We start from the raw sequence: 60,948 nt of genomic DNA, 5'->3' as shown, positions 1-60,948 counted from the left end.
TTTTATTTATATTCAATAGTTTATGTGTGATGGGTTAAAAGGCTAAATAAATATAACAAATACACTTTAAATGTGTTTGTATGAATTTATTATTTTATATAAAACTTTTACAAAAGAGCAACTGAAAAGGAAATAAAGTATTGCAACACTTTAAAATTCATGATCAGTCTAAATTATATTGAGATTTTGAACGCAGTCTAATAAATACATATGATTATATCTTATATTACTACAAAAAATTTCTCTGAGACAAATAAAACTTATTTTCAAAGTTATTAAAAATAGCATATGACTTTAAGGCTTTTACTGAATAATTTAAAACTTAATGACGTTATAGAACATATTGCAAGTTGACACTTATTAAAAACTTAACAAAAAAAGTATTTAAATTATTTTTTATTAAAAAATAACTATGGCACATAATAACAATGAAAATCCATACTAAACATAGAAATAAAAAAATTTCGTCGTTTATAAAATTACTTTAGCTAATTAAAAATATCTTAATACACGTAAACGGTTACAGGTAACAAAACAAAATTTTAAAAACCAAATTTGACACTGAAATCCTTAAAAATGAGAAAAACATTACGTCTCATATCAAATTAGTTGTGACGTCACAGTATAAATGAAATGTCACAAAAAATTAGCCAGATGTCAAATCTAATCAACGTTTCATTATACATTTCACTCGGTTCTCAAAATTTTGCATCAAAATGTCTTCTTTATAAATAATTAATTCCGCAGACTGGAAAAAATATATTTTGACACAAATGGAATAAAATATTTAAAAAACTTGAGTCACGAAAATACTGGTGGTTTTCCTTCAAATAACAAACACTAAGTAAATTTGGCAAGCACTAGGAAACGCCTACACACTAAAATTCAATGCTGCCTCAAAAACAAGTTTTTGATCAAATTAAAACAAAAAGTATACTTTGTTTAATTGTATTTTGGTTTACTTAAACATTTAACTTTAAAATGAAAGTTATTTAGTAATAAACTAATGTGTAATTGCAACGAAGTTTATCTAAAGCGAAGTCAACTTAAAGTGTTTCAGGACATAATTTTTTAAGAGTTCAAAATTATATAAAATCTTAAATGTAAATACAAGCATTAAATAAATAGAGTTTGAATTAGAGGAAAAATATTTTTAATAATCTAATTTGTTTTTAAAATGAGATTAGTTATAAAACAAATAAATATAAAACTCAAAAAACAGTTAAAAAAAATTACTATAAGTTTAAAATGTAGTAAGAATCATAATAAAGTTTTAAAAAACATACTTCATTATTATTGATAAATTTTAAAGTCTAAAAAAGATTTAAAATTTGAACAAAAACTTTGTTTTATAAAAAAGTTAAACAAAATAACTTCAATTCTTTAAAAATGTCTGTTTGAATTTCCAAAAACAAATTTGAAATATGAAAACTAAAAAAAAGTGAGTAAATTGGTAATTTTAAATGTTTTCAAGCAGAATTTTAAATGGTTATCATTTTTTTACATATTTATAAAAAAGATAAAGAAAAGTGATCTTTGGATTTGAAAGACATAAAACAAAATCTATTAAACATTTAAAATAACACTTAGAAAACAAGTAAAAAGTTTTAAATAACAAGTATTTTTAAATAAATCATGACTTTTCTTATCTTAGTATTTATGAATGACAAAACTAAATAGAATTTAACTGATTAAGATATATGACTTTAGATAAAAATAATCCGTTGTAAAACTCCAAAGCACATTTTAAATGATAAATAAAGATAAACTTATTACAGTTCATTTTTAATATTAAGCGGAACTAGAACTTTTGTCATCCCTTATACTTTCAAAGGAACTTTTACCACCGTCAGTGTTTTCAACGGAACTTTTTATATTTTCAACGGAGCCCTCTCCACTGAGTTCTTCGTACATCACATTATTGAATGGTTGGGTCTCACCGCTGGCGAATAGAATGTACACGAAAGCTCCCACTGTATATATGACTGCCGCTATCATGAATATAAGTTGCCACTGAGCTCTTGTATTCTGTGTTAAAAATATTGTAAACTATTTGTCTTTATTATTTTATGTTCATTTATTATCCTACTGTGTATATGACTGTCGCTATCATGAATATAAGTTGCCACTGAGCTCTTGTATTCTGTGTTAAAAATATTGTAAATATTTGTTTTTATTATTTTATGTTCATTTATTATCCTACTGTGTATATGACTGTCGCTATCATGAATATTAGTTGCCATTGAGCTCGAGTATTATGTGTTGAAAAAACTTCATAAATAGCTGTGTTAGGTTACAACATCAGTGTTTTACATTTGATTTGCATAATAAGAGTTAAGTGGGATATTAAAATAGAACATATTTTTGTTCTGGTATTCTGTATATAGTAGAACAAATTGCAAATTTGATAATTAGTTTTTATAAGTTTTGTGTATAAGTTTTATTTTAGTATTGTATAATAATAACTAGTATTCTGCATAAAAAGAATAGTGAGTTTAATTTTTGATTGTGTTTAGAGAATATTTAACTTATTAGGAAGCTATCATGAACATCAATTGCTACTGCGCTCTAGTTTTGTATAAAAATTATGATAATTTTTTTGTTGTTGTTTATAGTATTTAATTAAGAATGCTGTACTATTGTTAAACTTTAAATTATATTTGTTTAGAAGTAAACAAAGCGCTAGAATAAAAAAATGTTTAAACAGATAGAACACAAAAAATAATTTATTTGAGCTATAACAGTATGTTATTGAAATAGTGTAAAAAAACTGCTTTACAAAAAAAAAAACATAAAAATTAACATAATTAAATTAACTAAATTAAGTTTTTCAAGTTTAAAAGAGTGCAAGCAGTTGGTGTGAAGGTAAATTTTTCAAACCATTTATCATTAAACTTGATTTATTCAATTTTGAAACAAAAACAAACTTCAACAGTTTAAACAAAGGTGAAATAGGTTTTCTGAAACGGATGCAATAAAACTCGTTTTTAAGCAACAAAACAAACAAACGATTTTAAAGTTTCTGTTTTATAATTTAAACTTTAATTAACGGACTAACTTAAAATTACAGAACAAAAACAATATGTAAGTTCAAACAACAACATCTATTTTTCCTTATTTACCACTTAACATTATAACTTTTTAAACAACCGTATTGTTATTTTAACAAAACAACTTATCTTACATCTACTTACAGTTGTAAAACTTAACTTACAAATAATAACACTAATTTTTTTCAGGACTTACATGCGTTAGATGTACCTACATGTGTAAATAAAGTAAATAAATATATGAACCTGTTGCTCAGTCAAAGCGCCAACAACTATGGGTGACAAAAATCCGGGAATCGTTCCAAAACTATTTGATATCCCCATCAAAACTCCTGAATATCTGATAAAAAAATGAAAAATTGTTTTTATAAATTAAGTTTTGATGATAAAGTACTTATTTCTTTAAGTTCTTAAAAAATTAACTGTTAGTAAAATGAAACTAAATTATTTTATATTTTTAGTGAAATAGTTTTAAACAATACTTTTATATAAAAGTTTAATTTATTTTCTATCGTAATTATCTTTTTCAAAAACATTTGAAAATAAAAGTAAAATAAGAACAAACATTTTCGATGGGTATTAGCTTTTTCAAGTTCATTAGTAAGTTAATAAAAGCAATGCAAATATTTTCAAAGTGCGTCATAGAATAAATGATAAGTTAACATATGAGTAAAAAAAGATTAATTAAAAAATCGAGTAAACCGTATCCGGGGTCAGAACAAAATCAAATTTAACACTATTTCAGACAACTGTATATTTTTAAATATCAAATCAAAAAGGCTATAATATAGCTCATAAACAATCTGTTAAGTTAAATACAAACAGAACTGTCATATACAAAGCTTTTATCTATTATTATTAGCATTTTTTGTAGTTTTTCAATTATATATAAATTTTGTTGTATGTAAACTTGTACTTTTATTAATTTTTATAAGCTAAGTTTTATTATTTTAAGTATTAAGTGAAAATTTTTATGTTGTTTAATATAGAAAATTTATTTTTGTTCGTGTTGATAAGTTAAGCTGAATTTATCTAAATTTTGTATATTAAGTATTTTTTGCCTATTATATTACTAAAAACTTTGTGTTTATATTTAAAATTTGTTTTAACAGCCGTTTGTTTTATTACATTGAAAATGTTAATAAATAGATGAAAGCTTTGTAAAAGATAGTTCAGTTTCTATTTCACTTGACAAATTGTTTATGAGCTATATTATAGCCTTTTTGATTGTAAACAGATAAATTAAGAAAAAAGTTGGTTTTTATAGAGTTTTATTGAAAGTAAAACAAAATTGTCATTTTAATCAAGTCAAAAACTGATAAAAAACATGTTTTTACACAATAGAATACAAGTTATTATTTAAAATAGTATATATCATAAAAATTTTTATCATAAATTTTAACTAACAAATTTTAAATTAAACTGACATCTATTGTACTAATATTTTATTTTATGTAGAAATAAAGTGTTGAGTATAAGTTTTGCTAGTTTAGAATTTCTTATAATGTTAATAAAATAATTATTTACAAAGATCTTAAAAATAAACTTAAAAATTTAAAAAAGAGTTTGTTCAAACATATAATGATCAAAATGTGTTTTATAAATGAATAACTAGTATAAGTACAGCTCAATACATGCAATATACTATTTGATTTGTTTATTTTTTTAGCTTATCACCAACATGAATAGCAATGAAAATTTTGAACTATAAAATAAAACAGATTGAGCAAATAAACAGAGTACTTATGCTAAAAATAAACGTTTTAAATTATTTAAAGAAACGTTATTATATCCTACAACCAATAAAACCTTTAAGACTTTTTATTTTTTATTAAAATATAATTAATTTCAGAAACAAGATTTTTTTTGTAAAAGAAAACTTACGTTTAGTTTAATTATTTTTATGTGACGTACGTAGTCTGATTTATAAGTTAATAAAAATATTGAAACGTTTTAATAATTTTAGAGCTTGAAACTTAACGTTATTCATAACAAAACAACAAGTTTGTAGTAAAACGACAAAAAATACCGCCTTAAGTTAATCTTAGAAAAATTATTTTGGAAAGGTTATATTTATTTCTAAAAAAATCTTTATCAGAAACATTAACCTGCGGAGTAGTTTAGCAGCTTAAATAAAATGTCTAAAGTTACATAGTATATGTATTAAATGTGTGTGGAATACATAAATTTATAATAAATTAATATAATATACTATTATACTATATTAGGATATATTTGATACTTTCAAAAAAAGATCAAATACTCGTTTTGGGCAAAGTGCAAGCATTGCACAATACTATTAGCCGGTATTAGGGTCAGCAACTTAAAAAGAATAACTTAGGAATTTAGGATTAATACTTCTAAGTTTTGGGTTTAAGCATTAAGATAAAAATAGACATATTTTTCCACGAAAGTATAAAAACTGCTCTAAATTAAGACAATAGTAGAATAAATACAACATAAAAATAATCTATTAAATCATTAGAAACAGTTGTTATTTGCAATACACTTTGAAACTTTTATGTTATAAAAAAGTAAACTTTTAAAACAAAACAAAAGAATGATAACTATGTACTTATACAAATTTCCATTTAAAAAATTTACTTAAATGTTTGTTTTCAAAACACGATTAATGCCAGTTAGATATTTTATCAAATTTCCTAAAAAACCAAAGGTTTAAATGAAAATTCAAATTCTTAAAAAATGTTTTGAAACAATATGTCAAAAAGTAATAAAGATAGAAAAATATAAAAAAGTGGTTGTGGTTCTAATTCATAAGATTATGATACTAAAAATAAACTAAAACATTAATAATAAAATATAACTTAAAAAATTATTAAAGATTACAATATTAAAAAACAATTTTTATCCACATCAAAAAATATTTAGTTTTTTTCAAAACAAAAAAAGTCTGTAGTAATAGTGCCAACTAAGCATTTCAGGGGATAAGACTTAAAGTATATAATTACAAGTTTTGGTTATCCCATGCAAACTCCACAACTATTTATTATAAAAGTATATTAAAAATTTTAATACAAACCGTGAAGACAGATCAACGTGGTTGCTGTTGTATCCGGGATATACACAAGCATTTATACCAGCAGCTATGCACAATAACACAACAGCTAAAACTTGGTTGCAACCCACAAATGACACTAGTACTAGGAAGAACCCACAACCGAAGAACCCTGTGGATGAAGTGAGTGTTACAACAAATTTTAAGTATAATTTGAATACTTTTATGAAAAACAAGCTTTAGAAAGAACCTACATCTAAAATTTCATTGTAAAATTTAATTAAAAACAGTAAAAACAAGTTAGTATCATTTTAAACGAATAATACCACTATTTTAAAGAACTCACATACAAATAATGTATTTAATGAGATAAAAAACTAAAATAGAGTATCAAAGCAGGGTTTTAAAATAGTCTCCTCTAAAGAAACTAAAAAGGCTATTGCCCCCTCCAACAAGACTACTCAAAAAACTACCATTTAAAAACACCTAAGACTTTTTTTCTTGCTCTTAATCTGCAATTCAAGAATATCTAGTGTAAATTTCAAAGCTTTATGATTGCCCAAAATTTTTCAATTGCCCTCCCCCCCCTTTACCGGTTATTGCCCTCGACTTACTAAAATCGCCCTCAGGGGGCGGTATTGCCCACTTTTGGAAGACCCTAATCTAGAGGTTGGAAAGGTGCAATTGAGTTATTATAAGTCTATAAGTAGTAATTCAAAAAAGCTATCAAAAAACAAGCTCTAAGTAGACTCCACATCCGAAAAACTAGTGGATAAAGTTTTTCGCATGTTTTCGAAGTTTGCATAAGCATGGTAACCAAATCATAAATATTGCTTGTAAAAGAGCTCACTAAAACTTTTCTAGTTAAATTTTTAGAGAAGTTTTACTTCATTAGGTAAACATAAAGTTGAAATCGTCTTAACTGGGTACAAGTTTGATAGTTATTAGGTACTAGAAAACTTTGAAAAATTTAAAAGAACAATTTTACTGTCGTGATTGAAAACTTTTTAATAAAATACTTTATTCAAGTATATTTAACAATTTGACCTACCATATATAAATAGAGCATTTCAACTAATATTTGTTATTTTATAGAAAATTTTTTAAGCAAGTTTAAATTTTAATAAGCCTACTCAATAAATCTGCATTTTTATTTATAACATAACTTTTAGTAAAATCAAAATCTAATAATTTAACGTACCAATAGAATTAAACGCTTTCCTAGTGTTAGTAGTATTGAGATAATTGTTTCCTCTTATATAATCAGCAATATACCCGGCTGTATTTATGCTAATCCACATAACTAGATATGGCAATGCTGATACAAATCCACTCTGTTTTGTTACATTGTGTCAATTATTTTTCTACTTACTTATGTGGCTTTCAAAACAAAAAATATTTTGAACACATAACAAAATGCGTTTTTAAAGCAAATAAATATTTATTTTTTTACACCTGATACATTTTGTACAGCTTTGTTAAAAAAATTAACATTCATTTTGTATAATTTTTACTCTAGCACTTTATTTGAAAATTAACTTTTATCTTAAAAAAAGTAAAAAGTGAATGAAAGTTAATAATGCATTTATAACCAACTTTAGATATATCGAACCGAAAAATATCCTTTAAAAACTTCGGAAGACAAATTAGTAATGTATAAAATCTTCAATTATTACACAGTATAGTAAATAAAAGTATAGTTTATAATTGTAAATAAATCTTATAACAAACTTTCGAAATATCAAACTGTAGAATGTCTCTCAAAAACTTTGGAAGACATGTTGAAAGTGTATAAAATCCACAGTTATTACACAATACAGTTAACAAAACAAAACTTGTAATAAATAATGCATTTAATAACAAACTTTAGATATATCGAACTGTAGTATATCTTTCAGGAATTTAGGCAAGCAAGTTAGTAATGTATAAAATCCCCAGTTATTACACATGTGTGCGAATGACAAAGCCCACATTGGAACTGATGTGAATATTTCCTTCCACGGGGTGGCACTGTCCGTACTAACCTGTAAAATAAATAAATTTTTATATAGATTTCAAAGTAATTTTGTAGTACTTTACACTACATGTACATTATACAAGTAGTTGTAATTCTTTAACATTTGTTGATTGTTGTGTTATAAATAATATACTAGTAAAATTTATTTGAATTATATTATCTTATCATAATATCTTATTTTATACATATTAAAAACTAATCAGACATTTTCCTAAAATAAAATAAGAAATAAGTAAAATAAATAACGGTTTATAGTTTACAGATAAGACACATACAACAACTGACAAGGTTTTTAAAGTTAAATTTAAATTTAATGTTACTCATTACTATACAATATGCTCTGTTCTAACCTAGTAAATATTTTTAAATTTTTATTTCTGTTTTACACGTACCATATATTAATGTACTTTCAAACTAACAGGCGGAACATTTGCTTTGATGTATTCGAGTTCCTCCTTGCTTATTCTCGGGTGATTCTCTGGGGAACTGTACGCAAATTTGAACCACAACAAGCACCAGAACACTCCTAATCCGCCTAAAAATACGATCAGTTTTGTTAGTTTGTTGTTTTATTACTTTATTGTTTAAATTGGGCAGTTGTGCCAAACCACTCCTAATTCGCTGTTAAAAAATATATTTAAATTTGAATTGTTGTTGTATACATATATAAAATACAACATTGTTATATATAAATATATATATATAATATATATAAAATAATTAATGTTATAAATTGTATTTCAGTAGTTAGACTAAAATAATTCTAACCCACCTATACTAGGGATGGGCGTTAATCGATAACAACAATTTCAGACTACATTCACCACAATTTTATGAGTACATGTTGGTTTTAAATTACAAAAGTAAAGATAAGTATAAAGATGTGTTTGCTCTTAAGAACTTGTTAAAGCTTTTTATCTAAAACTAGGAAAATGTATACTGTACTTTGTACAGTGGCGTTTATCACAAGTAGGTAAGGGTTAAAATACCACAAATACAGTTTCTGAGTAAAATTTGAAAGTAAGACTTTATATTTAAAAAATATTGACTATGGATAGCAAAAAGCTTTTATGTGCATTTTTACTTTTATATAAGACTACAATTGTTTATATTTTTATTATAGTGAAAAATAGTTAAACATGTCAAAAATAATAGCTTATCATGAATAGCACAAGAACCATACCAAACAAACTAGTCTGGTTTATGTGAGAAAAAATAAGGAGACAGATGTTTGCTTTTATTATTAGGAAAAGTCAAAAAAAAAAATCAAAAGTCAATGTTTTGATATTACGAAATTTATCAAAAATTCTACCAAACATTAAGATAAATGTTAATTAAAAGAAATTATTATCATGATTCTAGTTATTTAACATAAGTTATACTAAGGCTTGTTTATGATAAAGAAAAATTTCAAAACAAACAACCAACCGAACAAGTAGAACACGGATGGCCACCCGCCAAGGAAGTCCGAATCACACAGGACACCCGACACGGGCTGACTGATCACCGTACCAAACTGGCTACCCGCGTACGTGAGTGATATGAGAAACGACCTCTCGATAGGTGGCGCCCATCTTCCCCACATCGCATGCATGGCCGGGAACGTTACTCCCTGTTTGAGGGAAATTATTTCGAATATTGAATATACTCCCTGTTACATTGTTGTTGTGATGCTAGGTTTATTTTTATAATGGGTTTTTCTTAAAAGTTTTTAAGTTGGGGTAGTTTGGTTTGAAAGTATAACACAACATTTTTTGAACATTTAACAAAAACATATTTATCTTTAACGAATTAAAACAATATTTTGAGTAGGGTAATTTCTTCAGTTTTAAATTCGTACTAGGGTTTGTTTTTATATTTTAATTTTTTTTTTGAAAAATTGAAAACTATCTTTTAGTTTATAAGATAACACAAAAACTTGAAATAACTAAAATAGACAAAATTACGTTAAATTAGTTTAAATAAAATTTTGAGTGAGGAATTTTTTTAAGTTTTGAATAATAGGGCTCATGTTAGTTAAAAGCTAATTTTAAGGTGTTTTAATGTAACATTTTTTGATTATAAGCATACGAATTAGTATTTTTGAGTGCATTACATTTCATTAAAAAAAAACTTTTTTGTAAAATGTAAAATTTGAATGATATCAGATTGATGAGCATAGTAAGACTTTAATTTCTCAGTTTAAAAATAATAACACCATTTTGTTACAAAAAAAAAATTTAAACCTGTTTACTTCTTTAAAACAGAAACATGTGAATAAAAATTTTTGTATGTTTGAAAACTATGAAACTAAACATTTTATTTAAATAAAAACTACTTCTATTTAAAATTACAAACCTCTCCGAAACCCTCAAGTACTCTGAGAGCAATCAGCAATTTATAAGAAGATCTAGCTGCAATCGGGGTGAGTAGGGTCAGCACTGATGTGCATAAAACACCGAATCCAAACAAGTATTTGCTGCCATATCTGTAAAATAATGTAAAAATAGAATTAAACTCTTAGCAGATATATATCAAAAATATTTTTAAAGATTATTTTTATAAGTTAAATTGGCAAACAAGTTTTTGCCTGTTAAAAATTTATATAATGAATAGATAGTATTAATTTTTAAGTTAAAATCTCTCAAATTTCTATTTTATGAAAACTTAAATTCTTTTTTCACTAATATCGTAGACAAACAATTAGTTGCTATTATCTTAGTCTTAAATTAGCTGTTTTTATATTAAAATCTTTATAAATACTTTAATTTTATTTTTCATTAGTTACTGAATAAAAACAATTTAATACTTTTCTTTGATAAGTACAGACAAAATTAACAAAAAATTTAACTTACACTTTTAACTTATACAGTTAAGAAAAGTTTTTAAGTTAAACAAAAATATATAAACCATCCAACAAAGTTATCCTCCAGGAAGCTGGTACATATGTACCCGTAGAATAAAACCTAACAATATTTTTTTTAAATATATAAACCTCCCAGCAAGATATCCACCAGGGAGCTGGGTGCATATATATCCGTAGAAGAAAGCTCCCAAAACTAATCCTTGCTGATTCTCATCCCATTTGAATTCTCCGTCCTACATAGATTAAAAAATAATAAATTTTTATGATAATTTAAATTTTTTATGTTTAACTTCAATACATAAAATTGTTTATTTTCAATTTAATTATTAGCAAGTACATATGTGAAAAAAAACAAAAAATAAATCTTAAACACCTTGGACTCTTTTTTTAATAAAACGGTTTTAATAATAAGAAAAATGTTTGTTGTATACAAAAAAAATATAAACTACAAAGTGAGCCCTAATTTCTTACAAAACTTTTGTGTATAAAAAAATATTTTCAAAATAAATAACATACCACATATGCTGCTAAACAAATAATATGATAATATTATAGTTATTTTCAACTTTTTCCTTATAGTTTACACATAAATTGCAGTTTGTGTGTTTAAACCAAGTAAGAATGATTTTTTTTTGTTTATGAAACACTAATAACACACTTGGTTATTTAAAAAAATAAAAATAAAGAAGTTTTGTTTTATAACAGGTTTGAAAAACATGCACACAACACACAGTATTACACTTGTTAAAGTTAACATATATCAATTATACTGACTAAATAGTTAGCACAGAATAAACATAAAACCTACAAAACTTGGTAGTTTAAACAAAAACTGACCTTACACTTACATACAATTAGGACTTTGTGTGTATGAACCAAATAAATATTTTGCAAACTATATCAAAAGACTGGTTTTTAAATAAATATGCAGTTAGCAAACAGTAAAAACTGTGTAACACCTCTTAAACTATCAAAAATATTAAAATGAAATTAATAAGAAGTACATTTGAAATTTCAATACTAGAATATTATAAAAAACAAACAGTAGTCTGTGTGTAAGGCTGTATAAACTGTATAATATAATATAGCTGTATAACACATAGTATTAGTCCAATGAATACAATTTTAATATGTATTCACATTGTATTTTCAAAACAAAAAAGTATATATACTCACTTTTTAGTAGATAGTAGATTTTAATAACAGGGTTCGTGCGCGAAATTTTTTTCATTTAGCCTGACTGGGACCAATTTAGCCTGACATTTTTTTAAAGTAAGGAAAATCTCTTTTAGAAGTCATTTTAGATATTGATGGGTCTTAATTAGTACTATCATAGTCTTAGAATTCAACTAGCTTTATCTCAAAAACATTTTGAGCTTTAAAAATCTGCAAAAAGCAACTCATAGCTCAGTTACAACCCAATAAAATAAGACTAAATTGTGAAAAAGGTGATTGACCCCCTATGCCCTTAACATAACAGATTCAGTGATAAGTTTTAAAATTAGTGTTATATCTATACTAGTGTAAAAATTTAACATACATTACTAAAGACAATTTTTCAATTTAATTAAGCACTAAGTAAAAACATTATAACCAGAAGATTTATATTAAAACAACGTGCATTGTCTTGTTTTATTAAAATTTAAAATGAAACGCTTACACGAGTATTGAAGTTCAAACAAACAGCTAAGTTGTTGAACTAAACTTTAATGTTTAAACTGTATTTTTTTTATGAATTTTCATAATTATGACGTATATAATCTACTCAAAACAAAACAATGAAGATTCATAATAAATTTTTAGAGATTCAACAAAAGGTTTTAAGCATTTACTTTTTACAAATACTGACTGATTTTGTCTTAAATAACTAAATCATTATTTAGAAATAAATTCACATCTTTCTCAATTCTTTTTAATCAAAAAGTGTGAAGCATTTGAACAGAAAAACTGAGATTCTCAAATTTTTAAATAAAAAAACTGATTTAGCCTGACGTTTTTCAACTTTTTTCAAAAAAACTGATTTAGCCTGACATAGCCTGATTTAGCCTGACGCGCACGAACCCTGTAATAAACAAACAAACCTTAGTCTGTGTGTTGGGCTGCACATTCTGGGGGCAGCTTAACACGGGATGATTGGATGTGTTTGAAGTTGAGTGGTGCTGCTGGTAGGTTGTGTTCACCATAGACAGTATCGCCACAGACAGGTTCACTCTCAAGGCGTACACGTTGGCAAAACCGAAGAAGGCCAAGTAGGCTAGGCAGTACCGAGTTGAAAGCCATGTACCAGCTGTGAAGTTATTTTTATTTAGTATTTTTCATCAAACATGCGGTTGAAAAAAAATTAACAAAGAAATCAATCAATGATAAAAATTCATGTAGTAATTTTATAATTCAACTAACTTTTAATTAATAATTATTTAACTAATTTCAATAAATCTTTATTAATTTAAACAAAACTTCTATTATTTATGTACTTGATCAAAAGAATACACAGTAAAATGGTGATTATTATTATTTTTAATTAATTGCTAGCCTTGAAATGATTAAACTTTAACATTTATAAAATCTTTTCTGACAACTAAGTAGCAGCTGTGACACTATTAGTAAGTTGAACACAAACTGTTACAACATTATAAAAAAAATAAAAAGCATATAAGTTATACTCTTATAAACTAGAGATTTATAATTGTTTTTTTTATCAATTAAGCTTACAATACTGTTATAATATACGAAAATTCACACAGTTAAAAAGCAATAAAAAACCTTTTCATCATTTAAGTTAATAAATTTTTCAAGTACGAAGAACTGTTATAAGAGGAGAATACCTATGGTTGTATGACTATAAAGCTTTTTAAAACTAATATGCAATGTTGTAAACAATAAATTTATACCTTTCATTTTACATAAAGCTATTACATTAATTTTGATTGCAAGTTTAGTTTAGTTTATAAAACTTCTTTAGAAATAATACTTAGATGTTTTTTGGATATGTTACTTGATAAGTTTCAATAAAGTTAGATAAGTTTTTACAGTATCATGCAAAACTAGTTCATTTTCTTTTAGTTTCTAGTAATATTTTTTCATGGTACATAACACTATTCAAATTAAAACTTGTATTTAAAACAATTGCTTTTTTATCATTATTTTAAACAAACTTTAAGACTACTTACCTTTTTAAAGGGCTTAAATATGTAGCATACATTTTTTTAATGAATATTGTTTTTGAATGATTTTTTAATAATTAATTACAAACTTAAACTTTTATTATTCCTATCAATTTAATTTCAATATTAAAATTACAAATTTATACCAATTACCTTCCTTTGGTGGCTTCACCAACTCATCTCTGGTAGTTTCCATGTTTTCAATTAAAATTTTACTAAAATTTAAACATTTAAAACATGTTTAAACGAGACAGATATTAAAACAAACTATATATTTAATGATAAGGTGAACTGAATACAGACATTTTTTTATAGATTTAATGATTTCAAGACTTTCTGAAAGAGTTTTAAGATTAAAAGTAGTTTGATGTCAAACTACATAGTCAAGTGTCTAAAAAATGTTTTACTGTTATACATCAGTGAAAACTTGAAGTAATTTAATTTTCATTTGTTTAGGAAAACGAAATACAAAAAAGTTTATCAGAATTTTTAAAGCCTTAACTCTTCTTTATTATCTTAAATTCTAGAACCTTCTGTATGATTTCAAACACTTTTTTATTTAAAACAAATTAAACTACTTAGAATTTTTTATTTCAAATTGAAATTTTTCAGCATTAAAAAAAATCTACTTAATGTACTTAAAAGTTAAATTTTGAAATTAAATTGTAATAAGACAAAAAATAAAAGGAGTACAAAACTTAATGAAGTGTCAGTCTAGTTATTTAAACATAAGAACTATTTTTACTATTCTGAACACAATTACTGACCTTAAGTGTACTTTCAGTTTGGTTATTATAAATAAAAATTCAATCAAAAATTATTTTGCTATGGTGTTTGCTAGTATTTGCAATTTTTCACAGCAAGATATAATTTTGTAACTGAAATAAGTTAATTAAAAATATTCAAAAATATAGTTTATGAATTAATTTTCAAAGTTTACTAAAATACTGAAATAATATTGATCTATTTTGATTTTAATTAAAAAAAATAGTTGTATGAGTAATTTGAAAACATACTAAAAAAAAATGATCATATTATTAAGAAAATAATACAACTACAAAATGGTGTACTTTTGTTAAGTTTTTCTATGAGTTTAGCAAAATTAATAAAATCTTTCATAAATTCAAACTATTCTTAATTGTTTAAAACTACTTTTTCAGGAGCAAATTTCAGATACTATTGTGTTTATTTGCAAAGACTAAACACTCTACTTTAGAGAAAGTAGTTTTACCATGTAAAAATATTCTATAGAAGTTTATTAAATAATATGAAATAAAATGTTTTTATAGACCCTTTGTGGGTAAGTGTGCTAATTTGTCTATCTTATATAATAGAACAGATGTTTGGGAAGCTGAACTAAAAATCAAGTTTTGTAACATGAGCCAAATCTTACACTTAATTTACATCTTATATAAAATTGTTGGAATAGTTCAATGATTATGATTATATAAATAAAATCTTAAACTTTTGGTGTATGGCATTTGAGATGGTTATCAATTATAGTTTTTATGTTCTATAGTTTTATATCTATATTAGGAATTGAAATCCTTTTATAACTGTCATTCTGGAATTTAAATTAATAAGTTTGTTGTGGACTACTAATTCATTGCAAACAAGTATTAATTGTAAACAGGTAATTAAACTAAGACCTATGTTTACATACAGTTATAAAACAAGGAATTTTTTTTTCCTAATGACCTTTAACAGGTTTGCCAAACAATTTCTCAAAAAATTTTTCCAGGTTTTTTAAATCTTTTCAGGTTTTTAAAAGTTTAAGTTTTCTTGCCCATTTTTAGTATTAATTTAAGGCAGACAACTGTCTTAATTCCAATAAATATATATAATAAACACTTTATTGCTACTTAAAATTTTTTATAACAAATAAAACTCTAAATGATAGTAGATATTTTTGTTTTTATGATATACATTTTGTATTTAATCAAAGTACCATTTTAAATGTATGATTAATAAACATACTAGGTTATTTAGGATTTTTGTTTAAAATTACAGGATTTTTTTATCTAAAATCCATGTTATTTTTACCTGAATTGTAAAATTAAAGGTTTTTCCAGTATTCCAGGTTTTTTGGAATAAGTTTTATTTAATTAATCTTTATTAATAGTTTTTACCAAACTTTTTTTAGGTAAAAGATAATTTGTGAGCACCATAATTTGCTTGACAAGTCACAAAACAAACTTTCCATCAAAGTTTTTGTGAAAAACAAAAAGGTGTTGAAAAATTAAACTGAAAACTTATTCCTTTTATATCTTGTTTATAATATTCATGCAGTTATAGTAGCAATTGTTTACTAGCTTTTATTTAACAAATTTATTCATCAAACATTATGGTAAACAAATGTCTGTGTTTTAGTGCGGGGTACTTACCTAGAATAAGAATATTTTTTTCAAGTTTGCGTTGCACCAGGGTAGAAGAAGCTGTAGTAAAATTCAGTATACTTTTACGCGTTTCTCTTTTGTTTATGATCTAAAAAAGTAGATTTTTATCTGTTTTTACCTCTAGTATATATATTGTTTTCAAACAATTATTTATTAAAGTTAAATACAGATTAATTTGTTTATTTCCGGTAGTAATTTTAACTAAAAAAGCCTTACAAAGTAAGTGTTTTAATTTCAAAAAAATGTTATAAAGAATATAATAAAGCAGAACTTTTAAACAGTTTTTAAAATTTAGCTTTTTTTTTGGTACATAAATGTTAAGTTTTATGCATAAAGAACAAAATACCATATAGCTAGAAAAATTAAAAGTGTTTTTTTTTTTTTCCTTAATGTTCTTTTATTTAGTGAACAAACTTTTGATTAATACCTAACTTAACTAGTTTAGACAACAAAACTGAAACAAGTACAAATGAACCACACGAAAACTTTGTATGTAACAGAAGCATTACAAATTAAAACTTTTTTTGTTACACAGCCTTATGTTTATTCTGCATCTCGACTATAAAAAGATAGCGTTTAAGCTTGTTTAAGTACTTCTGATTGTGAAAATAATATTATATAATGTTATTATGTCTACTAAACCTTTTACAGGCAATCAATATTCTAGTTTAAAAAAAACTACCATTTTTTTATTTAAAATTCTAAAAAGGTGTTTTAGGATATAATTTACTAAAAAAACTTTACAAATCTCCTAATAATAAACAATTTTTACTGGTAATTTTTAATTCTCAGGTTTCGTCCACTTTTAATGGACAATATTTGCAGTAGGTAAAAACTTGAAAAAAAAACAATTACTTTCAGCCAGTAGTATTTTAAAGTTAATTGTGTAAAACTTAAAGCTAAGTTAATAAATGTTTGAAAAAATATTTATTCAGAAACTGTTGGTAAATCTTAAAAAAAAACATATATTAAAAACTAACTTTAAATTCATTTTGAATAAGTACTTGACCACTACTTAAATTTTACATTGTACTAATGTAAAACATAAAAAGACAGTTTGGTACCATACACCTCATTGTATATGTGTTACTATTGGTAGTTTTGGTTATCAAAAACTGTAAAAGTTTTTTTGTTGTTATAAATAATTTTGTTTTAAATTAAGTATCTTGTTAAATTTAAAACAGACCAGAATTAAATATACTAGTATTATTAATAGCTTTACACAATTTAAGAAAAAGTACACAATTTTTTTTTAAATTCTACTAAATAATTTTAAAATATAGCTGTCAGTTTCATTTTTCTTGAAAAATTAGCTTTTCATATTCAAAGCTAAATTATAGTTTTAGAAATTTGAGTGATTTATTATTTAAATGCAGATACAGTTTTTTACTTTTGTTATAGTTTTTTTTAATTAACACAATGTCTACAGTTATGATAACTTGAAGCAAGTAATAAATTTTCTTGTTTAGTGCTTTTTTCAAATTTATTCAGCTATTAAAAAAAACTATCTGGATCAGTTGTTTAAAACTGTGTTTCTATAGAAAACAACCATTAAAGGATAATAAGCAATATGAAAAAAATGTTAAACTTTATAAAATAAAACAATACCTTTATTAAAAAAAAAGGTGTTCAAGAACTTGTAAAACAACATTGACATTTTGTTTCAGCTAATATTGTAAATCAGTTTAATTAGTTGAAACTAATTAGAATGTCTTACAATATTAAATTTTTATTAGAATTATACTGATACAAATTATAAAGGATTAAGAAATGTTTGTTGAGATTATCTGTATCATTGTTTTAATGTAGTTCTACTATGTTTTAACAAGTATATGTTATAAACTAAACATTTAAGTTAAACAAATATAAGTTAAGTTTCATTTTTTTTTATTTTTGCTAAAGTATTGAGATAAAGATTTACATTTTTTTTAAGTTTTCGTTATAAATTAGTTAAAATCAACTCAAACTTTATGTTATCTTTAATTTAAGCTTAAGATTTAAAAAACTTTTTAACTTTATTAGTTTTTATGCTTTTTAAGCTAAAATAAAGCTGATGTTATTTTTGTTATGTAAAAAGTTGAGTTTGCTTACAAAAGGAAATTAAAAAAAATATATTCTAAGTTGTTCACTTATTTATAATATTGATTTTTAATTTCGAGCTAACAGTGATAATACGACATTATAACTGTGTATAATTTTAAGGAAAATTATATTGAGTTTTAGTTTTTAAACTTGCTAAACAAGCATTAAGATTTTTCTTTAATTCAAACTTAAACAATTAGTTTTATATAGGTAGTTTTTAAAAGTTTTAATTATTTTGTATATGAAGTATAAAAGCTTAACCTTTTTGAACCATTTAAAACTAAACTAGTCGTAAAAATATAATTTGTAAACTTTAAAGTAGTTTGACCAGTGGAGTTGATTTCACAAATAGTAATTTGCTTGTTATACTGTATACTTGTTATACTGTACTTAGCTGTTTTTTTTAACTAGAGATACACTTTATTTTTTATTAATCGAGACATGATTATGTATTAAATGTTGTGAAGCATTAAGATTGAGGTTAAACTTTATTAACACTATCAATAACATTTTGGAAACATTTTTTACAATTTTTATAACTTGGTTAAATAAAAGTTATACTAAGTTTTATAAGAAATAAAAGAAACACAACTATATAGTCAGCACATAAAATATAAATTGATATAAAAAACAACTTTTATGCTTTATTCAAAAAAAGTTTTTAAAAACATATTCAAGTTTAGTAAAGTTTTAGAATTTAAATAGTTTAATTGTGGTGTTTACAGATTATATATAAAATATATATTTATACATGTTAAAATAAAAAGTATGAAAAATTGTCTGTTAATAATTTTACTATTGATGTTTTCAGGTAAGAAAAGTGGTTTAATTTTATTTTAAAGTACGTTCAATTAAAAAAAGCATTAAAATTTTTTATTAAATTTGTGTGTAAGTTAAAATTAATAGATGTATAACAACTTACTATTGTAGTCTTAGATAAAACTTGAATAGCTGTACAATAAAAGCTTTGCTTGTTCTTTTTGTTGATATTTTTAATGATTGTTAAATTATCCTAAAGTGTTTGAACTAGTTTAACACTTGGGCTATTTCAGGTTTTTACTATATTATTAGAATCTTAAAGTAATGCAACAAAACTAGCATTTAGATTTAAAGTTCACTTCATTGTCATTTTTAAAAAGTAAAAGTTGATTACATTTTAATTTTACTATTTAAAACTTAATGAGAATTACAAACGTTGTTACGTAAATATTTTTATTTTTTGTAAGTAAATGCCAATAGCAATAAAATAGTTTTAATAGTTTTATCAGCTCATGCCATTAAAGACAATGTTAAAAAGTATGAAACTTTACACTACACCAAACAAATCCAACATAACTCAGATGGTAGAATTAAAAGATCAAGCTTCTCAAAACCTGTTATAGATATCAAGTTTACTGCATTAAACAGGTTATGTATAAATTTTATATTTAGAAATATAAAGATTTAGAATAATAAAGCAGTGACAATGCATGCTAGCCATAGGGTGAGGGAACATAATTGTTATATTAAACACATTTATCTCTAACACTTAAATAATTTTAATTACGTTTTGCAGCTTAAACATACTTCCGTTTTTAGTGTTAAAGACATTTATACTCAATGAGGTTTATATTAAACAACATATTTATGATGTCATAGTTCTGCGCCCCTAGTATAGTTTTAATTTGAATAAATTAAATCTTCATGTGTGTTCTAAATTAAATTATATTATTTTATAAAAAATAACTATTTTAATGTAAACAGATTAAAAAAAATTGTAGTTTATTAAAAGCTGCATTTAGTAACGCTTTGTTATACAAACAATAAACAAACACTAAAATAAGAGTTTGGTTTTCTATGGTTATATCTGTGCGAAAAAGTAAGTTAACCTTTAATACTAAGCTGTTAGTAGAGCCTAATACACTTACTTTATTCTTTAAGACAAATATGTTCATAAATAAAAATAAGGATAAAAAGTATTGTTTTAATATTTACACAAGATTTATTATAAAACTTTCACATCATTAAATGTTGAAAAAAACTTTGTAAAGGTTTTATTTTTGTGCTTCTTTTTTTAAACTTTAAACTTTACAGGAACTTTCACTTAAAACTCACCCGAGATACTTCAACATTTAAAAACAATATTGTAATAGAAGATGGAAAAAATAATGCTTTAGAACAGAGCTTAAACCACTTGTACAGTGGAAGTATATATGGTTTGTTTTTAACAAGTGTTTGTTTATTAGTAAATGCTTTTGAATTAGTTTTGAGAAATACTATCTAAGCTAAAATTATCGTGTTTATAATATTGCCTAGTTTTTATGGAATAGTTTAAAGAGCATTCATCGTTTGTTTTGACTGCTAACGGTGCTAACTTAAATTCAAACCTAGTAAACGTTCGTTCAATTTACAAATTACCGCATTTAGTTACATGTAAGTTTCAAAGAGTTTAACTTGAATTTTCTAATGATACAAACTATTAATATACTTAAATGTTTTTATTAACGAATAAAACTCGTAAAAAATCGAAACTTATATTTATGGTACTACTAAAAGTACTAAAAGTCTTGTTTAATGTCACACATTTTAGGAGTGAAAGACTCATACGCACATGGCAGCATTATTGACGGAATTTTCACCGGATTCGTTCATGACCCCGAAAAAGGGACTTTTTATTTGGACGAGATCCACGAGTTTAACGGGGGCTCCACAAAGGGAAAGACCCCTCTCCAAGGCTACCAGGGACACTCCGTTATTTATCATCAGGATGACGTCATAATGCCTGAGGGGTTTGTTGTATTTTTTTGATTAAAACTAAGTTATGTTATATTTGCAAATATTTTTTTGGGTTAAGCTAGTGTTTTAAAAGGGTTAGGTTCTCTTTTTGAAAAAAGTTAGGAAAACTCTTACGTTTGAAAAAAGTACTTTATTTTTCAAAATTTAAATAACAGCATATAAGGATTAAATTTTTTATGGGTCTTTATTTCTCGTTGGTTTTTAAATTTTCCTCTATTCATTGTTAAAAAATTGTGAAGCAAAAAGCTTGAAAAGAGCTAAAAAATTAATAAATTTTACTTTTTATTCTTAATTTAAAAAGTTTTTTATAAAGAAGTTCGCACCTGATAATAGTTGAAGATTTTATTGCCTTGTATGTCTGTTTACAATATATGATGTATAGACCTAAATTAATTATAAATTTTTTCTTTTATTTTTCTTATTATATTTACTTGATTTACACATGATTAGATTTTACTATTTTTAGATTTACCAAAAATTGTATGGCTGATAAGCTAAAATCGAAAATTTTATCCGAAAACGCGACATCTAACGTTAGTTTAATACGTTTTTTCGAACTGTTTTTACTAACTTGATGGTTATTTTTATTAGATATAGCAGTTAAATACGTAATTTAGTTACGTATTTTACATAACTAACACTTACCTAAGAATTTTACTTAGTCTATCAGCTTCGTTGTAAAGCTCTTTATAAATTTTTAACAAATTACTGTTTTAATTTAATACATGGTTTTATATTTTTTTAAGTAATGTAATTTTAAGCATACTTTATTTTATTACTTAGGTAAATTAAATACTCGTTTTTACTTCATTTTGTGTAAATTAAACTTGGTTGATATTAGATTGTTTTTATATAAACTTTTGTTTTTAAAATTAGCAAAAGTTTTGATAAAATTTATTCACAAACACTTAAATACAGCATTCATCGCAACCAGAGTCATATATCAAAAGAAGCAAAAGATCTGTTCACAATAAAAAGAATACTTGTTCATTGTTTATTCAGACTGACTGGGTACTCTATGAGTTAGTTTAATTGTAAAGATACTAGTTTATTCTTACGATTTTTTAGTAAGCACATTCTTTTTACTGCTTTATAGTATTGTTTTTTTTTAAATTAAAGTACTATCAAATATAACAATTAAAAAATGTTATACCTATCTTATAAGTTCCACCACAAATTTTATATTGTTAAGTCACTTAAAAAATATTAGTATAAAAAGAATAAAAAAAAATATATATAAAAAAAGAATAAAAAAATTAGTAACCGTTGTGTAAATATTTTATTGAACAAAGAGAATACAAAGGGTTGAAAAATCCAGTCGAGTATATAACCAGCAAAATAAGTTCACATGTACATGCTATCAATAAAATTTATGGGAGAACAAACTTTGGTGGAATTACTGGTACCAGATTTCAAATCGCTAGATTAAAAGTTAGTTTGCTGTTTTGAAATTAATAAATTTTTCCTTTGTATTATTGTTATGATGTTACACTAGCACGATTTATTTAAATACTTAGGTTAAAACTAAACTCTAGTTCTAAAAAAAAACTTTTTCTCTTAATATAAATAGTTACTTGGCTTAAAAAAAGTAAATAGTTAATTTAGAAAATTAATACAGATTCACAAAAACAAAACACCAAAAGATGAAGGTGATTTTGAGAATGTGCAGAAATTTTTAGATTACGCATCTGAAGCTAATTATAATGATTACTGCTTGGCTTTTATGTTCACAGCAAGAGATTTCACTCCAACACTCGGACTTGCCTGGACTGCTAGACCACAAAGTGAATATACTTGTTTTCGTTTTAACGCTTGAATCGCAGTTTAAGACTGGCATAACGAAATTATTAAGTGCTACTCATTTTAACAACTTCAAACTTATTAATTATTAAGCTGTCAATTTTACTTATATAGTCAAAAATCTTCAAAGTATTTCTCACAGACAACTTATATAAATTGTTTTAGGTTGTGTGACAATTTTTTCAGGGTCAAAAAAAGTTTATAAGATAGATAAGTAATATAAATTACGAAAACTTTATTCCAAATTTAAAAATTAAAAAGTTATAGCTGTAAGCTTATTAACCATTTTACAAAACTTAAGTTGAGAAAATATTAGTTATAAAAACAAATATATGTTAGCAGGTCAAGTAGGAGGAATATGCGAGAGGAACACATGGATAGGAGGAAGTTATAAGAGTCTGAACAGTGGGATCTTATCACTGAAATTACAAGGAACAATCCAACCTTCCGCTGTTATTCATCTCGCATTTGCTCATGAAGTCGGACACGGTTTCGGTTCTCCTGTTAGTTTGAATTGACAATTGCTTACATAGTTAGACTTCTTAGAATGATATATCTAAATTTAAAAGACAAGCTTGACTGTATGTATGATATACTTTATTTTTGTTTTTAAATAGTTAATAATAAATATAAACATTTATTTTTACGTTTTTTCATGAAGTTGGACACCTTTTTGTTTGGTGCTTTGTTTAATATTTATTAGTCTTTTAAATGTTGTATTTTTGTTGCTAGTTAAGTATTATATCAACTTGTTTTAGATGAACATATAAAATGAAAAGTTAAAAGTCGGATCTTTTGTTATTTAAACAATTACTTTAAACTGTGTTATTTAAACTAAAAAAAGCAATTTTTTTTAGGCGCCATGCTTAGTTATTAATCAAAAAATAAGCTACTTATTATTTTTACAATTTTAACTTTATGTCTACGAACATTTTACTAACACATATAGCATTTTTATCTAGCTTAAAGTATACAACCATGCCACCTACTTATAGTCATTACAAAACTTTTATACCAATCATTAAGAGTAAGATCAAAATGAAAAGTTTAAAATTATACTACTTTAAAAATTTTAAGCATTTTTTATTATAGTAACAACTGCTTGGGTTAAATTATATTGCTTATACCACCTACTTGCAGTCATTGCAAATTTTTTATCTTACAAACAGCACGATACCACTGAAGATTGCACACCGGGTGACAAAAACGATGCTGTAGGAAATTACATCATGTATCCGACATCCAGTAAAGCGAACAAACCCAACAACTTTCTGTTTTCACCTTGCAGCATTAGAAAGATGACTGATGTGTTACAAATAAGAAAAGACGATTGCTTCACAAGTTTGACTCTAAATTTTTAAATGCATATTATTGATTTATAAACTAAGTGTAAGCTTACTAGTCAGTTTTATTTTTATTATAAACTTGGTCCATGGTTGCTTAAATTGATATTAGAAATATACCTGAAAGAAAAAAAAAATTTACATAAAAATTTAATATTTTGTCTATGGTTATTTCTAATTTCAACAAAACACTAAAACTTGATATTAATATTATACTATATTTTTGCTTATTTTTTATTAGGTTATTAGAAGGTTATACAGTTATGTAAAAATAATTTATATTTGTCATTTACTAGAAAACTGCAAAGCCTATTATTAAATAAGAGTATTTGGTCAAGTTATATAAAAACAGTTAGTTAATTATATATTTATTTACTTCATATCATTCATTTTTAAAGAATCACTCATGTTTTATATGGAGAAATTTCAATTGTAAAGTTGTCGACTTAGTTATAAATTTTTAACGTTAATACTTGACTATTTTTCATACTATATGTGATAAATCTAACAAATTTATTAGCTTATCTATTTTTTGTTAAAAAAATTTTTAAGCTATATCTACTTAATACACTTAATTGTCTATGTCACTAAAATATTACTGAATCAGTAGAAGTTAATTTAAGTTTAATACAAACCAGTAAAATGCTTCCTTAATTTTTAGGATAACTTTGTGGTTTAACAAGCTGTTTTTTAAACAGCATTCAATGCGAAGAGATGTGGTAACGGTATAGTTGAAGAAGGTGAGGAATGTGATTGCGGATATCCGGAAGATTGCGATGAAGATTGCTGCATTCCTGCAGGTGAAAATGGAGAATGCACATTGAGAAGAGGGAAAACTTGCAGGTTGGATTTAAACATAATAAATTTTTATAAATTTAAAATAAAATCAATACTGCTTTAGTAATTTTGACTTACAATATATAACTCCTTATTTTTAAATGACGAATGCACATTAAGAAGAGAAAAAACTTGCAGGTTGATAAAATTTAGTAAAAACTATTTAGTGTTACACTATATAGTTATATCACATTCACAAACACTCAGATACAATAAAACTTACAGGTTTGTTTTGAACACAAACTAAACTTAAAAATTATTTATATAACTGAACAAGGTTCTTTATTGTAAATTTGATTCTATTAAACAGTTAGTGTAGCAGATTGGTTAAAATATAAAAGTACAACTTAATAATTACGAATTTTGCAAACATAGACACTGTAAAATTTGCAGGTTGATTTTAGTCGTACAATAAAATATATAATTGATTTAGATATTGAATCGCGCATTTAAGTAGAAATATGTACAAATTTACCTCTTTTATTTTTTTAATTACATATTTATTTTATGATTGATTTAAAGTTGAAAATGGATGTGAATGAACGAAATAATATATTACTTCTTTAGTAAGGTAAACAACTAAGATATAAAATATTTCAAATATAAACAGTCCGTCTCAAGGACCATGTTGCAGTGAGACATGTGAATTGCACACCAATGAAGTAACCTGCAGTGCATCAACTGATTGCACATTTGATCAGAAATGCAACGGTTTCAATGTAACCTGCCCTAAATCTCAGCATGAACCCGATCATACTGAGTGCGAATACTCAACTAAACTGTGCCAAAACGGGGTTTGTTGATAATTGAAAAAAAATACGAGTATAGTTTTTAGTTGGTAAACATGGTATTGTCTTAAGTTAATAGAAAAGAGCACAATGATTTATGCTACTTGAAGTTATAAAGCAAAAACTACTCAACTAAAATGTGCAAAATGGCATTTGTTCATTATTGGGAAGTGTTTATCAAGTGCAACAAAAGTACTATAATAAACTTAGTTTATTTAAAATATATGATACAAAAATTTCCTATCTTAAATAATGTATACATTAGGAATTTCAGAGTTTATTTCTTGTATACCAAAATTATAGTAAAGTAAAATAAAATGAGTTTTTGTTTGTGTAACAGTGCTTAATAATTTAATTGATTTATGTTGTTATTTAGGAATGCAGTTTAAGCAGATGTGCTCTCCACATAGATTACGAAGGTTGTGAATGTCAATCAGCTGAAAACTCATCAAACAGAACTTCATTGTGTCATACTTGTTGCAAAAAAATTGGTATGTTGTAATTTTAAATTAAAAAAAATCATTTTCTACGGTTTTTAGTCTAAAATAATTCTTAAAAATACAAAAGTTGTTCATACCATTTCGGTCATTAGACCACTTAGCCTTCGATATACTGATGATCTAATTGGTATGATCAACCCTGTTGTTAACTTAAATATGTTTCACGACATACAAAAGTCAAGGCTTCTGCTCCGTAGACTTTCGCCGGTGTTTTTGTTAATAATAATTTTCTGTTAAGATTTTTGCTTGCAACAATACTCGTTACAAAAAAATAGCTAAAACGTAGCTAATTAAAGCAGAGAATTTTTTAAATTGAAAACAAGTAGGTGTAATGTAAGAAACACTATTTTGTAAACTGACAACAGAGTTTTATAAAAAAATTTAACTTACATTTTATTAAAAACTGTAGAATCTTAAACAAATTTTATTTGGAAAAAAAAACAGAGTTAACTATTAATCTATTTTGAAAAACATTGACTTATAACTCAAAATATTTATTAGTGCATATAATTTATATTTTAGGAGCACCTAAATCGACTTGTAAAAGTATTTCAGACCCAAGCATGCCAGAAATTTTATCCGATAAATTAGTTGTGCTTTTGCCTGGAAGTTCCTGTGATAATCAACAAGGCTCGTTGTTTGTTTTTTTCTAAACATATTTTCTATTTATTTATAAGTTTCAGCTGGTGAAATCAAAATAAGGTTCTTAGAAGTAATCCACTTTTAAATGAATTTTTATTTCCAGACTAAACTAAAATAAACAATTTTCAATTTAGTTGTAATGCTGTAATAACTTGAGTTTTTTTAGTTTTTCTTAGACTATCAGTAAATATAAGTAAAAATTAAGTAATTTTTTTTGTAGCTAATTTGTTATTTTATACCAAGAAATTTATTCTTTTTTGTTACTAACTCACTATTCAATTAACAACAAAGTATTTTGCAGGTTACTGCGATGTTAATTCAGTTTGTAGAAAGTATAAAACTGAAGGTTCTTTTGCTAAATTCAGTAATATCATGTTTAGCTCAGAAACGTTCAACAATATAAATGCATGGCTAAGCGTTAGTTTTCACTATTAGGTTCATGTTAAATATTTCATTGCTATTTAGAGAATATCATGATCTTTCAATCTAAAAATATATTTTACTTCTGAAGTTGACTGTACTCACAACTTTGAAGCGCTTGTTAAGAGTTTTAGTTTTGATTAACATATGTAGGTTATACTGCAATAAAAAAGGAATTAACTTTTTTTTATTAAACTATAAAGATTTCAAAACAAATAAAATATAAATATATACATGAAGCCATATAGATATTGCTTTTTGTTTACAAAAAAAAAACGAATTAAATATTTTAAATACAGGTTTACTGGTGGGTGTTTATCATTATGTTACTAGCAACAATATTTGTGATTGGTGGAATTACATGGCTGTTTAATGTCGAAACTCCTGACTATAATCCCAAAACTCCTGCAATACCAAGTAAGTATTTTTCAATAAACATTCAATATATGTCATTTATTCAAACGAGTTGAAGTTACTTTAGTGTATGAATTTAAACTGATTTCATTTTGTAGTGTATGCGGAACTAAAAGATGTTAAAGATTCAGATTCAGCAAGTGATGGTGAGACAGTTCATTTTTTCAAAGATACTAATAAGATAAGTTTTGGTAAAAAATACAGCCAAATAAGCAATGCATATATGGAAGAGACGTTTAATGTTTAATAATGATTATTTAACATTGACTAGCAGTACTGAACGTAAATTCTTGTTTACATACTAAATATATTTCATATTTTATTATACGAAGTTGCCACTAGCCGATTTGATTAATTTGTAGACTTGTTTTAGTTGTAACATATAAATGTAAACCAAGCTAAATTCGTATTTTACATATCTTTAATAATTTTTGAAAACTTTAAGTCTTAAAATATGAAAGTGTTTAAATAACTGTTGGAAAACTTTGTTCTGAGATTCGTTTTGTTATCTTCGGAGTAGCAACTCTAATTGCAAAGGTTAATTGTTAAAAAGTAAGAAAGTTTCATAAAGTCAAAGCTAATAAACTTATATTAAATAAAAACTTTGATATATAATGTTGGTTGTAAACTTTGGTTTTAAAATTACTGTTGGTTTTTTACAGTATTGTTTTGACTTTTTTGCACATTATTGTAATACCTAAGTATATTATAAATAAATATTGAACACTTAAAGGTAAATTAAAATAAAACTCATAAAATTCCACAATATCAAATTTTGTAATTTGGTAGTATTTAAAAAACCATAATAAAATTTCTTTTATGTTAACAGCTTAAACTTATAAACATGCGTAATCATAAATTTTAAATTATGAGAAAAGTAGAAAAATCTAAGTATTAAACTTGATTAAATTTAAGAAAAAACACTTGAAGTAGTTAGTTTTAAAAATTTGTTGTACATTAAGGTAATTTTTACTTTTACTCATACAATGTTTTAGACATAAAGATTCAAAAACATTTTTTTTTAAAGATAAATCGTAAATAGTTTCTAATATGATTTGAATTATCATAATTTTATTGCAACACGAAATCAACAAAGCAAAATTAACAATGTAAAAAAAATAATTAACATCTAATTTACAAAATTTAATTTTGTTTGAAGTCTATTTTTCCTAATATAGAAAAAAACTGGATTATGCTGTCCGAATTACTTATTCTTTTCCACGACAAATACGTGCAACACTCCGCTTGGAACCAAACCTGTTTAAAAACAATTTAATAAAAATATAACAAAAAATTAAGTTTAAATTTTAAACACAAACGTTTTGTCGCAAAGACAGAATTTAAATAAACAGTCTGTTTTTACTTAGCTGTTATTATGTTAGCTAATATATGTAATTTAGTAGTTCATTAAGCAAACTTTTTGTAATTAGGAAACTTCTGTTAATATAATTTTTTTAAACTACATAATTTAGCAAAATAACTTTTCAACGAACCTAGTTCTATCAATGACGATTTGAAATCAGCACTTGACCTGAACTCTCTCCTCGGGTAGGTCATCCTGAAACCAATCGGACCATGATTGCAGATTTGAGGTTTGGCAGATTCCGCTTGAGTGACTTCTTCACTATCTGGATCTTCCAGGAACCTGAAGATGTCCTCCTCATTAAAATTCTTCAAAGCATCTCTCGCTTCTTTGGGAATACAACATTTGCAGCAACACAGACAGCACGATAGACAAGACAGGGCAGCTCTGATTAGCGAACGTCTAATAAAGTTTGTAATAAACTTATATTCTATACAACCTTTTGTAGTTTTATACAACTAATTTATTAACTTGTTTTACTCTTATAATGGATGACAAACTGAAAAAAAATCTTTTAAACTAAAAACACAAGACAAAGCAGCAACATTTTCTTCCCAAACGTAAATTTCTTTAGTTTAGTGATTTGAGATCAGCTCTTAAAGCTGAAGCTGTAAAAGCGACAAACATAATTTAAAAGTGCAACTTGATATAGAAAATAAATATTTTGATGAAGTACTATTGATTACAGTCATACCTCTTATCTTTGGAAGACTTTGCTGTGACTTGTTTAGACTTCTTAGAATATTTTTGTTCATCTTTGTCTTCATTCTTTTCTTCACGTTTAGTTTTTACAAACTGTTTCACTGCTGACAGTTTGTCGTTGGAGTTGAAAGTTTTGAAGTATTTGCTGCCGTCAATATCATTTACCTAACAAATTGTCTGTTTAACAAAAAACTAGTCTAGTGTAAAACACAAAAAAATAACTACTTCAACATTTTTAATCAATCAACATTTCAAAAACATACGTGACACATAAAATTTTTAAGTTTTATATTTAGACAACTTATAACTAGAAATTAAAAAACATTATAACGTAAGTAGTACATAAGAATAAGTTAATAGTAATACATTTCCACGGAAAAGTTACAATATACTTTTTTAAATTCTAAAATAAAAGTTTAATAGCTGTCACTTACAACTATTCTAGTTTTGTTATCCCCGAGCTCATCTGGTTTTGAATTACCAATTTCTGTCAACTTGTTTCCTTTTTCACTTGTTTCTACTGCTTCTCTGTCTTTTTTGAAAAACTTAAGCAATCTCATCACTTTGTTTTCTTTATTGTTTTCAAGTTTAGAGTCAGCTACAAAACTCATGGTTTAATTATAATTTTATTAGATAGTGTCCTATAAAAAGTATTTAAAAATAATTTGTTAATACAAAAGTGGGTGCAGGTTTTTTAGTTAAAATACTAACCAACTAGGTACGCATTTTCTAGGTTCAAAAAGCCGATATGTTATGAGTTTTTTAGTCAAAAACGCTGTGTTAAAAATGTAATATTTTAAACTTTGAAATTTAATAAACAAACCTACTAGTACTGTTAAGCAAGAAAAAAATATTCAAAATAGTTTATACTGTATTTATTAAATGAAATTAGAACTAAGCGAACTGGCAAAAAAGGTTATTTAGTTGTAACTTAAAGTTGTATATCAAATTTAATATAAAAACGAGCATATTGCAGTTTATTTATTTAACAAACACAATGAACAGTCCAGTTAAAATTTACATACCAAATGACTGAAACATAAATGTAAAAAGCGTATAACAAAATAAAATAGAAATTAGATCAAGAAAAATATGAACAGTACAAAAGTAATAAAACTTAGTGTTAAATAATAAACTTATAAATTTTTAATTGAATCATTTATATTTGCTCCTTTTTAGTTGAGCTCTTTCCTGTGGAATTAGAACTTATTGTAAAGTTAATACCATTAAAGAAAAATGTGTAAATATACAGACATATATAATATGAGTAAAAAGCAGTTTTAAATTAGTAAAAGTGTTATCTACTTTTTCTCAAATTTGTTACTGCAAATAGAAACTGTGGAAATCTCAGTGTACTAGAACACCACATTATTTCATCTATCTTATGTTTCCTATCAAGACAACCTGGAGTTAAATTATACAACCGTAAACTAGCTAATTTAAATTAGAAATTAATTATGTATATCTACAATGTAAACATAAAAGAAAAAGGAACAAAATAGATTATAAACTTTGAGGTTTAAATAGAGAAATGAATTTACATTTATAAAGAAATACTTACAGTTAGATACTTCTATTGAATACTCGAGATTTATAATATATTTTTAACAATTATATTTCGTTTTTAGGATGAAAAATTTTGTTAGGGAAATTTTGCTTTAAGAGTCATATATTGATTTAAGTGGTTTTTAACAAGTTTGAGCACACATTTTTGCGCTGTGTTTCAAGTGTTACTTAGATGAAAGGTTACTGTAGTATAAACAAAAAAAAAACTTTAAAATAAAAAGGATTCTTTTAGTAAATTTTAATAAATAATGTATTTTAAATGAACCATGACCACAAAATTCAAAGCAAAGAAAATTGCTTGAGTGACCAAAAACTAGCCTAAGGTACTCTTAACTAAGACTTAGTCTTCTAAATTTATGATACAGCTGAAAAATTAGTAGTATGGACCAAAAGATAACAAAAAGTTGTTAAACCATTAATGCATATCAAAGTACTAACAGTATTTTTAGAACTTAATGTTTGAAATTAACAAAATAATAAAGAGCTTTCTAAAACAACCAAGCTGACCTAAGTAATGCAAAAACCCTGAGTAAGCCAGAGTTTTATTTAAGTTAAAAATCCACAAAATACACACTTTTAACAAATATCCTAACTCATAAACCTAAAAATTCAAACTCTTGGTCGGCCTTAGTTTTAAATATTTCTTTAAAAAAAATCATATCACCTGCATTAATCTGAACCTGCTTAATATATTTACATAGATAAAGTTTTTCAATCTTTGTGTTTAACTTATTTAGATTCAGATATATTAAGTACATTATTTTTTTAGTATCAAATTTAGTTATAAAGTTTTCAATGATGTCTATAAAAAAATAGAATCTTGTTACTCAGAGTACTAAAGTATCTTTAAAACGTCAACAGATTTATTTTCAGGTAGTTAATAAGCGCGCATCTAATTTTGGAAGGTGTTTTATTAACTTTTTTAAATGATATGGTTAGTTTCTAGTCAGCTATATAAATCAAATATAAAAAAATGTAAATTTTGAAAAAATAAATAAATTAATTAACAAACATTCTTAAAACAATGAAGGTACTTGCTTAACAAAAAAATTGTTTCTTAATCTATGTACTAAAATAAATGAAAGTTTGCTGCACATATATTTATTTTTTTAAATAACTAGATATCTACAAATAACATTGACATTATAACATTACAATAAATATAGTTGCAGTTTTGAACTTAAAATTATTTCATCAACCATCACTATAACTAGAACTTTTGGTAAGAAGAATGTGCACAAAAACAGGGTTTCTTATAGGTTTTCATTGGCCATTAACTATGACAAAAAAATAAACTTATAGAAAGAGCTTCACTTAATAATCTAAACTTATGTATTTATTCCTATATTCAGAAAAAATAGTCTACTCTGTTTTTATTTTAAACTTGTGTACATTTTGTAATAAAATATAAAATAGATTGGGACACAAAAACAAATGTTTTAAATTCAAAGCAGAAATAGAATTAAATGCTTTATGCTTAAAAACTTTTAAAAACAAATTAAATCCAACAAAAAAAAAAGAAATTTCTACACAACATGATAAAGCTAAATTTGTCTGAAAACTAATGACCCAAAGTCTATTAAAAAAAAATCATAAGACAAATTTTTGTTACTAAACTGGAAGGCAGATAAGAATTATATAAGTATACAACACTAGTACAAAATGGGTTTTGACAAGGGTTGGTAAAGTGCTAACAGTTTTTATGCCTTTTGAGCACTGAGTCGTATAAACTTTTGTTTGTTTTATGTTAACAATTTTACGCTTGAGTAACTAAAGCAATGTCTCTTACCAAACATATTTATTAATTTTAATCGATTTTTGAGTCTTTTTAATGTTTTGTTGATACTTGGTTTAAGTTGATTAATCATAAGTAGTATTTTACATCCTGTAAGACTAACTTTAAATTTAAAGTGTTATTTTTTTAAATTAACATTTTATATATTTTTTCAGCTTTTACATTTTGAGATAATAAAATTAAAAAAATCTGTATTTTAATAGTTTTTTTGCTTTAATTTTTTGAAATTTGAATACAATCTTAGAAGTAAAACTTAGTAATAAAGTAAAATTAAATTGATAAAATTGAACATTAAGCTTATAGGATGATAAACATTATATTGTTTTTATAAAATCTAACAAAATCTATTAAGACTAAGATTTTATTAAAGAGTAGCACAGTTTTTCAAAAAAAAAAAAAAAAAAATTACTACTAGCTAAAATTTAATCCACTTATTTTTACAAAAAACTTATTAATTTTTTCATATCATTAGCAAACTTAAACTAGTAAGCTTAGCTTTTAAACATAGAAAATATGTTTTTCTAAGTAATTTTTATTGTTTTTTGTTGAATTATATAAGTATACAACACTAGTAAAAAATGGGTTTTGACGAGGGTTGGTAAAGTGCTAACAGTTTTTATGCCTTTTGAGCACTGAGTCGTATAAACTTTTGTTTGTTTTATGTTAACAATTTTACGCTTGAGTAACTAAAGCAATGTCTCTTACCAAACTTATGAATTTTAATCGATTTTTGAGTCTTTTTAATGTTTTGTTGATACCTGGTTTAAGTTGATTAATCATAAGTAGTATTTTACATCTTGTAAGATTAACTTTAAATTTAAAGTGTTATTTTTTTAAATTAACATTTTATATATTTTTTCAGCTTTTGAGTTTATAAAATTTAAAAAAATCTGTATTTTAATAGTTTTTTTGCTTTAATTTTTTGAAATTTGAATACAATCTTAGAAGTAAAACTTAGTAATAAAGTAAAATTAAATTGTAGCTGTTTTATATAACTTTCAAACTATTTTATTTTACTACAACAGACAGAAAAACCCTTCGTATATGATTGCAAAGTGGACTGTTTCGCCATTTCCGTGATTAGTTGCCTTTTTTTCGGCTATACAGAGAAAACTATGGAATACGAAGAACAAGTTGGGAGAGTAAAATTAAAGTTTTTCTAAGTAATTTCTAATGTTTTTGTTGAAAAAATGCTTTAAACTTAACAAAAAATCAAAACTATTACCGTTTAATTTTATAAGAGGAATTTTTGAGATGATTTCATAACTTAATAACATAACTTCCACGATCCCCTCATTAACTTCTGACAGCTCAAAACTGGATAACTGCACTTCAGATAACCACTATATTATTTATAGGCATCTTCAAACATTACCCTTAATAAATAGAGAAGAAATGATAAAATAATTAATGAGCTTATCATTTTACATCATTTAGTACCTTTGTATAAGTTATACGATAGACTTAAAGTAAAAATTATGAACCTTATAAGTTTAAAGTTTTGTAATGAACTAACTTTAAAGTTTATAAGCTTAAATCACATTGTTTTCAATTGTTATTATAAAATAAATAAAATAACAAAAAACTTGACAATTAAATCAAACTACGCAAGTCATATAGAGTAGTTAAGAAGATAATTTCAAGAAATCTTTGTATTTTTTGTAATTTATATGTCAAATAAATACGTTTTTAGTTTAATTTGTAGAGAGGGATAATTATTACACCAAATATGAAATAATAACCAGCTTCTACAGCTTTAAAGCATTTTTAACGTTATAAATAGTAAATTGTTTTAAAACAATTACTATATAGAAGACAAAATGTCTAGTTGTAATACTTTATTATATAAGACGAATAAAATACATCAAAATAAGCTGAAATACTTTCAAATTTATAAGAACAAAATTAAAATAAAAACATGCAGAAAGAAAAAGTTAACATACTGAATTAAGCTTTTAAATTTAATGAAATAAAACATAATTTTACATTCTATACGGTAAGAGTGTAAAACATAAAAGAAGGTTATATAATGAAATTTTCATAAAACAACATACTTTTATAATTTAAATGTATAATAAAATCAAAATGTTAAAAGTAAATGATAGAAGAAAAAAACATCTCAATTTTTTTATATAAACACTTTATTTGAAATTTTTAATGAATAAAAAGAGCTTTTGAGTCTTTAGATTAGATTTTAACTATAAAAACTTGCTTTAAAAAGACTCCAATACCAAAATATTTCAAACAAGTAAAGTATTTACTTAGTTTTTTTTTCATGTCCATTAAAGCTCCTCCATAGCTTGTTCAAATGTTTCCAACAATTCAACTGCTAACGGCCTGTTATTAGGCTCTTCGTTGTCCAGGCCATTGAGTAATTTCTCTCTCTGTAATAAAAATATTGTATTTGACATTTTATTTTCATTTCTAATCATTAAAGTATTTTTCAGTTTGTATATGTATAGTTTAATAAAGTCTTTAAATAAAAAAATATACATTAAAAGAATCAATAGAAGACACTTCTTACCATTGTACCAGTGATTGCTGGACTTAAGTTTTTGGATCTTACTCTCCTAACTTGTTCTTCATATTCCATAGTTTTCTCTGTATAGCCGAACAAAAGGCAACTAATCACGGAAATGGCGAAACAGTCCACTTTTCGATCATATACGAAGGGTTTTTCTGTCTGTTGTAGTAAAATAAAATAGTTTGAAAGTTATATAAAACAGCTTCAAAAACAGTTTTAAATGTTTGTTTCAGATTTTGTAACTGTTTCAATTAGTTAACAAATGATTTATTTCAAGTTTTAAAACATAGTTTGTATTTAAAACTATAATGAAAACTAATATTAAATTAATAAGTTTTTATTTTAATCATTTTTCTGAGTTAAAAATAATTGAGAATAATATTTTTTTTTTTCAAATGTCTTTTAAATTGTTAACTAAATTTTTTTAAGCTAATGATAAATTTTTAATACCTGCTCCTTTGGCATAAAATTGAGTGTTCCATAATTTCCGGAGTGCCTGCACTCGTTCACTTGCCGGATTACTATAATTTATACATACATTTATTAACCTTAAAATGTGTTTTTGTTAAAAGATCTGTTAATTACTTTTCTTAATGCATACATTATATATTTCGTTGAACTAATGTAAAAATGTATAGTTTTAAACCTTGGTAACTGACTTATGAAATGCTATTTTATAAATCATTTCTTATATAAGTAACTTTAAATATTAGACTAACCTTAATAAATAAAAAATGTACGTACCTAAGTAATTTCTAATTTAAAAAGAATCTAATTTTTACTAAAATTGGTTGTTATAAGGTTATTTAAATAACTAAAAAATACTGTAGTAAGCAATTTTTCTAAACAATAAAATATACTGAAATATGTACCGATAACATAAATAGATTAACTAACTCTGCGTCGCAAGTCCAAAATCACCAATCTTCCAAACTCCATCCACTAGGAAGATATTTGCAGGCTTAAGGTCTCTGTGTATGACACTTTTACTATGTATGTAAGTTAAACCTCTGAGGATCTGGATCATAAATCCAACGTTCTCGATGACTGACCTTGGTTCGCAATTGATCAGCTCCTTTCTTAGGTCTGTCTGGCCCTTTTCGCATTTTAGAAAGCAAATTGGATCTGAATTTGATACTAATATAAAGAATGCTACCTTTCAAAGGTTTTATATAGCTAAATTTTATAATGCATTATAAAGTAGATGTTAATTGTTTTAGTTTAAAAATTAAATTACCGTAATCGTATAAGCTGTTCTTAATTATAACTTTTAAGCTTGAAATAAGACTCTGAAATTTAAAACTAAATAAAGAATTTTCAAAAGTTTTAAAGAAATTAGTTCATATTTCTAAAATTTTATAAATTAAATCACAGATAATTTACATAGACATTAATAGTTTTAAAACAAAATTTAAAACATTAAAAAGTAAACTGTAAAATTCATACCAGTGAGGAATATATTGTAAAACGTTTTCCTTGACAATTTTAGCCACTTCCTACAAAAAAACTAGTTATATATTTTTCGAACAAAAATGTATTTTATTTTTTTTAAAACAGTCGTACATACTACAAACAATTTTTTATTTAAATGAAAAATATTTTATTTAAAAATTTCGATATTTAAATATATATTCATATCTAAAAACTTACTCATAGCTATACTTTTAGAGTTTATTATGATTATGACCCATTTTAAAATACCTCGTTTCGCGACCTTTTTTCTCAGTAAAGAAAGAATATATTTGAACAATGTTTTCATGTTGAGTCTTCAGTTGAAACGAGGCTTCATTTGAAAGTTCTTCCGTAGTTCTGTGAACAATTTAACACTCATTGACTAAGCATGTTTCAGCTATTTACAAAACAAACCTACGTAAACTTACTTGTGATTATAATAACCTATTTTAGTACTTGCAGTAATAACTAAGTAACATTATAAATAAGGGATTAAGAGGCAAAAAATTGAGTTATGTTTTATTTTTCAAGTTTATGAACTTTTATTGTTTACAACGCTACATAAAATGTTTTGGAATATAACTTAGATGTTTTTCAAAATAAGTTTGTAAAGTTTTTTATTGTATATTTATTTGACAAACGGAACTGTTTAAAAATAAAATAAACTAAATATTTCTCACTTGAAGTCCTTGTTATAAATTACTTTCAAGGCTACCGATGCTTTTAACACTTTGTCAAAAGCATGGTAGACCCTTGCGTAGTAGCCCTGTTTTTTAATTAATACATAAATTTATATAGTCAAAACATTTTAAAATATTTTTTTCTCATGGTAGTTTACTTTTTTAAACTGTTAAAAAACATCAGTATTACACAGCTTAATATAAGTATAAACAAAAATACTAAAAAAAAAAAAGATTTCAATAATGTTCAAGTAAACTGCGGATATTTAAGATAATTCTATGTACGAACAAACCAAAATAAATGTTTAAAATACTTTATAAAAAAAAAGTTTAAATAAGTAAAATGTCAAATTTACCCATCCAAGACGTTTTACGTTTTCTAAGTCTTTCAGTTCACCGAGCTGCTTAATAATAAATATATAACTTCTATTTGTTTTTATATGTATTTTACTTACTGTTGTAGTGACAATAAATAAAGTCAATCGTTAAAAAGTAATTTGAGAAAATGATAAAGTTCACAAATGTTGCAGCTTTAATTTTGTCTTGAAAACGTTTTTATTATATGTTTATTTGGTGAAAAAATACAACAATCTTTATTGTAAATTACCCAGGTAGAAAGACTCTAAAAACTAACACGTAAAAATGACAACAAGTCAGTTGATTAGAAAATTAATTTATATAAACTGTGGAAATCAATACAGATAAACCTTAACCGTAAGTATACACTTTTTTTTTAAATTAATCAATAAAATAGATGAAAGGTTAATAGTGCCTACTTGAAAAATATAAAATAAAAATTTTGAAACTTAATTGTTTAAGTTAAAACTGTTTAAATCTTATAAAACTATTAAAAATTCACTTACCTGAGAACAGGAAATTTTATCGAATACTTCTTTTTTCTTTAAGAACCTCTGAAATACATATTAAGTCTATATCTATGTTTGGTGAAAATAAAACAAAACTATATATTTATAAATAAAAAGTATTATAATTGTAAATTTTTTTTATTACAAATATACTAAGAACTTAAAGTATTGATATACCTTTTTAAATGTATGTAAGAAAAAAATATCAAATAATTAAATATTTATGCTTAAAGTTACATTATAAGCGTATTAGTTAAAATATGTAAGTGAAAACCTTGAAAATTATTTAATAAGAAAAAAACTCATTTTTAGCTGTAGTAAGGTATCTTAATAGCTAAAAATATTTTTAAAACGTTATTAGTTTTAAAGTAGAGCTTAAAAAAACTTATCTATAAAGAAGGCTAACCTTTATTTCATAATATTTGCACCAGACAAAAATCCCAATTAAGAGAACAGCTAAAAAACTCAAGCTAACTTTGAGATATCTTATAAAATGAGATATTGGTTTCCCTTTACAGAGTACTATTTGGTCAAACCGAAACTTTAAACAAACTCTCAAGCATTTTACTACTTTACTATACTCTTTCGCTTTAAGAAAGGTCGGACAAGATTTACTTTTAATTCCATTGACTTGAGGATCTTTGCAAATGACCCTAAAAATATTGATAGGTCTGACTCCATCGCTGTTTATTTCACAGTCTATGAACTTTTGAATACTCAATTTAACACTTTCGCTAAGTTCAGCAACGCCGTAAGAGCATCTATCCGATCCTTCAAGGTATGTTGATTTTCTCATTATGTAAGGTATAACATTTTGGTTTTGTATTGTTTTGTTGCAAGAGCCAATATCTGAAAACAGAGATTTTGATTGCAATAACAAAGCTGCTATAAGATAGCTCTAAAAGAAGATTTTATTTTTGAAAAATTTCGCATAAAAATTAAATTCTTGATAAAACTTACAAAAGATGTATACCTTGAGAGTTGAGACTAACATTTAAGTTTCTTTCAGGAAAAGAATATTTTACTGTTAATTAAAGTTATAAAAAATTAACTATATACTTTAACTTGAAGATTTTAACTAGTTTAAGTACATTATTCATAAACATAAACAGTTATAAATGTTAACGTTAAATTAAGTAGTATAAAAATATGTAATAAATCATTTAATGTTTATAGATTTAAAATATTTTGTTTTAAGTTCGTTATGTTTAACATTTATCATTTATTCGTATCAAGATTTTGTAAAAATTACTTATACTTTCGCTATTTTAAAACTTGGTCTGACAAAATTTTAAGAAAACCTTAATCATCTAAGTAACAAATTAATTCACTCTAATAAGTGACTTAAAACAATCAAACTTTTCATTGAATCTGTTTATCAAAAATTATACAACTGATTTGAAACATAAAAAATGACGTTATTTTAAGTTTATTAAAAAACTTGTTAAAGGAAACATAAAACATGTAGATTAAACTTAAAAAAAAAAACGGGCTCCAAGAAACTTACCGGAAAAAACAATATTGAAGAATGAAAACAAAGTTAAAAAAACAGATTTGTTGATGGTTATCATCACGAAGCTTCTTATTTCCTGTAAAAACTGTTGTTTACAATAAAAAAAATGTCCTCATAGTACTGTCAAAAATCTATTGCTTTTTTAAACAGGTCTTAAGTTTACATATTAGTATTCTACTTGATCTTAGAATCCGGACTTGGCTTGAAAGTGATTTCTTTAGATCCGCTCAGATCCTAATGTAATGGATCCGATAGACCAATGAAAAATTGAAAAACTTACGCTAGATAGTTTAATGAAGTGCAAAATATTATAAAAAAAGTCTTAGGCCTGTTTATAGTTAGTTTTAAAACTTACACTAGGTACTCTGAAGCTAATGATAAAGACAGAAAAAAAGTATCAGGCGTATTAAAAAGTGATTTTAAAACTTTTACTAAATATTACGAAATTTTTTTTTACCTAAACTAGATATTACAGTAAAACTTTGAAAAATCTATAGTATGTTATTGAATCCCAATTTAAACAAAATAGTCTAATCCGGATCCAGTTGGAAACTAACTTTATAAATTCGATGGATCACTAGTAGAAACGCTTTAAAGCTACATTTTAATCCGGAATATTAAGTATTATAACTAAACAAATTTATTTGTATAAACTAAATAAAAAATAAATTAACTATAGTTATAAACATCGATTAAAATTATAAAAATACTCTTAGAAATTTATATAAAAAGTACGCATTCTTCTTATACTGATAAATAACATTTTTTATTTAATATTTATAACTTTTAAGTTAAATTGATTTATCCTGTTACACTAGCTTTTACTAGCCTATTCTAAAATATGTTTGAAATACTTATTTCATAGAAAAGTACTAAAAGAATAATATTATGTTTTGTATTTTTTATTGAAAAAATGGTTTTTGTAGTTGCATTAATTAAGCGAAAAATTGTTTTGACTTACAAATTCTGACTATGTTTTGAATATGTATATGGCAATTTAAATAACTATAGAAAACTTATACCATTTTGTTTTCTTGTAAAAAAATAGTTTTTTTGTAAAAATTAAAAAAAAATGTTTTTTTTATTGAAAAATTCGTATGTTTGAAGAATATATCTTTAAAAAGCTGTCAATAATTTTTTTTTAAGACAATACTAATAATAACTTTTTAAGACAAATCTAAATTATTTAAACTTACAAACATTTATATGTTGTATACAGTTTTAGATATTTATAGCAAAAGTAGCTTATAGGAATACAAATCGAAATGGCTTCAAAAATAAAAGTACGGTAAAGATAAATAAGCAAAAAATAAAAATACGTTTAGTTTTAAAAAATAATATTATAAAGTGGGGGCAGGTGTAAAAAAGTTCTGTTAAAATGCTAATCACTTCAAACTAAATTTTGGAAAAAAATTATGTATCTAATTAACAAACATTTTAAAAACATGAACAAGAAAAATATTTTTAATAGAAACAACCAAAATTCTACTGTTAAATCATTAATAAGTCGTCATAAAAAGATGATTTAGATAGAACAAACATAAAGAAAGATAAAGACAACAGTATGTGCAACTGCCGCAGCAGATATTCCTGCAAGTCAAATAGTAAGTGTTTGCAGAAGAATGTGGTATACAAGGCATTAATTAATACACAAAACGAAATTAAGAAGTACGTAGGATCTACAGGAGGTCTATTTAAAAATATATGATACGCGCATAGTAGTGACATAAAAACTAAAAATAAAACTAAATGAACAGAACTTTCTAAAAACATTAGGATATTGAAAAAACAATAATTAAGGCTTCGAACTTAGATGGAAAAATATGCATAAAATTGGGGAGTTAAAGAATATAATTGAAATCTATAAAACCTGGCACCTGGAATAAATTGAAATTGCTCTTGCTAACAAAAAACGCAATTTAAATAAAACACCAGAACGCTACCCGCACTTAAGAAAACTATATTTTAAAGCTAAACGTATTTTTAGTTTTTGTTGCTTACTTATCTTTACCGTTCTTTAGTTTGTTAAGTGCTTTTTCTGATTTGTGTTTCCATAAGCTATTTTTGCTGCAAGTATCTAAAACTATTTACAGCATATTAATATTTGTAAGGTTAAAGAACTTTGATTTTCTATAAATTTCATATTATTTACTTTAGCAATTATCTTAAACTAGCGTGTTGATTTTTAATTATATTAGTTTTTATATTTATCGTCACCATTTATTAATACTTTTTAGACCTGAGGATCCTTATTTTGGGTGAAACATTGCTATTATTTTGTAAATAAAATCATTATAATTAATAATAAAACACATATACTGTCGTTTATTTTTGAAAACTACTTAATATTGTTTTGGTTTTGAATGACAATTATAAATAGTTAATGTATATGTAAAATATTTTATATGTATGGATGTTTTTTTTTTTTTAAGTTATAACTGTAGCTTTTAAATAAAGATTTTAAATTTTTTGTTATAATGTAAAAATTTATTTAACAGTGTAATTAATACCTTTACACTAAATTATTGTGCAGTTGTAAAAATAAGTTTTTAAGCTATTTTAAAAAAGTGAACTTTATATAATCAGTGCTTAACATTTTAACAATTTAAAAGCTTAAAGCTTAAGTTGTGTTAACTAATTCAGAAATTTGTAGAGTTTGTTTTTTAACAAGTTCTAATGTTGTTCATTTTCAAAGTAGTTTTAGTATATGTAAAACTAGATTAAGTATAATGTAGTACTTACTTTTATGTAGAACAACAACATATACTGTAAATTGATTAATCTAAGTAAATGTTTTTAAATATTGGATTAGTAAACTTGTTATTTTTAAACAACCTGCTTATTCTTATACTATACGTTTAATCTCTTTAATTGTTATCATAGAAACTAATATAATTTTTTAATCTAGACTTCACTGTTATCGTACTTAAATTTTACTAAAAGCATTACTCGTACTCTATAAATGTTGGTATATAAGCGTTGAAATAATTCATTCTAGTATAGTTGCTTTTATAAAAAAATATTTTGCATCTAAACATAAGTTTTAAGGTCTTTAAAATATAGTTTAACCTAATTTTTGTATTTCGTTTAAAGTAAAAGGTTTTTTTTTAATTGAACTAAATATTTTTTGTTTAAAACTACAAGAGTTTGTTAAAGAAACTTATAGCAGAAAATAAACGGAAATTAGTTGTTGATAGTAATTTTTTTCTAATATTAATAAATCTTAGTTGGGTTATAATAACTTTTCTAATAAACCTATAACAAATACTAGTCATTATTTATTATTTAGCTAGATAAATATGTCTTGTATAAAAAGTATAAAAACTTCTTCTGGTACTTTTTCATTCTCTGAAAAAGAAATGACCAGGTGTGAAGCTAAAAAGTATTGTCGTGATAAGGGTCAAATATTGGCCCCAATCACGACAACAGAAGATAAAGAGGCGGTTCTCAAAATGCTCGACCCTGACTGTGTTGACTATTACAGCGAAACTTTTTATCATATTGGGTTAGACGTGTATTCATGTGGAGATAAACAAGAACGTATATTCACAAACGGAGTAGAATATGACAAAGACGTACACGGTCATTTGTATGATGATCTAAGTACACCAGATATGAAATGCCCGCAGGCTTATTTGGACTCTACTGATGATAATCCATTCACAATAGGTGCTGAGCATCATTGTTACCCTCAAACCCGCAGGGCCTTGTGTCTTGATCAGTCAACCGCAACTGCTTCAGCAATTAGTCTGAAAGACACTAATTATTATAAAGTTAGTTCCACACAAGCTTTAGCTGGGATTGGAGGTGTTCTTATTGTTGTTATTGGAAGTTTAGCGTTTGCTGCTCAAATGTACAAAAGTAAAAACTATTGGAAGAATAAGTTTCAGGATATAGACATTTAGTTTTATATTTTTATATTCTGTTTTGTAATGTTAAAGAAAATGTTTAGTAAGTAGTGTAGCTTTTATATTTGTTAAACGTCAACTTAACAATTTAAGTTTCCATTCAACATCTGTAAACTAAATTTGATTTCGCTTGAACTATGTTATAATTAATTTTGTAGTAATAAACAGATTATTAATTCGTTTAATGAATAACTTTTAATGCAACAAGGAGTAATATATTTGTAAGTAAATAATAATCAATTTAAAACAAAATAGTGAAAAACTAGTCAAACAAAACAACTTTATAAGAAAGCGAATAAGACAATAATTATATAACTTCATAACTTAATAAAACTTGTAATAGAGTAAAATTGCAAATATTGTTTACAAAAACGTCTTTATTTCGTAAATAAATTTAAAAACTAAAATCAGATAAAATTGACATTTCCGTTATTAAGCTGTAAAAACTAATGATATATAACTAAATAAAGTAGCTTTAAGTAAAAACTGTCAATTTTTTGTTTGTCATTTTTAACTTTAATATGTACTTTTGTATACTTTATTAGTAAAAGAAAAAGTTATTTAAAGAACTAAAAGACTATTTTTGTACAATATTTAACTACTTGAGGGATTATAAGATTTAGAGTCTAATAACCTATCTTATTTATAAGGAGAAATTATTAACATTAAAAGTTATGTTTAAACGACTAAATATAAAAGTTTTGCTAGTAGTTGTTAATTAATTTGGTTTAGTCATTAGAACTTTTCCTAAAATTTACTTAAAGTAAACAGTCGTCCTTATAAAGAATGGTTAAGGTGTACGACGGTTTAAAAAAACACGGTTCTGTTTTGACTTATCAAGAAAGTAGCTACTTATAACTAGTTTTATAATTTTCTTATAACATTGGTAGGACTTTACATGAATTTACTCAAACCGCTTTAACATTAACTTACAAATAAGCAAGTTATAATCTAGATTTTATCTATTCAACTAGTTTTAATACTAATCCTAGAAGTTTCAAACGAAACTATTGATAATGATGCTGAGTATAACAGAAAGTGTAATAGTTTTAATAATAAAGTTTTTATAAAAGATTTTCCCAATGCTTGATACGAGAGCCACATTAAAATTTAGATTAAAACATTTTTGTTAATTTCACTAGTAATTTTATAATTAGAACTTGTGGCACTTTAGGACTTTACCGTGACAATTTGTAGTTTTCACATGAATCCACAAGACGTGAATTGTAAACGCTAAAGAGTTTCATTTGCAAGAAAATATGAGACAAGAAAATTAGATTAAATACATAAATAGCATAAACACTTTGTTTTTTAATAAAGAGGGGCAACAGTTTAATCTACAGTTGCAGCAGTTCACTTTAGACTTCGATGCTAGAGACGTAAGATGTAATTAGTTATGAAATTGTTTATCTTGGAATGGCGAATAAATAGACATGAATGTAGACAAAATATAATTGATGTTCATTATCCAAACTTAAAAAGCGTATCGTATACCGTTTCAGCCTTTATAGACGTTGAAGTTTTTACTAAGATAAAAGGGTAGAAAATTTAAGCCTCGACACAATTTTTTAATACTTTATCGTAAATTTCGTAGATTGTAAATCGTTTTTGTGATTAATCTTATAATTTAACTAAGTACCTATCTTTATATAAAATATTACAGGAGAAGATATTAAGGTAATACAATTCTTTGTTGTAAGTCGAGCATACAAAATAACTGTTTAGTATTATCTGTCAAAACTAAAATATAGAATTTTACATTCTAGAAAAATAACTACAGTTATACCAACATATTTTCTTTACAACGCAAAGCTGAAAATTATCTGTCATTAATATTCATAAAATGTTTCTTTTGTATATTGTTAAAAACTCTTTGCAAATCGACTAGCAAAACAAATAAAAAACAGTAAGCTTTAAATAAATCACCTGATAATGGTCATACAGTATCTTTTTGTTTGGTTGCTGTTTCTACTTTTTTTGATGTTGTTATCTCGAAATTTGTATCTGCAAAGCATTTTATACTATGTTTGTTTCTTTATATCAGTTCCAATAAATAATAATTTGAAAGATTACAATAAGGTCATTCATATATAATACTTTTTTATAATTTTAAGTAATTAATTACTCTTATGATTTAACACTTTGGTGGAAAAACCTTTTAAACAAATTTTTAATCCTTAATACCAAAACAATTAAAGTAAAAGAGCATTGAAGTCTACAAACAGAATTTTGTTTCAGTTTATTTACGAACAAGCAAATGAGAAAAACAAAAAAAAATTGAGCGGATTTTTATTTTTTTGAAAAAGTAGAGTAAATTAAAAATATTTATTTTGGATCATAAATAAATAAAACTACTTACAAAACTTAGTAAATAATATAAAAACCAGCAAAAGTGTAACAAGTTAAATTATACGTACTAACAGTGTTATAGGTAATTTTCAGTTATTTGTTTGAAATTTTTTTTTGGAAAATGTTTTAAAGTAATTAAAAGCGTCAGTAAATAGATAAAAAAATAAGTAGAAAATTACAAGTACCATATTAGATAAAATAACTGAATTAGTTTTTAACTAATTAGTTTTTATAAATTTTCATAACTTTAAACTTTAATAGAATAATAATATGTTTTTCTAAAATGTACAATCTTATTACTTTAATAAACATTAGTTACTACAAAGAAAAGATTAATTAAACAAAAGAAACATAATTGTTAACTAAGAATTTTACTCACTTTGAATTTTTTATCTGACATGTAATAAAATTCTATAATTGTTTTAAAAGAAAAACTAAAAAAAATTAAACTTATAGTTTTTTATTTATCAAATAAGCCCTAAGATAAAACAATTTTAATTTAATTTTCAACTAAGTGTTGCTTTGTTACACTATAAATACAAACAAAAATAATTTTCAGTAAAATATCGTATAAATCCAACACTAAACAGTTAAATTTGTGAAAAAATATATAGATAATAAGTTTATAGACTTTAAAACACTTTTATTTATTTGTTATTAAAGTTATTGAACTCATTTGTTACTTTTTAATGTAAAAGCTTACTAATCTTAAGTAAAAAGATATTTAAAAATTATTTAGCGTTTTAGTTATATCACAACAATAAAAAAACCATAAATTAAAAAAAAAGTATTAGGTTTTTTTACCGTTGTAATTACGTTACTTAACTTATATACTTCATTTATTCATATTAACTAATACAAAAACGTTCACTCAAAGAATGTAAACTCTTCTTATTAATATTTGAGTATTTAAAGAAACTAAGAAGTGTTTTATAAAATGCAATATATATATATATCATTAGTTAGTTTTGTCTTAATTATTTTTACAAAGCTGAAATTTAACTAACTGAAAATTTTTAAAACCATTATAAAAAGATATAAACGTTACTTTTGTTGTATTCATCTATGCTTTTTATTATTTAATATAATGAAAACCAAAAAGCGTAAACTGTTAAAAGTTTTTAGACTAGTTAAAATTCTATAAGTAGGTATCACTTTTAACTAATGAACTATGATTTGAAGTAGTAAGAATTAGTATCTTATTGTATAACAACTGATTGATTTTCATTTTCTTTAGTTATAACAAGATAAACTTTAAAAAATATCTTGAATCTGGAAAGGTAAAATTAAAACAGCAAAAGCACGTTGTTAAATAACTTATAAACACATAAAAATTAAAAAAAAACCATTCTAAGCATTTTTATAACCATTGTTTTGATAACATACTTACGTAACAAAATTTTATAGAGTGTATTGATACTAAAATTAATTTGTTAAGATTAAAAAAAAATAATTGTTTAAAAAAATGTATTGACTTAATATAATTCATAATAAAATAAAATGCATAAATTTTGTTATAAAATTAAACTATACATATCAAAAAAATTCAAACTGATACGAATTAAACACTTTTTTATGAAAAATAAATGTTTTCATGAAAAAAAAGACAAATCATTAAAAACAAGAAAGTTTTTAAATTATAAAATGAATTTGTAAAACAAAAAATTTATCTGTTCAACTACAAACTTAAAAAAATTTACAAGAAAGTTATTAAAACTACAACTTTACGTATATAAAGTGGTTAATGTTAAGATCGTTAAAATAGTATTGACATCTGAAACATTAATAAGCAACTGTTAAAGCTTATTATTAAGCTTAAATAAAATTAAAAGTTTGTTCAGACGATTAATGTATCAAAACTTTGTTTACTTCTACAAGAATCTAAAAAAAAATGAACTTTTAAAATTATGGTGCAGAATATTTGATTAAAAAAAGGGTGATTCTGTTTTTATTCAAAATAAATTTCATCATAAAGTACATGGAACAAGAAATTAAAAAAAAAAACAGTTTGTTAGATTTTATTATACATTTTAAAAACCAGCTTACAAACAAAGAAAAAAATAGCAGTTAAGTACTATTACCTCATTAAGTTTTAATTTAAAAGGTATATTAAAGCTTGTCTGCACAGTTTAAAAATTGCAATTAGTTTAGTTTTAAACTAAGCAAAAACAAAAATTGTTATATTAGCGTGATAAACGGAATAAATATTTTGAAAACTTCTAAACAAAATCATTTATATAAATGTAAAATGTTTTTAAATTCTTTAATTATAAAAATTCAGAAAAGCTTAAACTAGCTTCTAGAGCATGATTACTTTATTAGCTGTATTTCAAATAATATTCTTTACAAAACATCTCATTTTGTTCTAAAGTTAATTAGCTTAACCATTATAAAAGCTTAAACACAAACAAATGGAGTAACAAATATATGGAATAAAAGTTTTAAAACTTTACTACTTTAAGCAATTAATTATAGATTTTAGAGTTAAATTAATATATAATCTTTATTTATTACCTTTAATTAGCATTTCCTGCAAGTGTGGTAAACATTGAGATTAATTATTTAAGCTAAATGTAGAACTAAAAAAAAATGTTGTTCAAACATTTTCAAGAAATTTTTCATTAGCTGGTATTTTTAAATTTAAGTTTAACTTTGACTAAAAGATAAAAGCTAATCAAACTTCTTAAAGTTTGTGTCATTCTTTATTTTCTTTTAAAAGTCTTACTCAAAATACGTGGTTTTTATACATATCTGTATTTTAAGTCAAATCTATAAAGACTCTAATGCATAAATATTCATTCCTGAAATCGCAAGCAGTTTAAACAAAGATTTTAAGAGCAAAAATTTCAAGTAGAATTGCATAATGAAGAGTTATCCAATAACTAAAAGAAAAATTACATATATTGAAAAAAGTCACATTTTATTGAAAGTTTTATAACATTTGTTTCTTAAATCAACAAGACAAATTCATATGCTTTATATGTATTGTACCTAGTGTAACAAAAATTCAAACTAATCAGTTGTTACTGATGTTTTCAAAAAAACTACGAAAGGTTAAATTGGTTAAAACTAAATGCAAACATATCAAAGTTGAATGTACTTTTTTTTTGTCAATAAAAATAACATTTTCATAGTTAAGTTAATAAAGAAGTTCGATTGAGGTAAAAAATTTAAGTACTGAAATAACTTGTTGCTTATGTTGGATGAAAACAGTCGAAAAAAAAACCATACAAGAGGATATTCTAATTAGCGTGTCGCTAAAAAAATTGTGCTCTTGATTCATTCAACAATGTATAATGTTTTTTTTACCTTAAGTCGAACTTGTACAAAATAACAGTGAACTGCAATAAAGAGTTAAAAAGTTAAAATATCGTAGATTACATTTCTAAAACTATTTAACTAGCACTCAGTAGTTTAGCTTAAATTACAAATAAAGTAGCATTTTTAATTTTCCTTAAACCAGTTGATACGTTTGACTGTCATTTAACAAATTAAAACACCTTCTTAGATGTCTCAAAACTGTTTTAATTAAACGAGTCAGAAAGTTAAAACGGATAAACTAATTAAGTATAAGTTTAAAAGCTACAAAACAAAAAAATGTTACATAAATTATAAAATAATAGTTTTGAATAAATCATTAGTTTTATACAAAAGTTTTTACTAAAAAAATATCATTTAAATAACTATAACATAGGTTTTGATGTAATTATTACAACATAAAATTATTAAGTATTAACAAAAGAACAAACTTTCTTAAAAATTTTTTGAGCAATTGGTTTGAACGTTGTGAAATTTACAATATAAGGAAAACGAAAAATAATTCAAGGTAAGTCGTAAAAATTAAAAAGCATAATTGAAAAAGCTAATGTTGTAATAAAATACATTACTAAACAAGATCAAAGTAACATAAAACTTCTTTACAACTTACTCTATATAATTGAAATGATTGATTCGCACATTTTAAAGTTAAATTACAGAAGTTACTGTGTCTATAAAATTAAGTTTAGACTTCTTTAAAGCTTATATTTCACGTCATCTGTCTACATATTTATATTACATAAGTTATAATTTATTAAAGCCTACTTACTTCAGTATACTTTTTATGTGAAACATAATCTAATTTATAGCCATATGTCTCATAGATAAAAAAAAGATACATTGTAAGAAGGATGTCGGTAAATAATCTTGAGTTATGATGTAGTATGAACACTTATTAAATGATATTTCATGCATTATAAATCTATTTATTAAAAGTATAGTTTAAAAAGCAAAAGTTAAATAAATAGAAGTATTTATCTTATAACATGCAAAAATTATAAAATTCTTTTGAACAAATGTCGTAAGCAATTAAAAGTTGAAATTAATAAGATTTTTGTATTGATAAAGTGGTTAAGTATATGTATGAGGCGAATATAGTAGTATTTTTTTTCAATTTAAAAAACAAACTGTTATAAATTAATTAACTTTATATGTTTTAGTTTTCAGAAAACAAGTAATAAAAATTTAAACTACTAGAGGAGAAAAAATTAATTTATTCTTTCAAGAGTTTATTTTACAAACTAAGTTTCGGACAAGGACCTTGTCAGTGCTTTAATTTAACTAGAAGAAAAAAGAAAGCTACATACAGCTTTTATAATTATTATTGTTGTTATATTATTTTTTTAACTTAAATAAAGTTTAAACTTTACCTTAAATTTATTGTTAAACTCAAAAATTAATTTGTTTAGTTTTTAAGTAAATATTTTGAGTGAAAATTTGTCTTTATCTTAATTTAATTGTTTAAATGCTATTTTCCATGACTGTCACATACCTTTTTAGATTTATTTAAGCACTGACGAGGTCTTTGATCAAATCTTAGGTTGTGAAATATTTTCATGAAATAATAAACTCATAAATTTCTTAACATTAGATACTTTACATAAGTTTAAAAAATTACTGATCTTTAATAAAAACATTACTTTGAAGTAAATTTAAATTCTAAAAACCGTTTGTTTAAACAGAATTAAATATAAGTTTAGTAGCTTAAAGGTTTAATACTTTATAAAGAACTTGATAATCGACATAAGAATAATATAAAAAATAATATTTGACGAATATTTAAACTATAGTGTGTTTTACAACCCGTAAAAACAAAAATGTTCAATTCAACTTACAAAAATAGCTTTAAAAATAATATATGATAAACTGTTAACTCTATGAAATGTTTTAATTGTAGTGTTTTGTTTAATAAGTACTATTTATTTGTGATCATTATAACTTACATGAAACTTTTGTGATGTAAACAAATGTAAAATAAAATAGTTCTGTATTAAAACTTTAACTTAATAGAAATTTCATAATTTTCTTCACATTATCAAGTCTTTTAATTTTTACTATTAATATCTAAACTTCATTTTGTTAAACGTTGATACTGATTGTTAGATAAAAAAATTAGCTAGGTTAGTTGAATTGTTTTTTCAACCAAAGTTTTGTAATAAACTACTAGAATTATACGTGTTTTGTAAAACCTAGTATGCTCAAAATTTAATAAAAATATAATAAGCAGTTTGTTTTATCAACAAATTAAAATTGTATTATTTTATTAAGTTTGGTCAAAGAGAACAATGATAGTTAAAAACTACTTATGCCGAAAATGTAAAACTTTAACCCATACCGTCTTTAGTTTGAACAAAAACTTAAAAAAAAAATGGTTAAAACTTTAAAACAATATTCTCTTAGTTTGATAAAGTTATAAAAGTAGATAAATAAAATTAGTTTATAAACAACCTATTAATTAAAAGCACAAAAAAAAACTTCAGTGTTTTGTAGCGAATAAACTTACTAATACTCTATTAAAAATATTTTAATCAGTACAAAAACAAATCTTCAAATAAATCAAAGGCTTTTAAAGAATGACTTCTTTTATATAAAAAGGTTATTTGAGGCTAGCATTACAAATTTTTACGATCTTGATCATAACGTTACAAATGTGGTTAAAGAGTTAGAAAGTACTTAAATATTTATAAAAAACGTTATATAACACATATATTGTATAACATACATGGTAACGATGTTATATTATTCATTTATTCAAAATTAATCAGTTTATTTTTTCTACAATGAATTTTCATTTCAAAAAATAGCCTAACAATTTTAAAATTTTGTTTAAATAACAAAAAATTGTTTTGTTTTAAATTTTAACACAAATAAACGTATTTTAGTTAAGTTTAGTTTGTAAAAATACTACAAGATATTATATGATAAGAAAAAAGATACATAGATTCATAAAAAAACAAGGAAGCAACCTACCAAAGAAAAACCAACAGTAAAATATTTTTAGTAGATTGTTTTACATAAGATACACCACAGTAGAGATTAGTATTATAGTAAGCTAATTTTAAAATTTTACGGTTTATAAAGTAATTCATAGTTATAAAGAAAGTTAAAAATAAAACTGACATCTTTTGCATAAGTTTTCATTTAAATTTTATTTACTTTTAACACCTGAAAAATATTAAAAAGGCACATAGCTTATAAAGTCGAAAAACAATTAACTTAACTATTTAGTATTTTGTAATAAATTACTCAATTAGATATAATTAAAACATTACTTAATCAGTTATAAAAAACATTTGCTAAATAATAGCTTATATAAACCTTAACACTCAATTTAAGTTTATATTTTTACGAGCTTAAAATATTATCTGTTTTATTTTATTATAAAAAAAACAATTTTAAACGATAGAATACTGTTCATCATGAATTTCAAAAGTTTTAGTGTTTCAGACAGATTTTAGAAGCTGATTTTTAAGGTAAATTTAAATTGTATAGTTTTACTGATTTATAATATTTTAACGTTTTATTTAAACAGTTAAGTACGTTTTATCTTTATACAAACCAATCAAATTTATTTAAGATGTGTTTTTATCACAAAAACATTTTTCTTAAATCATTTACAAAAATTTTTATAAACTAAACCAAACTAGTAAAAACATTTTATTAGCAAATAGTTTCAATACTTTAACAAAATATTTTTTAATCGGAGCAAACATAACTTGGATAAGTAATGATTTTACTACTCAAACGTATATCAAAATTAACTATATAGTTATATAAGTTACTAGTGCTTTTGTTCTGGTTTTCAAACAGGATACTATAAGTTTTTAAATTATGAAAATTGTTTGTGTTTAAATTTTCCAATTGATTTACATACTATTAAATATTGTAAACAGTCAAAAAGTAAAAATTTTTATATGGATTACATTTTCTAGCTATATTTTAGATTAATAAAAAAATCCAACTTTTGAAAGTGTTTTAGAGGTTGATTCATTAAAATAACTTAAAGTAAACACAGCTTAACACAAAAAATTATAATTTTAATGCAAAACTTTTGAATAATCAACTACTTTACACTTTATTATAACTAATTTAAAATCGTTACATTGTGTTCTTTGTATACATTTTAAGAGAACATATTAATTTAAACCAATATAAAGCACTACTATTTATTAGTTTATTTTCTATTTTTAAATAAAAAAAATATAATTTAATATTTATGACAATGTTCAAAAGTAGTTTGATAAACAATATTTTAATTATAGCATTCTTATTATTACAATCTTGTTTACCATACAAGACAGTCGCGCTTTTCTTATCCTATAAACTTAAAACAAAGTAAAATGATTTACAAAGTTTTCACTCTTTTATAATGGTACAGCTTTGTTTTGTAACAGTAAATAAAATAATGCTTTATACATAAACTTTCTTTTGGTATTTAGATTATAAGTAATATAATAAAAAGCAACAATTTTTTCAGGACAATATATACGGTTTTATTCTGTTATAGTTTTTAGTTATTACAAATTAAAATTTAAAATTGTTTTTTATACAGAATATTCAATGTATTTCAATATTTCATAACATAGTTCAGTTTTGATAACTAACAGTTTTGTAACTATTTTAATCAATGGTCTTTAAAAAAATTTATAGTATTAACCAGGGGCGTAGCGTGGGGAGAGACACTGGCGCATGCGTGCAACCCAAAAAAAGAAAAATGTAAAAAAAGAATGTAAAATCTTTATCCTTTATACTTTATTTTGTCTGCTTAATTTGCCTTTTTTCAACCAAGTTTATCTAGTATTCAAAAAGTTAAATGAAATTTTGAATACCAATTAGTGACAAGTTAGGAAAGTATATGTTATTACTCAGTATACTGATTCGGTGCGTAATTGCAAATGCGCACCGATGTTGATGAAAAACTCCGTAAGGAAAAATTTTATAAGTTCATTATCTTCATAAGAATTTAGACTCAAAAGGCACGCAATTAATATAGCGCACCGCTGTAGTATAACCTTATGGCAGATTATTTTTCTACAAAAAGTTTACAAAAATACGTCACGCTTAAAGAAAAATTAAACAATTTTACAATTTTTTTTATGCTACAATGTTAAGACTACTGCTAGTTTTCTGAACTTTATTTTTGTAAACATACAAGATAAGCGTGTCGGCCTATGAGAAATAAACTTTATTTGTGATTTTTATTTTAAACAAATACAATCAAATGAGTTAAATTTAAAAAGTATACTTTTAACTATTTTACAAAGTTGTAGTAAACTGTAATAACAGTTATAAAGTTGGTCTATTTTAACTTCTGTGTAATTTTATTAAAATTATGTGCAATGAGGTGTTGTTATCACTGTTGTATTACGAGCATAAAGTTAATTTTATAGGCAAATTTATAAATGTTTCAAAAAACATAAAACTTCAATGTCAATTATTTTCCTAATCTTAAAAACTATCTAATTTTTTTTATTTTAGAGAACGCACCTTTAATTAGAAAAATTGGTTTAGGGTTTGAATTATTTCATGGGGTCCCTCCAAAAATAAAGGTATTTTTTTCATTATTATGGTATTAAAACCAAAAATAAATACAATTAAATACTATTTTATTTTTCTCTTAGTTTGCATGTTATTTAAACTGTTACATGTTTATTTTAGAAATAATGTTAATATCTTTTACGATATGGCCCCAAAGCAAAATGATGTATATTACATTATCATTTACCTTGGCCATTTCCTAGATAAAAAATTGATAAACGGAAAAAATAATTAATAAGAATATGAATTACAACAATTTTAATTAAATTTGCTGTAATTCACATTCTTATTATTTATTTTTTTCTTTTTAACATGAAAACTAAGGGGAAAAAAAAAAGTAAAAAAAAAAATATTTTTGGCTTTAATACCATAATAATGAAAAAAAACCCTTTATTTTATGAGGGACCCCATGAAATAATTCAAAACCCAAACCAATTTTTTTTTAATTAAAGAAAAAGGTCCGTTCTTCAATATAAAAAAAAAATTAGATATCTTTTAAGATAAGAAAAATAATTGACATTAAAGTTTTATGTTTTTTAGAAAATTTATAAATTTGCTTATAAAATTAACTTTATGCTCGTTGATGTATTGTATATTAAAGAGATTGATATTTTTATCGTAAATAAAACAGATACTTTCGTTTTGTTGAATATATTAATTTTCAAAGATATTAAGTTTACTATAAGTAATAAAAACAATTTTTATTTATTAAGTTTACATTTTTGCAAGTATAAGTAATTTTAATGAAGTTTATACTTTTATCTAATTGTTTAATTTTGTAATATATGAATATTTTTTAAAACAGTTAACGAACTTATTTTACTTAATAAATTTATTTCAATTATATAACTTATAAAAAGTTTTTTTATAGCTAATTACAAAAGTTTTAATTTAGAGGATTTTTTGAGAAAAAAATTTGCGAAACCCCTGACCAAAGTACCACGCTACGCCACTGTTATTAACAGATACATCAAAGATATTTAGCCAAGTATATGTTAACAAAACACTTGAAAATTTTAAAGCTCTAAAGTAAAAACAAATTATTTTTTTTAGCATTCAATTACCTATATGTACTTTTAGTGTGTTATGTTTAGATTTGAAGCATAAACAAAAAGAAAGGAAAACATTTTAAATTAACAATGTAACACATAAGTTTAGTAGCATGTTGTTTACTACTATAAAAATTTCATATAATTTTTTTGTTAATAAATTAAATTTTAAACGAAGTAATCTAAGCAAAAAAAATGAAGTTAATTTTTTATTATTACAAAATGTGTATAATGTATATCAACTACTTATTTAGCTAAAAACAGCTATACTCTATGTTCAGAATCATTTGAATTTATGAACAAGTTTCAAATGTTGATAGTAACTTTAAATACTATTTTAATTACTGTATATTTTACAAAGTTATTGTTAAATCTTTAATTTAAATTAGTCTGTTATATACCGATAAAATACAACTTGAAAATTTTTACTATACTAAGTTGAAGCTCCTTCGTAATTTTTAGGTTCTTAATCGTTCTTAATCTAAAACAACTTGGGCGTAATAAAAAACATTTATGAAGGAATGATTTAAATCTTAAAACAATTTATAGCTTAAATTTGTCATCAGCAATAAAAAATACTGTTATTACCAAAGTAATGTTGATGTTTTTGTAAAATGTAGGAATTATTAGACTAACTACTGTCAGAGAAAACATCAAAAAACAAAAAATAAGTTGTTTAAATATACTTTTCTTCAAAAATTAAATTTTACTAGTTATAAAATTTAAAATTAAAGACTTAATTAAAAATTTTGCATAAAAAAAAAAAACTACAGACACAAGACAATGGTAACACGAAGTAGAAATTACGTAAGAACACAGTTTATATAGGTCAACCATATAAGATTGATTTAACTGTGGTTTGTTTGTAATAATTTAAAAGGCAGGGACACAAACTAATTTGAATTTATATTTTTCTTAACTTATGTTGTTACCAAAATTTAACATACCAGATAGAAAAAAAAAGGTAGACCTTCAGAAAACTTCAGAAAATCAAAACAACTCCTGTTTTCAGATCCGATCTAGAAAAATAGATAGACGTAAAATTATAAAAAAATAGGATTTTATAGTTTGACTTTGTCTACTTATAAAAAAAATCCTATAGTGTAGTTCTCAAATAACATGTAATACTTTTAAACTCATAGATAAAATTTACTAAATCTAAATAAATTATTGTTGAACAAAATTATTTGCTCAGTAAAATATATTTTACGAATATTATTCTACAGCTTAAAAAGATAGAAATCAATTGTTTAGTTACTATTAATAGTTAAAACTTAAAAAATTGTAACAAATATAATGTTAAAGTTTTCAAAGCAGACTATGCTGTTAGTTTTACTTATTAACTAATTAAATAAGACTTTAGTTGCTTTAAGAGACTTTAAAAATATAATTTACTTATAAATTACTGTTGTAAAAAAGAGAAATTTAAACCTACTTTTAACATGAGTAGAATTAATTACTATAAATTAAACCAATTTTGTTTTGTTATACTTTAACATATAAATTTCCATTAAGATTAAAAGCAGTAAAATGTTTTTTTTATAAGAACAGCTAAAAATATCATTTAGACTTGAAATTAGTTAAAGTAAGCTATTGCAGAAAAATTTAAAGCTCTGGAAAATTTACAAACTAATATTAAAACTTCTGAAATTAAATATTATGTATAATATTTAAATATAACCAACAAAGAACACCTGTCAATAAGTTTTAAGTTGTACGTATAAATTTCTAGGCTAAACGTTTACCAAAACAACATATATTCAACTTTTGGTTAAGTGGTGGTAATTACCTAACCTTTTATAGAAATTTCCGCAATCGTTTACCGCGTTCTGTATGACCTAATTTTACCATTTGATAACGTCATTACATACTTTTGACGACGTCAAACTTAAAATAAACTTTATTTTACGTAATAATTTTGTTTATTACATTTAGATCGGTCTTTTATAGGTATTATTTTATAAGTATAATTGCTGCAATCAAATCTGCCCATAAATTGATATGACGTCGTTTAGGTGTTGCTGCAATTAAATGAAAGTTTTGTACTTTTAATTTGGAAACAAACAACATAAAGTGTCTAGGCCTCTAAAATATTGAACTCAAGTTTATGTTTATGCAATGTAAACAATACTGGCATAAACAAAATAATAAAAATATTACATTAGTTAATTTTAGGTGTTAAAAATTTGCTTAAAGTTAAGTTTATTAGAGTTTTCTTTTTTACAACAGTTAGATCACTGGAAAAATTAGTGTGTTACTTTTTTCAAAGTTTAATTTTGTCATAAAAACTAATTAGTATTATTTCTGTTTTTTTTTTAATATTGCTAGTTTTTATATTTAAACATTAAAACAAAGATAATATTTTACTTTATACTTTTTTTTTATACCAGAATACATAATTTCACAATCTATATAGTTTATATTGTATGTAATATTTTGTAGTTTATTTACGAAATAAAATATTAAAAAGAACTAAAAATGTCACCAGCAAAACAAACTATAAACTTAAGGACGAGATTACCTAGGTGGTAAAATACTTTCACAAAGAATGTCTTGTTGTGTAACTAAACACCGACTTATCAACTTTTTTGATTAAACGTTTTGTATGAACTAAAATAATGTTATTGTACTTCAAAACAATTTATAAATACAAATACAAATATTAATTATTATGAAAAATAAAGTGTCTACTTAGGGTATATATTTATTTGTTATAACTTTAGATAATAAAAACTAAAAAATAAATTAGTTTGCGTAAAAAAAATCATCAACCCCGAAATATAAAAAATGAATAACATTAAAAATTGTACAAATATAAAAGCTTTTAGAATATTTAAGTAAAAGTTGTTACAAACTGATAAGTTTAGTTTTCATACAGCCAATATGAAAAGTACTTTTGATTTTTGTTCCATTTAAAAATAAATATTATTAGTTACAAACTAAATAATTTCAAAGGATTTTTTTTAATAACAATTTTTCTGTGGTAATAAAAACAATATATAGTCAACGTAGTAGTTTAGAAAGCAAGATTCTTACTTATTATGTAAAAAATTCAATTAAAAGTTGAATGTTTTGAACGAATAACATTAGAAACATAGTATTTATGTCTTATTTCAAATGTTTATGTTGCTAAAAATATTTCTTCCTATAAAATAATATTATTGCATTCGTCTTAGTCGTTTTAGATTAAGATCTTTAAAAATTTAAAGGGTTTTAAGTTTTAAGAACTAAACTTAAAGGTAACTGTTATCAGCACAACGAATATTAATATTTAATTAAGATAACAAATATTTCTATGATAGTATACATTTTCAGTTAAAGCATACATATTACTCAAGATAGTTAAGTTTACGCTACTAAACTGTATTATTGTTCGACAGTCTATGTTTTGTAGTTTTTAAGTGAACATAAATTAAATAGTTATATTTTATATTTCTTTATGTATAAATAGATTTTCTTAACTTTTGATAATTCTATAATTAAAGAAAATGCTTATAATTTTCTAAAAAATTTTTTTTACTAATCAGATAATACATCTTTTTTATAATTGTATTTTTTTTTTTCATTTGGTGTATTTGAATTATATAGTTTATATTAAACTTAACTAAATTTTTTTGATGTCACAACTAATAAAGTATTTGTTTAAAGCATTCCATTTAAAGCTTAAACTAAGTTTTTAAATATTAAAGTTTAAATTTTATATAGAGTGTATATATAAAGTAAAAAGTAATTTAAACGTTAAAGTTAGTACTAACAGTCATAATAAAACTAAAATAAAATTACAAAAATTAAAGAACAAAAAATTTTTGAGTATTTTGCTGTAAATAAAGTTTGACACTTTAATTTGGCTAATTGTATTCAAAACAAAACCAACTAACCTTTTAATTGCATTTATAAATATTTTTATTTTTAATATTGACAAGTTAAGAAGAAAAATTATATCAAATATAAAAAATAACTTGATTAAAATAAGAAAATTATAAACTAATAAATCATGTTTCAAATTTGAACAATAAGACAATCAAAAGTTGGGTGGATATTAAACGCACAAAAACTCTAATTAAAAATAATATTATTATTATTTTATAAAATATTTAGCAGTGTTTTCACTACTAAAAACACTGCTAAATATTCAATTAAATTTTTTATAGAAAACAGCTTTAAAATAACAATAGAATCCGGATTATTCCAAACACATTTTTTAGATGTATCCTTTTACTTTTTAAACTTAAGTTA

The 60,948-nt window shown here is 23.9% G+C and overlaps 3 protein-coding genes across 3 annotated transcripts; 1 reads left to right on the top strand and 2 right to left on the bottom strand.

The window, feature by feature from the left end:
* Window positions 1-1,543: 1,543 nt before the first annotated feature.
* On the bottom strand, window positions 1,544-14,302 carry LOC145841755 (sialin-like). Its single transcript, XM_082949109.1, has 11 exons — window positions 14,246-14,302; window positions 13,010-13,215; window positions 11,058-11,161; window positions 10,421-10,550; window positions 9,512-9,695; window positions 8,503-8,618; window positions 7,932-8,090; window positions 7,268-7,400; window positions 6,091-6,238; window positions 3,297-3,390; window positions 1,544-2,028 (listed from the first exon to the last, which is right to left on the bottom strand). Exons 1-11 carry the CDS (start codon window positions 14,286-14,288, stop codon window positions 1,792-1,794), a joined length of 1,554 nt encoding a protein of 517 aa, XP_082805235.1. The 5' UTR covers window positions 14,289-14,302; the 3' UTR covers window positions 1,544-1,791.
* Window positions 14,303-21,123: 6,821 nt separating this feature from the next.
* LOC145841134 (disintegrin and metalloproteinase domain-containing protein 10-like) lies at window positions 21,124-28,336 on the top strand. The gene is made up of 13 exons (XM_082948506.1): window positions 21,124-21,338; window positions 22,264-22,367; window positions 22,649-22,776; window positions 22,964-23,129; window positions 23,488-23,648; window positions 24,315-24,486; window positions 25,187-25,331; window positions 25,936-26,119; window positions 26,490-26,604; window positions 27,136-27,243; window positions 27,557-27,672; window positions 27,975-28,092; window positions 28,188-28,336. Exons 1-13 carry the CDS (start codon window positions 21,124-21,126, stop codon window positions 28,334-28,336), a joined length of 1,881 nt encoding a protein of 626 aa, XP_082804632.1.
* Window positions 28,337-35,797: 7,461 nt separating this feature from the next.
* On the bottom strand, window positions 35,798-39,833 carry LOC145841133 (uncharacterized). The gene is made up of 9 exons (XM_082948505.1): window positions 39,591-39,833; window positions 39,035-39,082; window positions 38,172-38,257; window positions 37,741-37,848; window positions 37,486-37,535; window positions 36,937-37,164; window positions 36,490-36,560; window positions 36,040-36,198; window positions 35,798-35,899 (listed from the first exon to the last, which is right to left on the bottom strand). Exons 1-9 carry the CDS (start codon window positions 39,831-39,833, stop codon window positions 35,798-35,800), a joined length of 1,095 nt encoding a protein of 364 aa, XP_082804631.1.
* Between the last annotated feature and the right edge of the window lie 21,115 nt (window positions 39,834-60,948).

The sequence above is a fragment of the Thalia democratica genome, chromosome 7 (assembly GCF_965202585.1).
Source record: "Thalia democratica chromosome 7, ktThaDemo2.hap1.1, whole genome shotgun sequence".
Lineage (NCBI taxonomy): Eukaryota > Metazoa > Chordata > Thaliacea > Salpida > Salpidae > Thalia > Thalia democratica.
The sequence above is the reverse complement of the archived record's forward strand: the minus strand, read 5'-3'. Positions and strand labels throughout refer to the sequence as shown.

Coding starts and splice junctions, on each gene's coding strand:
- LOC145841133 (XM_082948505.1), bottom strand. CDS start 39,833: ATGAGAAAATCAACATACCTTGAAGGATCGGATAGATGCTCTTACGGC. Junction 39,083..39,590: donor AAGTAGTAAAATGCTTGAGA/GTTTGTTTAAAG, acceptor TATGTATTTCAG/AGGTTCTTAAAGAAAAAAGA. Junction 35,900..36,039: donor CAGCAATCACTGGTACAATG/GTAAGAAGTGTC, acceptor TTTTTATTACAG/AGAGAGAAATTACTCAATGG.
- LOC145841755 (XM_082949109.1), bottom strand. CDS start 14,288: ATGGAAACTACCAGAGATGAGTTGGTGAAGCCACCAAAGGAAG. Junction 13,216..14,245: donor GGTGAAGCCACCAAAGGAAG/GTAATTGGTATA, acceptor ATAACTTCACAG/CTGGTACATGGCTTTCAACT. Junction 8,619..9,511: donor ATCCGTGTTCTACTTGTTCG/GTTGGTTGTTTG, acceptor TCGTATTTTTAG/GCGGATTAGGAGTGTTCTGG.
- LOC145841134 (XM_082948506.1), top strand. CDS start 21,124: ATGTCACACATTTTAGGAGTGAAAGACTCATACGCACATGGCAGCATT. Junction 21,339..22,263: donor GACGTCATAATGCCTGAGGG/GTTTGTTGTATT, acceptor ACTTAAATACAG/CATTCATCGCAACCAGAGTC. Junction 25,332..25,935: donor AGAAGAGGGAAAACTTGCAG/GTTGGATTTAAA, acceptor AAATATAAACAG/TCCGTCTCAAGGACCATGTT.